The 60,948-nt window shown below is 52.7% G+C and overlaps 4 long non-coding RNA genes across 4 annotated transcripts in view; 1 reads left to right on the top strand and 3 right to left on the bottom strand.

Moving 5' to 3' along the window:
• Positions 1 to 6,773: 6,773 nt before the first annotated feature.
• Positions 6,774 to 9,213, bottom strand: LOC145543600 (uncharacterized). Its single transcript, XR_014080897.1, has 3 exons — positions 8,691 to 9,213; positions 8,562 to 8,615; positions 6,774 to 7,268 (listed from the first exon to the last, which is right to left on the bottom strand). It is a non-coding gene; the product is annotated as an uncharacterized LOC145543600 (long non-coding RNA).
• A 20,685-nt stretch (positions 9,214 to 29,898) lies between these two features.
• On the top strand, positions 29,899 to 44,809 carry LOC145543598 (uncharacterized). Its single transcript, XR_014080896.1, has 4 exons — positions 29,899 to 30,250; positions 38,588 to 40,219; positions 41,940 to 42,070; positions 44,018 to 44,809. It is a non-coding gene; the product is annotated as an uncharacterized LOC145543598 (long non-coding RNA).
• On the bottom strand, positions 32,189 to 42,074 carry LOC145543597 (uncharacterized). Its single transcript, XR_014080895.1, has 3 exons — positions 41,988 to 42,074; positions 40,989 to 41,082; positions 32,189 to 34,567 (listed from the first exon to the last, which is right to left on the bottom strand). It is a non-coding gene; the product is annotated as an uncharacterized LOC145543597 (long non-coding RNA).
• Positions 44,810 to 54,468: 9,659 nt separating the features above from the next.
• The window catches only part of LOC145543596 (uncharacterized), an 8,080-nt gene continuing 1,600 nt past the window's right edge, over positions 54,469 to 60,948 (bottom strand). The window contains exon 2 of the long non-coding RNA XR_014080894.1: positions 54,469 to 57,382. This is a non-coding gene — a long non-coding RNA (uncharacterized LOC145543596). The remainder of the gene's footprint in view (positions 57,383 to 60,948) is intronic.

Genomic DNA, 60,948 nt, shown 5'->3' with positions numbered 1-60,948 from the left:
ACGTTCTTAACTTACAGTGTTGTGGCCGAGCCTAGAATTGTGACTGGCTCTTGGCAGCTTTCTCCAGGGCAGGCCACTCTCTCTTGCCACTTAGGTGCTTCAAGGGTGTTACTTTGAAAGCATGGGCTAGACACCTCCTCATCCACCTGGCTGCTGGCAAGGCCTCAGTTTTCCCACTCGCTAAGTGGAGGGAAGAATATAGCCCAGGTTCCAGGGAGGGAACAGCACGGCTGTCAGTCCTCCCTTCATCCTGAGTCGTTCACTGGGCCACATCAAAGTCCTTGGCCAAGACACAGTTTTGAGACCCGCCCCCCACCCCCAACGCCAAAGTACCTATCACCGAGGGAGTAACCAGTCTCCTTTTGGGCTGTATGTGATAGGTTGGAGGTCTCCTCAATGAAGACTTTTAGGATGATAAAATGTATTCCAGAATGTTCTTCATTCAAAGTCACCACTATAATTAAACAAGGGGCAGCCATGATGGAAGTAAAATGTGTTCTGAATACCTGTAGAAACAGATAAAAGGGAAACCAGCAATTAATGATTAATGTTAATAAGTGAGCCTGCATGAAATGAGTGTCGAGCGTTAGTCGCTCAGTCGTGGCCGATTCTTTGTGACCCTATGAACTGTAGCCCACGAGGCTCCTCTGTCCATGGGATTCTCCAGGCGAGAACACTGGAGTGGGTTGCTGTGCCCTCCTCAGGGGATCTTCCTGACCCAGGGGTTGAACCCACGTCTCTTGCGTTGGCAGGTAGGTTCTTTACCACTAGTGCCACCTGGGAAGCCCCACTTGAATTGAAATGGCTCTCAAAGCAGGCAAGGACCAGCGTTAAGAAACGTCCATAGCTGAGAACCCTAGCTCCTGGTTACTGGAAGCTTTCTGCTTCATGCAAGCCTGGCACCTGGCAGTGGTGGGGGTCCTCTATGACTCCTCGCTTCAGTCCCACCTCTCTTCCTCACAGAGCCACCGATAGGAGTTAGGGCATGCCAGGGACTGGAGGATGCCTAGGACAAGCAGTGCCTAGGCTTGAGTGATGCTGGTTCTAAGCAAATTTCTTTATCCTCCCCACCTGGTTCCCATCACCTGGGCTGAAATGAGAGTGAATCTCTGGGCATACGTGCAGGCTGGGGGTGGCAGAGGCAGGTCTGGTTGTATCCCCCCATTCGGCATGGCCCTGTGTTCTGTACATCTGGCTATACTTCATCGAGAAGTGACCATTCTATTTCTCTGAATCAAGTGAAATTGGGCCCAATATTCCACTGAGCCACCCCTGATCCCAGGTGTGAACACCTGCTCCATGCTGGAGGAGAAGAGAAAACCTGAACGTGCTTCAGACAGTTATGGCAAGCGCCTCTGCAGATGGAGAGAATGGGAAAGAGCCTCCTTTTACAGGTGGGATTGCTGGGACCCAGAATAGGAGCCTGATTTGCCAGCAGAGTGGCCCCTGGCCAGGAAGAGGGCCCTTTGGCCCCAGCTGCCAGGGCTCCATGCCACCCACCCGCCCTCTCGATGAGCGATGGGGGCCCTGGCAGACGCTGGCTCTGAAAACTCAAAGGCCCAGGGCAGAGGTGCTTCCTGGAGCAAATCAGGCTTGGCAAGAGGCTAAGGTCAGGGAAATAAGTAAGGGAGAGAGCACAGGCGAGGGAGCCTGGGCAGCTCCAACAGGGAAACCAGCCAGGTAGGCACATGAACACGAGGGTGATGCAGGAGGGTCACAGGGGAGAGGGCGCCTCTGAAAGCTGCCTTGCCCCAAACAAGCAGAGACGTTCCAAACGTGCCCTTCCACAAGTGGGGCCTGGCTACCGCGGTAGAACCCTGAAGACCCGCCCCACCAGGGGCACGGCAAGGGACAGAGCTACAAGGTGTAAGCAGTAGAGAGGGCGGTGAGACAGGCAGCTCCTGTTTACTGAACAAAGTCTGGGTCAGACATGACTCTGGACTCCAGACCCACGTTAACCCATTCAGTCCTAGGTGGTGTGTTACCCACACTCACGGGAGTCAACCCTGCGTTATTCACTGGAAGGAATGATGCTGAAGCCGAAGCCCTGATACTTTGGCCACCTGATGCGAAGAGCCGACTCGGAAAAGACCCTGATGCTGGGAAAGACTGAAGGCGGGAGGAGCAGGGGACGACAGAGGACGAGATGGATGGTATCACCGACTCAATGGACATGAGTTTGCGCAAACTCTGGGAGATCGTGATGGACAGGGAAGCCTGGCGGGCTGTAGTCCTTGGGGCTACAAAGAGTTGGACACGACTGAGCGACTGAACAACAATACGAGAGAGGAAACCGAGGCACAGAGTGGGTAGATATTGCCCAGAGTACCTGGCAGAGCTGGGTTTTAAAACCAGGTGTAGCTCCTGCTTTCAAAGGGAAAAGCTGCTGGTCACAAGCAATCCTGCCCCCACCAGCCCGTGCCCCACCCCTGCCTCCTCCAAAGGCACGGACAGGCTCTCGGACTTTCCTCTGTCGATTGGTAAGGAGTTTATTTTCACCAGCTGAGGGGCTTGTCCTCCAGTAGATAGATGCCTTTCAGGTTGCAGAAGGAGCAGAGAATCCTCCCCAGATGGGTGATTTCTGGTTGCGAGGCAGGATTCTTTCTGGCAGGATATGATGACCCGGGGAGAACAGCATTTTGCAACTGTTTGTGGCCAAGGACTCACCAGTAAGTTAGCCTGCTGAAAACTAAATACTCCCGGGCTGTTTCATTGAGCTATTTCGTGACATCAGTAGACAGTTGGCAATAATGCCTTCAACATTTCTCCAGGCTACCATTGACCGTGGCCTTGCTCCAGGCTGTGGAAGCCCCACATTGCACAATGTTCCTTTATAGCGACCCACAGGACAAATTCCTTTCAGGCCCCCACACCAGCAGGGCAGTGTAGCCTGGTGGTTAGAAGCACAAACTCCAGGTCCCCCTGCTGTCCTCCTGTTGGGGATGGGTGGGGGCAGGAGCCCATCAGAGCAGGGTTCCTTGCCTGCCTCTGTGGCTTAGCATGTGAGTCCTTGGGCAAGGTGTAACCTCCATGAGCTCCAGTTTTCTCACCTGTAAAATGGGAATAAATAACACTCTCCTGAGACATCTCCTGGGGAATTCCCTGGTAGTCCTGTAGTTAGGACTCCGCGCTTTCACTGCCTGGGTTTGATCCCTGGTCGGGGAACTGAGGTACTGCCTACCACATGGTGTGGTCAAAAAAAAAAAAAAAAGACTTCTCCCAAATAACTTGCTTTAGTTTTTTTTTTATAGACCCTCTGTGTCTTGTAACTAAGCATATTTCCCTCCCTGTCTGGGCTGCCAGAGGCCCAGCACCCACCTTGAGGCCACTCCCCAGATCTAGAGCATGCTGAGGTGGATGGGATCAACCCTACCCACTCTTACTTCCTACCTTGTTTTCCCTTAACCCAACCTTTTCAGTCATTTTTTCCCCCTGTTGGCCTTTTGGTATTTCTATGAACTTCAGAACACGGGTCCCCAACCTCCAGGCCATGTACTGGTTGGTACCTCCTGTCAGACCAGCAGCGGCATTAGATTGGAAATAAAAGTGCACAATAAATGTAATGCACTAGGAATCATCTTGAAACCATCCCAGTCCATAGAAAAATTGTCTTCCGCGAAATCGGTTGTTGTTCAGTCACTCTTTTGCAACTCTATGGACTGTATCCCGCCAGGCTCCTCTGTCCATGGGATTTCCCAGGAAAGAATACTGGAGCGGGTTGCCATTTCCTTCTCCAGAGGATCTTCCCAGACCAGGGATCAAACCGGTAGTCTCCTGCATTGGCAGGCTTATTCTTTACCGCTGAGCCAGAAGGGAAGGCCCACAAAATCGGTCCCTGGTGCCGAAAAGATTGGGGACCACTGCTTTAGAACTAAGGCCTAAATTAATTATTGTGATAAAAAGACTGGAGCCCTTTATACCAAAGCACTTCCTCTCAGGTTATATGCTGTTTAAGCCTCACGCCAATCCAGGTAGGTGCCCCATTTTACAGGAGAGGAAATGGAGGCCCCTGGAGGGAACTGGCAGGGTGGACACAGGTCATCCCACGCCACCTGAGCTGCCCACCACCGGTCTCCCCTGGCCCCTGCCCTGGCTTCGTAAGTGGCCGCCCCCTACTCTCCCAGCCCTTTCCAGAATCCCCCACCTGCTCCCATGCAGCTGAGTGATTCTGCCCCTCCCTCACACTTCCCTCCAATCCCACTTCATTTCCCTGTTATCATTCTTTTGACTGTGGGGGACTTTCCAAGAAATGGTAAAATCCACTGCATTATTTAAGGATGATTGAAAAACCCGCCTCCGCTCTCCATGGCCCCCTCTATGGTACTTCCACCAGATAGTTCAGCTTTGGCTGTCTCCTCCTCAACAGGGAAGGGATGGCCCGAGTGCTGGCTGGCACGCTTCTCAGGACAAGAAGGTGTGGTCCAACCCTCCCAGGAACAAGCCCCAGGAGGGCAGAACACAGGGGCCACCAACTGCCTCCCTGCCTCTTTCTTGGGACTGTCAACCTGGGTGTTTCACGGCTGAACCTCAGCTGGTCCCTCAGGGGACCCTGCAGCCCGCTGGAAAGAGCCACCAGCCAGCCTGGCGCCCCTTCATTCCCTGAACTGGCTTCCAGGGGAAGGCCACGAGCTTCCGAGGGGCTCACAAGTTCCCAGTGCAATTTGGAGGGGACCCTCTTCAAATTCCAAGCTGCTGTCTGAGGCTCAGAGCCTTTGAGTCCAGCTGAGTTTTGAAGCCCCAGATGTGCCCGTGCAGGCCTAGAGCTGAGCTGAGGTCAGATGGAGAGAACTGAAGTGCTTGTGGAACACAGGGAGGGAGACTGGAGCTCTTGCAGGACACTGGGCATCAGTCATTTTGTTCACATCTGAATAAGAAAGCAACCCACAAATTAGGGCTTGTTGTGTGTGTGCTCAGTCATGTCTGACGCTTTGTGACCCTGTGGACTGTAGCCCACCAGGCTCCTCTTCTCAAAATTCTTTGCCAGGAATTTTCCAGGCGAGAATCCTGGACAGGATTGCCATTTTCTTCTCCAGGGGATCATCCTGACCCAGGGATCAAACTCGCATCTCTGGAGTCTCCTGCATTGGCAGGCACGTTCTTTCCCAGACGAGCCACCAGGGAAGCCCCTTTATTAATTTCTCCACACACAGAGCTCCCAATGGTTGCCTTTCAAGGAACTGTGGCGGTGTGGCTGGTGGTATTAGCCCCAAGGTCACCCACCTGAAGGCTCTGATCCCTGCCCATGGGTCCACCTCCCAGGGGACCTTAGTCCTTTTCTGTCCACAGTGGCTGTGCCCGTGTGGACATCATCCAGGAGCCACAGGGCCCGGCAGGAAAGGCCAGGAAGTGTCGCAGCCTGAAACCCCAGAAATAGGGTCAGGGAGCCCCAACCCTGGTGGCTTCCTTGTGGGCTCTCCATTGATGGGGGGTTCCTGGCTTGCCAATCAGGACAGAAGTACACAGTGAAAGTGACAGCTGGGGGCAGGCCTGGTGCTGGCCTGGACACCCTCGGCAGACAGGCACACGGCCGGCACGCAGCAACCACACCCCTGGCCTTGGCCCAACTTCTCTTCTCTGGACCAGGCCCCATTCCAGTCCTCCCACCTCCTGATTATGGGTGTGCACGTGCCTTGGAAGTGCAACTGTCAACACATAGCCATGTCTGGCGACAGGTTTCCTTACTGTGAGCCGGACGGTGTTCACGCATGCGCAGACATGAGCGCGTGCTTGCCGTGTTTGCAGTCATGTTGGCACCCCTCCCATCTAGGGGTTGGCGCACAGAGCCGCTCTCTGCAGGTACACAGGTGTTTGCTTTAGTTTCCTTTGTATTTCTCTGTATTTTTAAGCATTCCCAAATGTTAGCATCCACACACAGGCTCCCTCCCTGGTCACCACCCACTGAGGGAGGCAGGCACAGTCTGGAAAGTATGCACTGAGTGTAACAAGAGGCACAACAGCAAGAACCCCGGGGAGAGAGCAGACAAGTTCTGCTGAGCAGTCAGGGAGGACTTCCCAGAGGAGGCATCTTATGAACTGGACTCAAAGATGAGAAGGCTGCTCTGGGTGGATTGGGGGTCTCCCCTGCTGATCGCTCCTCCCTGCCGCATCCTTTCAAATGGGCTCTGCTTTGCTGTCGCCACCTCCCATTCTCACCTCTCTGTGCTCCTGGGCCCAGTCCACGTACCTCCCTCGTGCCTCAGTTTTCTGACCAAAACAACAGTACACAAGCAAATCAAACAGCTAATAAAAGTCTATCTGGGTGTGAAGGGATCCCCCGTTCCAATGGAAGCATTTCATTTGGCCCAGTCTTTTTCTAGAAGTTTCTGAGTCACCTAAACCTAAGAACAGAAAGGGATTGTGAAACTAAGCTGGTTCCACATCTCACCCTGGGAGGTATGACCCCTAAATAAGCCCCCTTCAGGGGTCACCTGGTCTCAGCCTGAATGCCTATCTGCACCCACAGGTGAGCATATAACCCTGCCTGGACACCCTCACATCTGGTGACATGCCTCCTCCCCACCAGCTGTCAGATCCCAGACAGCCTCCATGTCTTCTGCCAGGCTCCCTGTGCCTCCCGCCCCTGCCCAGAACTGGGGACATGATGACCTGGGGACATAGTGGCCTGGGGACCCGTTGACCCCATTGCTTGGGGAGGGGTGAGCTCTGCCTCCTTGCTCACTGTGTGGTCTTAGAGAAGTTCATTAACTTCTCTGAGCCTCAGTTTCTTTTTGTAAAGGTGGGAGGGGGTGTGGGAAGAGTTACAGTTTGTAAACTGCTCTGCAGATGCTATTTATTATGATTAAACCATTTGAGAGCAATTATAGAGCAACCATCTAGGATTATAGAACAATACAGGGGAAATTGCCCACATATGTGCCAGGGAGCCCCCCCAGGAAGAACACTTGGAGCAAGTCTGCGGTGGCTGTCTTTGGGTGGTATCTCGATGCCCTGTGTTCCCTGCACAAGATAAAACGTGTCTAATCCTCAGAGCCAGCCTGGGGGACGGCAAGCTCCTCATGACCACAGGGAATGGCTGGCTCAGAGGAGTGATCATCCAGCTCGTGGACAACCAGCCGGCCCCAGAATTCAGGTCTCTGGCCATGAAATGTGGATGCTCTCCAATCGGCAGCTGCAGGAGGAAGGTTTTCAAGCTGGAGAGATTTGACAAGATGTGAGTCACAAGTGTTGATGAAGAGAAGTCGCTTCTGTGTGGGGAGGGCATCCACTCATTCATTCAGCAGCACCAGCCTCTCAACACCTGGCTCCTGCTGAGTACATGAAAGTGCGGAGGGTGGTCATCGAGGGGACGCGTGTGGGCTCCTAAGGGCTTCTGTGGCAGAGACCGAGGTTGTGCCTTCCCCACCCACCTTAGTTCTAAGAAGGGGCGGGGGGGGGCCCTGGCCTGAGGGCCCCTGGCAGGAACTGGCCCCAGGCAGCTAGCTACCAGGAACCTCCTATGCATAGACAGAGCTTCTGTTTTTCATCAAGACCAGTTAAGTGGATCCCAGGGCTTCGGTTGAGGGGGGTCAGGAAGGCACAGAGGGAGGAGGGCGAAGGATGAGGGGGCCTCCCTCAGATCACTCAAGGTACCCTGGGGACAAAGGGAGCAGGAGACAGAGCCTGGCGGGGCAGGCCAGGTTGGCGGAAGCCAGGCGCCGGTCCAAGGCCACCAGGCCTGTGTGTGGGAGGGGCTGGTGGATGAAGGCAAGTGCCACGGAGCCAGCGGGGAGCAGCCCGATGAATAGGATCACAGAGGCAGATGGACGGGCAGCCTGGGCTGCTCTGGGTACCAGCCCCGCGCCCTAGCCTCCAGTCAGGCCGCTGGGCTGGGGGCAGGGATGTTGCTAGCCTCTGGCAGGGGTGAGGCTGTGTTGAATGAATCACTGGCCGGTGCCAGGAGCCTGCAGGCCTCAGTGCTCACTCCCTGAGGACCGGCTAATTCACTTGGAGTGAGGCCGGCCGCTAATGATGAGAGCAGCCTCCTGGGCCCTACCGAGCCCCATGCACGGCTGACTCTGAACAAGGGGCCAGGCCGGGGGCGAGGGCAAGAGCGCCCACTTCTGCCACAGGCTTGGCCAGGGCTCCCCACCTGCCTGCACAAGGGCAGCAATGCCCCTGAGGGCAGGTGGACCCTTTCCCTGAGCGAGCCTGAGTCTGGGGGTGGAGAGGAGGTGCAGACAGCCCCTCCCGAGCTGCAGAGAGCCTAATTATGGTGGACAACTGGGAAGGGGGTGGGGAGGAGTGGACGGCGAGAGCCAGCCGAGCCCTCCCTCCTGGACAAGGAGGAAGAACTGGGTTGAGAGCCCAGCCCCGCATCCCAGAGAAACCAACCACTTGAAAAACATGGCCTGGCGTCTTGCCAGGCTCTCCCTGACACGTGCAGTTTGCTGATGGCACAGGTGCAGCATCCCCAGGCTGCCCCATCCTGGGCAGGTCCCAGGGTTTAGTGAGCACATACTGCAGGGCTCTCTGCTGGGGTCCAAACCCTGTCCAGGGGCTCAGTCAGGAAGGGGGTCAGCACACAGGAATCACCACAGGGACAGAAGCCAGCTTCCACTCACTGTGCACCGGGCCCCACACCAGGTCTCCACAGAGTTGTGTATCCTCACATCCACCTGCAAGGTAGGGAGTGTCAGGGAAGCCCATTTTACAAATGGGAAAACTGAGGCTCAGAAGGGTCGCACACTCACCCAAGGCCCTGAACTTATCAGCAGCAGAGGCAGGTCTTGAATGACTCCCGTGTATAATCTCTGCCTAGCACAGCTCCAGGATTCCAGGTCTCAGGGTGAGAGGAGAGGAAGACCCCCAGGCTTCTGTTCTTTAGGAATCAAAGTCCTCACTGGAGGCTCCTTGGGGCCAGAAGAGCTGCACACTGGCAGAAGGGGAGGATGGAAGGCTTGCCTCTGGGATTCTTGCTCCGGTTTCCATGTTCCTGGGTGGCCCTCTCCCAGGGGAGAACATTTAACAAACTTTCAGGGAGACAAGGGGGCAGGGGCAGGGGGCAGAGCTGTAGGCCTGTGAGGAGGTGGGCTTCCGGGGGCTCTGGGGGCCGCATGGTCCTGCCTGGACCGGCAGTGGGCGATGATGAGCTGGCTCTCCCTCCTTGTGGTCGTGGCGGTCCGTGTGCCGGGACTCGGTCATCTCCGGGACCAAGACGAGCGCGCAGGATCGGCGCCTGGAGGACTCTGTGGCTGGGTGCTTCCCCGGCGCGGCGGCCTCTTTCCGGGTTGGGGAACAAAGGGGACCTAGCTTGGGAGGGCGGAGGGTGGGTGGCACCCGCGCGCGCTCCCTCCCGCCAGGCTGGGCCCGGACGGAAGGGGCCTCGGGCGCCCCCTGCCGGCTTGGGGGCTCTGGGAGGAAGGCGGTGGCAGCTGGGGAGCCTAGATTAGCAGTCCCTCCTCCCGCGCTGAGGCCTGGGAGGGTTGTGCACTGGTGGGTCCTTGTGTGTGCAAGTATGTTCTGTGTGTGCAAGTGTACCTATGTGTCTGTGAGGGTGTGCTTTATGTGAGTGGGTCTTGGGTGCACGTATCTGCAGATGTGTCTGTGGGTGCATATGTGTGTGTATGTGTGCATGCATGTGTAGGTGTGTGCATATCTGCGTAGGAATGTGTCAGTGTGTGCGCACACATGTGCTTGTACTCGTTTGTGTGTGCAGGTGTGTTCGAGTGCCTCTGTCTGTGTGTCTGCGTGGATGCCTCTCGGCACACATCTGTCTCCCCAGGCTCAGGGGCAGCTAAATGGGGCCTGGCTTGCTCTGAAGCAGTTGCCTGTTCTGAAAGCACCCTGGCCAGGTGGTCCCTGGAGTGGACAGCTCACATGGGCATCAGCAAAATGCTGCCAGGGGGCAGAGTTGGACACTGGCCTTTCTAATGTTTATTTGCTGCCTATGAGGGGAAAGAGAAGAAGAGCCCTTTTGTCCCTAAGCAGTTCTGCCTGTGAGTAATTATAATCTAGCGTGATAATTAAGATGATAAGGACACTGGAGGTGGCTGCAAAATGCAGGGAGAGACTGGGAGGGCCTCAACTGGCCTGGAGAAATCCTAGAAGGCTCCATGGGGGAGGCAAGCTGAGCTGAGGCTTGAGGGGTAGGGAAAGCCTGAAAACAGGCAGGCAAGGTGAGTGGGGAGCCCAGTGGGCTCCGGGCACAGAGCAGAGAATCAGAGAGGGAGTGGAGGCGTGCCAGGCGAGTGGAAGCTCTGATTGTGGGGGGGGGAGCAAAGCCTGAGAAGTGGGCCAGGCACAGGTGCCCTGATTCTGCCTGGTGCTGGAGGGTCACTGAAGGAGTCTAGGCAGGGCTGAGACCATCCGTTATGAGGGCAGAGGGGGGCCCTCCGCCTCCTGCCAACACCTGGGAGGGAAGGTCCAGGGTGTTTCCTTCTGGGCTGTGTGGGCCCTGAGTCAGGCGCCCCGCCTGCCTGCCACGTGGAAGCCTCTCAGGGAGAGGATGCCTGGGGTTCCCTCACTCACCCCAGATGCTCAGATGTGGGCCCTGGAGCCTGAGGATCATCCTTCTTCTCCTGCCAGCCCAGCGATGCCCACGCTGCCCCAGCTGCAGCAGCCTCTCGGTGCCTCTTTTGCCATCAATGCCTCCTCTGTGGCCTGGGCCTGGGATGGTGGGCCGGGTAAGGCTTTGGGCCCCAGCCAGCCTGGTCCCTTCTCGGGGTGGCACTGGGTTGGCCTTCTGAGTACTGGGCTTGGGGTCTTAAGTGGGCCTTCTCCATCCTGTGGGTGCAACCCCTGAACATGCACTCATTCAGGCTTGGCAAAATGGGCACCAGAGCACACACTGGGGATGGGAGAGCTTCCTCTCTGCACTCCGATATCCTTCAAGGTCCAGCCCCACTCACCATCTGGACCATTGTAGGGTGCTGGCTTCCTGACCCTGCCGCGGTTTTTCCCTGTGGCACCCAGGCTTCTGTGGGCTACTGCTCCAGCAACCCTGTTCTTGCCCAGGCCCAGCTTGGGCTCAGGAACACATCCTTCACTTCTGAGCCCTACCCCCCAGCACATCAATCTTCTCCCTGTGTGCCCACTGCCCCCCACCCCCAGGAGGGGAAGTGAGCCATGGTGTGCTCCTCTGACCTCGCAGAGACCGCCTGTGACTCAGGAGCCCGAGCCCCATTCAAGCCACTCCTCCTCCCACTAGTGACAACAGTTCACCTTCAGCAGCACTCCCGTGTGCCTTCCATCATCCAACCCTCCTGATTAACCTGCCAGGGAGGCCTCATAGCACCCCCAAATTACAGCTGAGGGAGCTGAGCCCCAGAGAGGCTCACGATGTGGACTGGGAGCCAGGCCTCCGTGACCCCAGGACTCCTGGTGTTATCCCTACACCAGGACCACGACTCGCCCATGCCCAGACCCACCTGGCCTCTCGCTGGACTGTGGCCAAGGTCTCCCCACAGCCCTGTCTGTCTCATTGGTTCTTTCTCAGCATTTTCTGTCGTTCCCACGGACCTCAGGACACACACACCTTATTCGCCTTGGCATTCAAGCCTCCTGCTCACCGTCTCCTGTGCCCCTTCCAGTCCCACTGCCCAGCCTTTGCCCAGCTCTCCCAACTCCCTGGACTGCCCTCCTTCCCTCCCATGGCACCCAATCCCCCTCCAGCCTTGAGAGAAGGAGAGTCACGGCTGAGAAGGAGCCCCGAGGATCAGTCCTCTCTCCAGCTGTGTCCGGCCGGCCTGGGACTCAGGTTCCACAAGGGGGAGGTTTCTCCGAGGTTGCCCCCTGTAGAGCGTGGCCCTCCACTCCTTATGGTCTGGCCTGCAGAAGCCCAAAGCCCCAGGAGGTGCAGTGTGCTGGATCCTGCCTCTCCGTCTTGGAGCTACCCCTCTTCTCGAGCAGGTGTTAACAGGGAGCTCAGGCATGGGGTGAGGGCAGAGGAGGGGAGGGCATGGGAGGGGGAGGGAAGGGAGCTGCCCTCCCCGCCTGGTGCTGCCTCTCCCAGCCCCTGGGAGCCTGTTGCTAGGCTGGCACACGCTCCTTCACAGGCTGAGCCTGTCAGCTGCACCCACAGCCCCCATGGCAGGAGCCGGCTGTGGGAGAGGGCAGCTCTCTGCCCCGGGGAGATGCCGAAGGGCCTGCCAGACCCTGGGGGCTGGGGAGATGGGCACAGATGGAGCAGGGCCCTTCCGTGACCCTCCCGGCAGGCGTGACTGGAGTGGGGTCCCCACTCGCGACACCCAGGGTCCCAGCTGGTCTTCCTGGGGCCTTGTTTATCTGCCCCCTGTCTGATGGGCCACACAGGGGCCCTCTGGCATTGCTGGGGGCTGGGGGTCAGGGGGGGCTGACAGGAGCCTTCCGGCCTCCCCCCTCAGCCCTGGTCTGTCACTCTGCCCCTTTTGGGAGGTCCCGGAGTCAGCGGACTCATCCCGGCCTACCCTCTGGGAGCCTCGTCTCTTCTCCAAGCTCTGGGCCCTCCGAGCTCCTCTCAGGGCCTCCATTTTGGCCGGGAGCTCAGAGGCAGGGAGTCTGGGCTGGCTCTGAGTCCTCGGGCACCCTTGGGCTCCCCTGGGTCCTAGCCTTTCCTGTGGGCTTCCCCAGGAATGCTCTCAGGACGTGTGCAGCCCCGAGCGGGAGGATTTGAGCTTTGGGCTGAGGGGCCAGATCCCCCACCCTAGGCCCTTTCTGCCCTCCCCGGCAGCAGTCCTAGGGGCAGATGTACAGCTGGGTGTGAGCAGGGAGGGCCCAGGGTTGGGGGTGGCGGAGGGAGGGGCACGGTGATCCTGGGCAGACTCTTCAGCTGGCAGAGGCTCCTGCCAAGACAGTTCCCGCCCCACCCCCGCCCCTCCACTCATTATCAACTTGGGGTTTGTGTGCAAACAGCAGCTGGTCTCTTTTGTCAGCTTCCCCTCCTCGCTTCCCCCCTCGCCCCTTCCCTCCTCCGCCCAGGCCTCCCAATTGGCTCTTTCAGCCCAGGCCCTGCCCACCCCCAGGTGATTTAGAAGCTCAAGCTCTGGGGAGCAACTGGGAGTGGGGCAGCCCCTGCCCATTCTTGGCCCTGAGTCCTATGTTCTCCTCTGGCCCTTCAAAGAGCTGGTATTAAACCCATCTGGGACATGAGAGCCAGAGACGGTGAGTCACAAAGCCAAAGTCACAAAGCAGGCAAGTGCAGAGCCATAACCCAGACCCAGGCGTGCCTGTGTGCAGAACCTATTTGCTGAGCTAGTTCTAGTTCACAGTCTTCACTGACCGCCCTGTGCCCGGCATCACGCCTCTGCAGGAGCCCTGGGAAGGTGGACCCACTCCCAACCTCCTCGCTGTGTCAAGGGCTATCAACTGAAGTACTTGTGTGCCTGTGGCTGAGACCAGAAGGCAGGCAGGGCTGGATGGCAGGGCCCTACCAGTTACACCCAGAAGTTGGACCTGGATGCTGAGACCAGGGGGAGGAGGAATCTCGTAAGCAGTGGGCCCTGCAGAACTGGGGAGGCAGAGAGCAAGAGGCCAATTAGGAAAGAGGGTATAAAGGACAAGAGTGTGGACCAAGCAAGACACTGGCCCTGGGAGAGTGGGACAGCCAGACCTGGGAGCCAAAGATATGGTCACAGTGGATGGTGAGCAAGCAGGTGGGGGTGTGGATGACACCTGGGTCACACCTGGGCAGTGGTGAAGATGTGAGTCCTTTACAGGCATAGAAGCAGGTGTGGCTGGATGAAGACCTTGAGTTTACCACAACCTGGGTTTGAGGTGCTGAGTGATGTCCAGGTGGAAGTCTCCAGGGGACCCAGGAGACAGATCCAGGCTGGGCAGGAGGTCTGGGAGTGGATGAGCTCATGGAGGAAATAAGGGGAGAAGGGGACTGAGGATGGAGTCTTGAGCAGAAGGCCCCGAAGTCTCAGGAGGGGACTGAAAGGAGGGGAGGAAGAGCAAGAAGAACGTCCACTGGATTTGGGAACTCGGAAAAGGGAGGGACTCTGGGAGGGCAAGGCCATGGCATGGCAGGGCAGTCTGTGTGGGTGATCAGGCACTCACTCTGTTCTTTGCAGATTTTAGCTTTTTTAATCCCTTCAGCAGGCCTGGGATAACAAGCCTCTGTTTCAGGTGGAGCCAAGAATAGGTCTGAAGGTCTGTGTGACCCCCCCAAGTATTTGGGATGAGGACTCGGTGCTGACAAATCTAAGTCCCTTGGCGGTTGATGCGGATCCCAGACTAGAGGGGACCATGTGATGGGTGAGTGATGGGGACGCGGGAAGGAGGAATCTGCTGCCCTCACAGGTGTCACAGAGGATGCGACCCCCAAGGCAGGTCTGGAGGGAAGACTCCTTGTTCATCAGGTGCAGGCATCCCAGGTGGCTCAGTAAAGAATCTGCCTGCCAGTGCAGGGTATGCGGGTTTGATCCCTGGTCCAGGAAGAACCCCTGGAGAAGGGAATGCAACCTGCTCCAGTATTCTTTGCCTGGGAAATCCCATGGACAGAGGGGCCTGGCGGGCTACAGACCATGGGGTCACAGAGTCCCACACAACTTAGCAACACAACTTAGCAACTAAACAACAACAATCCGAAAGGCAGCAGACAAGGAAGCAGCCTGAGCAAAGGCAAGGAAGCTGAGAGCGCGAGGAAAACCGCGGCCCAGGAAGGAAAGGTGGGGCCTCAGCTGGACCACTGCCCAGTGCTGGTGCTCACTCGGAGCCCCCCGCCCGTGGTCAAAGTCCAGCCTCTCGGAAGAGCTTTTCTGGGGCTTTGGCCAGGCCATCTAGGGGCATGCAAGTGGGCAAGGCCTGTGCCAGTGGTCGGACCCGGACTGCCCCTAGGGCAGGCAGGGCGGACCCGGCACACACGCGCGTGCACACACTGGGTACACGGGCACGTGCATGCCGCTGGGTCCGCGCGGGCCGGAAGTCGCAAGGCCAGAGGCCGGAGCCCGGGAGCCGGACCGCCGGGCCGCTGGAGCGAGCGGGAACAAAGGACGCGGCGGGGCGGGGGCGGCCGGGCCGGGCCGCGATTGGCTGCCGGGCGCTGGGGAGGCCGGGTCGGGCGGTGATTGGCCGGGGCCTCAGAGGGCCCCTTGCGGCCGAAACCCAAGCCCCAAACTGTGGCCCGGGACCTCCCGCACCCCGCCATCTGCGCCGGGGGCGGGGCGCAGGCTGGGGTCGGGTTCCTGTCCAACCCCCCCAGGCTGGTCCTCCGCAGACTCTCGGAATCTGCGCGCCCAACCCCACCCCACCCAGCGCCCAACTGGGCGCGAGGTCCCCCGGGACCCAGGCAGGGCAGGGCGATCTGGGCCACCGCCCCGCGGGGACGCCCAGAGGGCCGGGTCCGCAGCACCAGGGGACCGGGGTGCCCAAGTGGAAAGGGGCTAGGGCCCAGGAAGCTGTCCCTTCTGAGAGGCTGGCCGGCGCCTGTGTTTGCACTGGGAGAGGGGTCAGAGGACACTCCCGAGAAGACGGGCTAGGGAAAAAACGAGTTGAGGAGGCCGCGAACTGCAGGATGGCTCAGGAGAGGGGTGTTCGGATGACCTGAGACCCAGTCCCAAGCCAAGCGGCTCGGGGAGTCGCTGGGGCTGACGGCGGCACCAGAAAGCCAGACAGGGTCCTGGCAGGGCTCGCAGCAGGGGAGGGAGTTAATTGAGATCGCTGCCAGCCAGCCCACCGCTAGGTGCTTAAGGATTTAGGATGAAGGGCCTTCTCTACTCCAGCCCTCTTTCCCAGCTGCCTGGGAGGTGAGAGAGAAGGGGTGGAGCGAGACACCCGGGCCACCAATCACAGCCTCGGCTCCTCTTTGAATCTGGCCTGGCGGGCTCAGGCTGCCCGGCGCCAGGTGTGCTGGCGCCCTCTTTGTCCCTACTTGCCGGCCCAGGCACGTCTCATTCCACCCCCCACCCTTTGGGAGGTTCTGTGCGCCACCCAGCTGGTTCCCCTATCTGGGACTGAAACTGGACCCTGCTCCTGCCAAGGACCTTGGAGACTCCAAACCAGGCCCCCTCTCCTATCCCTTCTCAGCTCTGCACACAGTCCTTGGTGGCTCAGACAGTAAAGAATCCTCCTGCAATGCAAGAAACGTGGGTCGGGAAGATCCCCTGGAGAAGGAAATGGCTACCCACTCCAGTACTCTTGCCTGGAGAATTCCATGGGCAGAGGAGCCTGATGGCCTATAGTCCGTGGGGTCGCAAAGAATCGGACACGACTGAGCGACTAACACACTCCCAGCCCTTCTCAGCTCCGCACGCAGTCACAAGCTGCCTCCACCACCCTAAGATGGCCACCAGTGGTCCAATAGTTCTGGTAGTGGAGGGGGTAAAAGCCCACGATTTGCAGCAAAAATCCTGGCAGAGGGACTCAGGGCAGGCCCCTTACCTCCAAGGTGGCTCCCTCAGTTGTGAAACCTAGATTATAAGGGCCTAACTCCAGGTTGCTGTGAGGATTAAATGAGAGTTTGTAGAGGAGGGGGCTTTGTGAGGCTGAAGCCTCAACACTGAGGAGGGGAGGAGGATGTTTTCTCACTGTCCCAATGCTGCAGACAGGGTCGGTGGGACCCTGCGTCCTGCCCTGTGGGCAAGGGCCAGGGTGCTAGGTAGGATGGGACAGACAGATGCAGTGCCAGCCCACAGAGCCCAGAGCCCCAGAGTCCCTTGCTGTCACACCATCCCCAGGCTCTTTAGGAAACATGGGGCAGAGGGATCTGGGGCTGCTTTTCTTTTGTCTTCAGTGTATGGAGCCCTCTCCTAGGTGACGGTCAGAAGGCAGGTGGGAGCCCCACACGCCCCTATCCTCTCCCCACTCTGCTTCCCCAGCCACTGCTTTCTACCCCCTCCTTCCTCCAACTCTGGCTTGAAATCTGGCAGCAAGACCTCCAGGCTGCTTCCTTCACATCTCTCAAATCTGTCTTCTCTCCACCCTCCACTGCCCTCCTGGTCCTATCTAGGACCTTGGTCTCACTTGACCAGTCCCCCTCCCACCAGGCTCGCCCACCCTACAGCCAGCATGAGACTCAAATTAGGTCTCATTTCGTCCCTACTAAAATTCTCTCTCCCCAGGAAGCCCTGATTGGATCTACCAGGGAGTTCTAGCAACTGAGTAAGCGCACACTCTGGGACCAGCCTGCTGAGGATTGCCTCCTTGTGAGCTGGGCCTTGTTTTCCCCATCTGTAAAATGGATATGATGATAACTGGGCAGTGTTCCAAGTGCTTTGCACATAATCATATTGATCCTTTTACTCCTTACAACAACTTTATTCAGTAAGTGCTAGCTTTACTGAACCCACAATAAAAGTAGAATAATGGAGTACCTATTTCATAGATTTATGGATTAAATGAGTTAATGCATATAAAAATTTCGAAGAGCTTGAAACACTGCTGGTGCTCAGTACAATCAATCTAGATATTATTTTTGACCCAGCCTCTCTTGCCAACACCTTCCCCATCTAACCTCCAGTCCTGCCTCTTCGCTTGCTCTATCCATCCACTCCCCACCCACCCACGCCCCAACCTTTCTTCTCTGGGTCCTATCATCTGGTACAGAATGAGTACTTAAGACTGTTTAAGAATGAATGAAAAAGGTTTTGGAAGGAGGCTAGGCCGAAAGGGATTAGTCAGTGCTCGTGCGCCCCCTGGTGGTCATTCTGGGCATTCGTGCCTTGGCCCATCCTCTAAAACAAATAGGAAGGCAGTAAGCAATCTCAAAACCCGGGATAGTGGGAGGCCATGACTGAGGACAGACTGCGACCTAGGGGGTTGATCCCAGGGCTTAGGCACAAAGTTATACGTGGTTCCAGAGAGTCACAGCTCCTAGCCAGCTTGACCTTTTTTCTTCCTTGTCTGAGAGCTGTGTGTGTGTGTGTGTCTGTACACTTGTCAATGTGAGCTACACTATGTGCCGAGGAGGCCAAGAGTTCAGCTGTGTCTGCAGAGAACCGATGGTAGCAGAGGTTCTGTCTTCAGAAGATACATGTGTGAGCGGGGCGTGTGTGACCAAGCCTGTGTTCATGTGTGTGTCCCCTGCTTGCGTGTGGCTGTCACCAAAGCCTGTCAGGATTTAGAATGCTAGGCCTCAGTTGGCACCGAGCCAAGGGTAGACTGCAGCCAGTCACCGGAACTTTCTGGACCTTAATGTCCTGCATGGTGTCCAGGGGTCTATGTTCTAGAAGGACCAATACCCAAGCTCTGCGCTGTCCTGCACACAAGCAGCTACTGGGTCACCCTGGGCCTATGTGTACACCTGGGCAGGAAGCTGGCTTAACTCTCCCTTTCTCTCATATTTGTGTATTCACCGTGTTTGTATAACTGGCCTGTCATAGTGCCACTTACTTCTGCTGAGCACTTGCTGTGTGTGCTCCTGGTGTAGGAAGAAGTTGTATACCCTCACTCATGAGCATACTCATACCTTTCCTAGTTATTTTGCCAGGTCGTCTTCCTGTGCATAGGCTAGCTTGCATAAGAGCAAGGAATTTGGAGTCAGACATGTTTGAGTTCAAATTCAGGCTTCCCCTAGCTGGGTGATTTTAAACAAGGTATTTAAATTCACTGAGCCTCAGTTTCCTCATCTGCTAAATTTGGATAATAATAACAACCATCTCCTATGTTGTTGTGAGAAGTAAAGAGATGAAGGATGGAAGGCCTGGAACATGGTGAAAGGCACACCAAAGGCGCGTGATAAATGGTGATGATTACTGGTTCCAGTGTGCTTCTGGCTTCCAGCTGGGCTTCCTGTCCCCGTGTCCTGTGACCCATGACACAAAGCAGGGTGTGAGGCCAGGCCCTGCAGACAGCCCTTCACTCGTGTGTGGAATGGCTGTCAGCAATCGCCCACAGCCCAGCTAAGGGTAGTTCACACCTGGGCCACACACAGCGCTTGTTTCCTACAGCGGTGAACACACATCCAGGTGACCTGATTTTCCAAACCTCAAACTGGAACACCTGGTCTGACCAGGCAGGTGTATTTATCAGGCTAAAGGGGCAAGATATCTGAAGGGAGTCCTTGCACACTCCCCAGCTTCAGGCCTTGGCACATTTGGCCACCTGGGGGAGCCCTGTGTCCCCTCTGGTCAGAAGAAGTGGAGGGGGTTATTTGTGAAGAGGGAAGGGGTGCCAGCTGCTTTGGGGGCCGAGGAAAGTCCAGGCACGGAGTAGGGAGCTAGGTGCCCTAGGAAGCATCTCTTCCAGGAGCCAGGCCACGGGGTTAACCTGTCTGCTGCCAGCCTCCACCCCTTAGGCTCCAGGGGCCTCCGGGTTCATGGTGGGCGAGGCTGGGGGGATTTGACCTCCTTGGGAGCTGTGGCAGCCGAGGGGAGAACAAGGTATCCTGGATCATGGCCACTCCTAAAATGGCTCGGGAATGAGTGACACATGGAGTGTGTGAGTGCGGGTGTGACTTCTCAGATGGCTGGGAGCCCCAGGTCAGCCGGACTGCCTGACCTGACCGCCCTGGGAAGGCCTCAGTGAACCTTCCCCTGGTTATCTGGCCCGTGGCTGTCCCTGAGAGTATCCGTGCCGGCTCCAGGCTCCGGCAGGCAGAGCTCAGAGCTTTCTCTGAGCTGCAGCCGCCCTGGGCTGGCCCATGACAGAGGGAAGGCCAGTGCTTCCAGACCCTCATGGGACCTGGTGGGTCACCTCTGTGTTGTCCTCCCCACTTGACAGCTGAGGAGACCGGGGCACAGAGGAAGAAGGAACTGCCCAAGGCCGCCCAGCTGGTAGTCCGGGAAGCCTCTTGGTACTCCGGGTGTCTGATGTCAGTGCCCAGGTCCCGGCCCCCCCCCCCACCTTCTGCTGCTCTTGGGGGAGAACTCTGACCGAGGCAGACAGAGGGACTTGCCAGGGAAGACAGGAAGGATGGGGGTAGAGGAGGGGAGAGAAGCATGGCCAGGGGGACACAGTGCTGCGGAGACCCACCTCTGAACCGCCCCGGGGTGGCCACGGGCTAAGGAATGAGGAAGGCAGGAGGAAGTGGAGGCAGGTGCGGACATCTCTTTCTGGAGGGTGGCTGTGGGGGAAGGAAGCCAAGGGACAGGTGGGCTCGGGGCACTCCCATGAACAGGGGAGGGACTTGGTGGCTTCGGTATTGAGGGGAGGGGGCCGCCATTGAGGATCCGTGTGGAGTCAGGTGCCCAGCGGGGTGGGGCAGGGAAGGGAGCCAGCACAGTAGCAGGGTCACCTCTGCTTCCTCACTGGGGACAGGGGTTCCAGCTGCTGGCAGGTGACAGAAGCAGGAAGGGGGGTGCCCTCTGGGGAGGGGCTCTCTTTTCTCTGGGATGTGGAGGGTGCGGGCAGGGGAGGGAGCGCGGCTTCCCAGTTGGGGGTCGTCAGAGGCCAGAGCCCTGAGGGGACAGGGCGCCAAGACTGGCCCTCCAGTCTGTAACCGTCCCCTGTGCCTTCCTTTTCCCCCTGAGGCCCTCACTCAGCTCTTCAGGGGGGCTCCAAAACCTGAGGCTCATCGATTTGCGTGGAAAAGAAGAGTTTCAGTAAAATGGGGACCTCCAGGGCCCGAAAGTGAAAGTGAAGTCCCTCAGTCAGGTCCGTGGACTATAGCCTACCGGTCTCCTCTGTCCATGGGATTCTCCAGGCAAGAATACTGGAGTGGGCTGCCATTTCCTTCTCCAGTCCAGGGCCCAAAAGGGCTTTGAAAAGGCCAGGTGGTCTAAGTTCAAGGTTGTCTGTGGTGCCCTCCATTAGGTGGGGGAAGGAAGGAGGTGGGGGTGGACCCCCCATCTTTCTGTGGGGACTGACCCTCCTTTTCTGGCCTCGTTCCTGCCCCTCACAAATTCCCAGGGGCTTGCTATGTGCAGAGGTCTTGAAACCCATCTCTTCCTCAATGCACTCAGCACCCATTCGTGACCCCTGGGAGCCAGTTCCCAGAGGAGGGAGGGTGGCCTGGGGGACCCTGCGTGCTGGTGCCCGGAAGGCCCTCCCTGTAGCTGGCTCTCCTCCCTGAAGCCCGCAGCCTGGGGAGCAGATGGCCCCGTCTCTCCCTCCCAGATGGCTCTTCCCTGAATCCCAGGGGGCCCTTTGGCTCCTCCTTGTGGCCTACCCAGTCTTCCCCTCCCACTTTGGGAAGCAATGAGCTGAAAAGAGACAACATCTGGGTCTCCCCAGGGCCCCGGTGGCCCAGCTGCCTGACTGGCCAGCGGCCTTAGGAACCACCCCCTTTCCCAGTGCCCGTGTCACAGAACCACCCCCCTCACCAGGTCTCATGTGAATGCCTCGCATCTTTGGAGGCAGGGATCCTGAGCTTGGTGCCAGAGAGACCCCTGCCTAAAGGCACAACTGTCCCTGTTATAGTAGGTGACCGGCCAGCTCCTCAAAGATCTTTGCCATATGAGTCCCCAGACTCAGAGGGCCAACTCAGCCCCAGGCTGAAAGACATTCTTCTCTGAACCTGGGGGAGGGGGGACAGATGCCACCCACAGTCTGTGGGATGACACAGGACACAAATGACTGCAGAAGGGGCAGAATGCTGTGTGTCTCATTGGGCCAGGGACCGAGGGTCCTTGGCTTAGATAGTGGAGAGATAATCAATGCCACCGTGACCCCAAGTGCCCAGCCCACTTCCCTCTGCGAGGACACCCAGGGGCCAGGTCATGGCACTAGGCACTCTCTGAGGCATCTGGGTCTCCCTGGGTCTTGTCAGAAGGGAAGGAACAAACACTGATTTACATACTGGGCTCCCATTTGCATTTCACCCAGGCTCTGGCCTTGACCTTCTCCACGGGCTCCTTCCCAACTGGGCAAGGCTCACATGGCCCACTCTCTGAGAATCACAACAATTACATACTAGCCAGCAGAGCTGAGATCCAGGGACTGAGGGCCAGTGAGCAGAGTGACCTTCCAGAGGTCAACCAGCCAGTTAGGGTCAGAGCTGGACCTTGACCCTGGCCCTGAACACCCGTCCAGGATTCTCCCCCAGCACCTGCCACCCCGTGGCCTGCATTAGATGGACCACAACAGGTTCCAGGGGCTCTTTCAGGCTCTCTCAGGCCTGAGGCAGGACCGGAGCTCTGGGCAGAGCCCACTTGCAAATCCATACCACTCTTAGCAGCCAGGGAGGGAGCCACCTGCCTGCACCGGGAGTCAGCAGAGTGCAGAGAGGCTGACGAAGTGTGTCAGTGTCAATGCATCCAGTGTACCGTAGCTGGGTGGAGGGTGGGGGAGGTGAGGAGGGGTCTGGGTGAGCCCTGGCTCTCCCGGGCATGTCTGCCACCCCCCTCCCCCCGGCCCAGCTGAGCCCTGTGGTGTAGGGACTGAGCAGGTGTCCTCCTGGAGGTGAGCCAGCTGCCCCAGTGTCCACCCTCTGCCCTCCGCTGGGACAGGAGTTGGATTCTGCTGGCGGAGAGGGGCCTCTCCCAAGCCTTCCTTCCTTTCTCAGACTCTTCCTTTCGGTTACCCTGCACTGACCTTGTGGGTTTCTGGGGCTTCCTCTCTGTCACAAGGATCCTGCAGTGGGTGTCAGCAGGAGCAGTGATCCCGCCCCACCCTCCCCCTCTGCCCTTGCGCCCCTCCCCCATTGACTGGGCGGGCCCGAGCCCCGCCCACTGCCCATGAGCCCCGCCCATTGTACCATGAGCTCCGCCCACTGCACCCTCAGGCACTTGCTGACCTGGGGTGCACCCTTCCTGGCTGACAGCCATTCTAGAGGGTGGACATTCAGGTGGCATAAAGCCCCTTCTGGGGAGAAAAACCTCTCTGCATAGAGCCCCCCTCATCCTTCCTTCCGGGACCTTGTAGACCTTTACCCACCTTCCACCTAGAAGTTCAGGCCAGGCTTGGTCCCAGGCTGACTCCCAGTCCACCCGCAGCCGCCTCGGGACCAGAGCCTCCTCTCATCACCATTCATCAGATCCACAAACTGGGGGCAGGGCGCGAGATTCTGACCTGTCCCCAAACTGCAGAGGGGGCGGGGAGGAGCAGGTGTCCACGATGGAGACACCGACCGAGGATTGCTCTCCACCTCCTAGCTATCCAGGAGTCAGACAACAAACACATATGAACCCCGAACTGTGTGTTCACAGCTACCCTGCACCTCCTCAGCTTTGTGGGAGGGCATAGCCGAGCCACAGCGTCCGGAAGCCCTGGGGCCCCAAGGGGCTCCCACCAACCGTGGTCAGGGACCTGCTGAATACTCGAACACGGGTCTTAGCTTGGGATCTTGGGGCGAGCCCCAAAGTGTGCTGAGCCAAAGTCACATCTTGGCATCTTCTTTGCCCAAGCCAGAGTCTTGGCCCCATGAACAGGTCTTTGGGCTCAGTTGCTCAGTTGTGTCTGACTCTTTGCAACCCTCTGGACTGTAGCCCACCAGGTTCCTCTGTCCATGGGATACTTCAGGCAAGAATACTGGAGGGTTGCCATGCTCTCCTCCAGAGGATCTTCCTGACCCAGGGATTGAACCCGCGTCTCGAGTCTCCTGCATTGCAGGTGAATTTACCACTGAGCCATCGGGGAAGCCTATGAACAGGTCCTACCCAGGAGCATTCGGGCTGCCAGTCCCCAGTCCAGTTCCCAGGGCACAGCACCATTGCCACATGCAACACAGAGCCTTCTCTTTGTTAAAATTGTAAAAGTTAAAGTTACAGCGGTGCCACACAAGGGACCAGTCCTGGGCTCAGACAGGTGCAACCACAGCAGGATGTTAAAGATAAGGCCTGGCAGGGTCAGGCCTCGTGGATGATAGCACAGAGCACACGATGAGAGACAAGCCCCACTCCACTTCTGTGCCACTCACTGCAGGGGCCTCTGCTGAGAAGCAACGCTGTCACCCAGATGCAGCAGTGGGGTGGGAAGGATGAAGAATGTTCCGGAAACCAAGTTTCATATGGGATGGGGACGGGGGGAAAGCTGGTGTGGTTTAGCGCAGAGTGGAGGGCTCCAAGTGGCTCTTGGGCAAACATTCAATATGGTTTCATCACTCATTCTGACCACATGTCCACTGAACACCCCCGTGCTCCAGCGCTGTGGGCAGCAGCAGGACTCACAGGGACCCTGCCTTCACAGGACACACAGACAGACAATGACCATGACGATGGACATTAAAGAAGGCAGATTTCAACTCTGTATAAGACAGAACACATTGAAAGAGTGAGTTCCCTGCCGCTGAAAGCAATCCAGGAATTCAGAGGCGATTTCTGCTCCAGGTATAAATTCACCTGGAATGCAGGAGAGCTGGGTTCAATTCCTGGGTCCGGAAGATCCCCTGGAGAAAGAAATGGCGACCCACTCCAGTATTCTTGCCTGGAAAATCCCATGGACAGAGGAGCCTGGTGGGCTACATACAGTCCATGAGGTCACAAGAGTCGGACACGACTTAGCGACTAAATAAATAAAATATTATAGTTGGAGTGAATGAGGAGACTACTAAGGTCACTTCTGAGACTTGGCCTTTTCATCCACAGACGGATAACTGAGTGACTCATGCTTTTGAGTATCCATTTCCCTGTCTCCCTTCTTCAGATTCCTTGGGGATCTCTCTCCAGCATGAAAGGAGGAAAATCTCAAAACTGGACCGTCTACCACTGAGGCACTGTTTCAGTCCACTGGGAAAGGATGGCCATTGCCATTTTACTGACAGGATTAGGGTTGGTTTTTTTAAAAAACTTTCTGGCCTTGCTTTGTGGCATGCAAGATCTCAGTTCCCTGACCAGGGATGGAACCAATGCCCCATGCAGTGGAAGCATGGAGTCTTAACTGGTGGACCACCAGGGAAGTGCCAGCATTCTGTACTTCAGCTCCTGAAACTCCTGCCCACAGAAGAGTGTTCCTCTAACTTGGTGGCTGGAACCATGCCTGGTCTCACTGCACCAGGATGGGGACGAAGGTGATGTTCCCTGTGTTGGGGAGTTAAGAGCCGTGGCTGGGGCAGGCCGCTTGGCCATGAGTGCTGAGACTCAGGAACAGACCTCAGGGAGCCAGGGATCAGGGGCTGCAGGAGGAGGGTGGGAGTCACAGGAAGGGGGAAGCAGGGAGCAGATGGAGGGACTTTTTTTTCCCTCAGCCTGCTGAGGGAGGGGGGCACTGCACCAAAGGCCTCCCTGACTGGATGGGGATTATCTCAACCGCTAGCCTCAAATTATGGTCCCCGAAATTAGACCTACTAGAGATTCACTGAGGTGAGCATCCCACTAAAAGCCCCATTTAAAAAATATCCCACTGGGAAACTGCCCTGTCAGATATCAAAGTCTGCTCGGTATGGGAGAAGTGAGGTACTGGCCCAAGAATCCAGGGTAGTTCAGGGAGTCAGAGCAGACACCCCAGAACCGGGCCGGGGGGTGCGGGGCGGTGGTCAGAGCCAAGGATGCACTAATCAGGCTCTGGGAAGCTGGGATGTCTGTCCAAGTCACTGTCCCTGCGTCCCCCAGGCCAGGGACCTAAGTCCTGGCCTTGCAGCGGGAAGGCTGCACTTTCTCCATGTTTTTGATGTCAAAGCCCTCCTGGAGCCTGAAGCCTGCCTGGAACGGATGGAGCCGCATTTCCTGGGATGCAGCTCCTTCATGTCCCACCCCCGGGCTGTCCCTCCCATGAGTCACCCTGTTATCCCCTCCCGGCCAAATATAGCTCCCAAGGCAAAGGAGGGTGCTGCGCTGTGCGCTTTGGGCAGACGGGCCAGGGAGGGGCCCAGGCACCCCACCCTCCTGCACCCAGGCCCCAGGTCTCGGCCTGAACCTCAGCCCTCGGGGACACCTTCCCACCAACGCGGGGCAAGTCGGGGGGCCGGGAAGAGAGGGTCCTGCTGAGACGCAGGGACCACTTCCTCCTAGGGGGATGTGGGACGCGCTCCAGGGTACAAAGGACAGGGCAGGGGGCCTTTCCTTTGTCTAGCCCAGGGTAGGAGGCCGAGATCCGGAGCTGTGATCACCCGGGGCGAGTCTAGCTCCCCCTCCCACCACCACCCCGGGCCCCGCCCCGGCCCTCGGAGCCACCACATAAGGAAATGTTTGTGCCTGGGCGGCGCGGCCTCTGGGCAGCGGCTCGGCTAAGCTCCCTCCTCCCTCCCTGCCCCGGCCGCCTCTGGACCGGCCGGGCTGGGGCGGCCTGACCCTGAGGAACCGCCCACAGTGGGGCGGGGGGCACCCGCCCAGCCCCGGACTGGCCTCGGCGGAGGGCGGGGAAGTGGGCGGGCAGGGGCAGTGATCGGTGGTCTCTGGGCCGGGCTGCCCGAGGGGGACACCCGGCCGGGGAGGGGGAGAGGGCCTCTGGAAGCCTCTTCCTCTGCCCCCGACCCCCAGCCCACTGCTGGAGCCCCGAGGCTGCCCTGGGTGGGGGGCAGGGAGAACCTGGCTTCGCCATCTCAGAGGCGCCACACCCTAGAGTCTCCAACAAGAACCGCCGGGGGCAGCGTGGAAGAAGGGTCTCCCTGGAAAAACTCCACACACACACACACCCAGCCCCCGCAAGTTGTCCCTCCCCAAGAGCCCAGGGCTGTGGCTTTTCTTTCTGTGTGTTGTGACTGAGGCACCCTGACTCCCAGCCACAGCGTAAAGAGGAAACATTTTATAACCTGGCTTGCAAGGTCAGGCTCACACGGGCTGCGTCCCCTTCGGGAGTTTTCCATTAAATTATTTACACAGAAACAGCCCACAGACCTCTGCAGAAGTCAGCAGACACAAGGTGGCATTTATTCTTCTGCACAGTCTCATTTTTCCGAGGGATCCCTCCTTTCTTAGATGTGACCCTGTGGAGGTAAGAAGCTGCCCAAGAGTGGAGCCTTCTAGGTCCCTGTGGTTTATTCTTAGGAGCTAGAGAACTCGCCCCCCTCCCCCTCCAAGTGTTTCCTGGGCAGAGACTTCCATGTCCACCACAGAATTCAGAGGGGGCAGCTCTGGCCCCTGCTCTGGGACAGGGGTGTCCGGGAGCCCATCTCTGGAGCTCATATTCCAGGAAAGGGCCATTGAGGGAGGGTGACATCACCCAAACCCTTGGGCCTCTGGGAAAACTGTGGAATGTAGAGCAGTGATCCAGTACAACTGGCCCCTTCAGCAGGAGAGGCGGGGTGGGGGTACCACCTCTCCTACTTCCAGGTTAGACCGAGTTTATTTAGATCAGCTCTCAGGCTAGGAGCCTCCAGCCTGCAGCCCTGCTGGTGAACTAAAATGGTGGAAAAACCTGCCCCAAGCCTGAGTGACACAGGACCCTCAGGCCCCACCTCAGCCCCCTGTCTGAGAGGATCCCTCCTTGTTCTTTCTACATAAAGTGGCCAGTGCTTCTGAGCATCAGCTCTCGCCATCCCCAATTGGATGGACTGTGGACCATGCCCAGGCCAGGGAAAACTGTGAAAAGGATTGGGGAGAGGGAGGCTGTGCTTGACAAGATCACTCCCCTGTGGGAGAGTGGCGGGCACGTGCCTGTCCAATCCCCACTCCCAAAGCCCCCTACAGTATTAATTCAAGATGCATAGGGGCACATCAGTGCGCTGTAACACCACACTGCATGGACTTCCAGCATGAACATATCAAGTATGAAGAAGCTGTGTCTGCTCTTGGACCCTGGGATCCTGCAGTTTGGGTCTCTAAGCTCCTGGATGTAGGAACTGTTTGGTTGCTGTAACCCTAGCCCTAGCACAGGCCTAATATACAGCATGTACTCAGAAAGTATGTTTTGGGTAACAGGAAAAAAAAAAGAAAATTGTTTCAGAGTGCAAACATCTGGGTCTCACTAAAAAGGCTATCCTGTGAGGTGGCCCTTTCTCCATCATGAGATTCAAGGGGGTGGGTGCTCCATGTTGTAGAGGGCTTTTTGGGAATGTCAGCAGTATGTTAGAGATGGACTTTTATGTCCTTAAAATATATGTAGGAATACTGAGCACAACACAACATCCCTTAAACTTATGAAAGATAACCAAATGAAGTGGTTCTTTGATAGAAGGGAAAGGAGGACCAGACAAGAGGACTTCGGAGTCAGTCCAGTTCAAAGGCTAGCACCGCGTGCTCATCAACAGTTAACTCTATGCCTGGACTGTTCTCTTGCAAGCCAGATCTCCCTCCATCCCCACTGACACAGACCCTTACCCAAAGCCCAGCTATAAAGGGCAGTGCCGGGGGCCTGAGTCTGTGCCTCTCTTGGGGAGAAGACTGCTTGCAACACAGAAGAGCAAGGAGCAGGGGGAGATGTAAACCAGAGCCACCATGGTCCTCCTGGCCTGCTTTCCCTCCCCCACCCTCCCTGAGGAGGCCATTTCCCTGCTGAGCTGGATCCTGAGGTCTTTTGCCTCCTGGGCCCCTCAAACAGCCCTCCTTTTCCCACACACCCTTCTCTCCATCACCTGCCCCTTTTCAATCCCCTGTGTTCTCAAGTGCGAATTTGATAGTATTTGCTGTTGAAATACCTCACAGAAGAAAGTTTTCAGGCTTGAGCCCAAACTTGGGGCTTGACCCCTGATACTTGCTTCAGCTAAAGCCTGACCAGCTAGATTGCCCTTGGTTCTTGGCTTCTTCCCTGAAGCTTTTTTTTTTTTTTTAATTTTTTGGGCCAGGGGCCTCCAAAGCTGCATCAGGATGCCTTTAACTGCCCACTTCTCTGTCAGTTTCCTTCACTAGCCTTGTCTTTTGTCACCAGATGCCCACAGTGCAAAGTCAGGTCCATGGCAGGAAGCCAATAAAGGAGACCTTAATAACAGAGAAAAGCTTAAGAACAGCAAAGGGGGTGGCGGGAGGGGGGCTTGCCTGGCCGCCCATTCAGGGAACTAAGACTCCACATGCCCCATGAATGCATGTAAATCACTTCACTCACTGCACGACCCTGTGCAACCCTATGGACTGTAGTCCACCAGGTTCCTCTGTCCGTGGGATGCTCCAGGCAAGAATATTGGAGTGGGTTGCCATTTCCTTCTCCAGGGGATCTTCCCAACCCAAGGATCCAACTGGTGTCTCTTTTGTCTCCTGCACTGATAGGCGGGTTCTTTAGCACTAGCGCCACCTGGGAAGCTGCATGCCCATGGTGTGACCAAATTGAAAAAAGAAAAGCAAACGGTAGCAGATGGGTGGTTATGATTTGCACATAAACTCTGCAAGAGGGAAAAAGAATCCCAAACAGGCCAAATCGAAGATCGTTTCCGCGGTGCTGGAATTGCACTCCTGGGTCTGCGAACATCCTGGGTCACGAAAACAGGGTGGTGCATACACCAGATCCAGGAGGGCACACGTCTATACACATACCAGGTTAGTGCAAACACGAGTCCGTGCACACCCAGGCCTGTATAAGCAGCCAGACAGTGCAAACGCCAACTGTGCGTATACTCAGGTCGAGCACGCTAGAACGCGTGGGAACCCACGGGTTCGTGCACGCTCGAGGCCGCAAACACGATTCTGGACATCCTACGGCCGCGAAGCTCCCAAGGTTGAGCATACTTCGGAAGAGTGCACACTCCCGGTGGTGCACACACGAGGCCGTGCGTGGCACTGAGGCCAGCTCGCAGGCCCATCCACAGGAAGTGGAAGCGCCCACTTCCCTCCCTACTCGGGCACAGCTGCAGTCTCTGAGCGCCATCTTCGCCCAGCGGGCAGCGGAAGGACCTGCAGGCCGCGCAGCCCTTGCGCCCGGGCCTTTGTTGTCCTGGTTTCCGGGCATCCATCACGCGGTGGCCGCGAGCGCCAGAGCACGAAATGGCGGCCGGGGGGTGGCGGGTGAGGCGAGGGCGGGGCGTCCTGGAGCAGCAGCCATTCCCGACTCCCGGCTGGGCGCGCCGCCCGCCCTCTGGCGCAGGCGCACGGCGCGGCGCGCGTTCCCGCGTTCCCTCCGACGCGCGCCGAGACACAAAGGGCTGGAGGGAAAGCACGGAGAGCGGCACGGCCTCCGGAGCGGCCGACGGGCCCGAGCGGCCTGGAGCAGAGTGCCGGGCCGGAGCCGGAGCCGGATTCGCCGGAACCGCGCGCTGGGGGCCGGGTGGGGCGTGGTGCGGCCCTCCTGCCCCTCCTCTCGCTCTCCCTCAACGGCCGTAACGGTCTCGCGGGCCGAGGTGGGCGCGCAGGGCGCAGGCGCTGCGCTGGCGGTCGCCGTGCGGCCGGCCGGGCGCCTCCATTTTCCCTCGCGCGCCCTAATGGCGGGAGCTGGGTCCCTTTCCCTCAGATCAGAGTGAGGGCTCGCCTCCGAGGTTGCCCGAGGCCTTCTCCTCGAATTCTTTCTTCCGTCCGCGCGCTTTAGCTCGGAAGCAGGGCGAAGTAGCTCTTTAGAAAGTTTTTCGGACGTGGTTCCCATAGATTTTCAGACGTGATTCCCATAGTTTTTCATAAAAGGAAAGCAGACCTCTCCGCCAAGTACTATATAGTTCGCCGCTTGCTGCTTGAAATTAGGAATGTGGCTTTGGGGGAAGGGTGAAGACACGGACAAACAAAAAGTAAATTTTTTTTCAATTAAAGAGAGGTTTTTAAAAGCAATAATTAAAAAATTTTTTTCGTCATACAAATAATGCATATTCTTGGTAGAGTATTTCGAAAGAAATGATAAATGGCATGTCACTGACTACTTATAATGCCGAGTCCTGTTTTAAGTGCTTTAATTTTCATCACCAGATACAGATGGAAAACCGAAGCACAGAGAGGTTAAATACACAAATGTACTTCAAGTTCAGGAAAGCAGGAAAAGTAGTAAACCCAACCTTCCAGGACAACTGCTCTTGAATAAACTGGCGTGGTTCCCGCCAGTGTTTTTCTGTGCCTTAGAAGTTTGGTTCATGTTATACACACAGCCTGTGGCATTTTTTAAGAATGTTGACATCCCATGGTCCAGGAGAATTCTTGCCACTCGTGATCATTTCTGGGGGTTGGGAGGAAAAGCCTCCTTAGTCCACCCTCCTTTCTCTTCTTGCTGTAGCACATTTTCAGGTCATAAATGCCTTACTTGAGTTTCCCAAGCTCCTTTGATTCTATGAGGAATGAACTTTTGCGGATCAGAATACGGTCAGTTCAAGAGCAGGGAAGGAATGATTCCTCATTCGCAGGCTTCCCACGTGGCTTAGTGGTAAAGAACCCATCTGCCAATGCAGGAGAGGCAGGTTTGATCCCTGGGCTGGGACGATTCCCTGGAGAAGGAAATGGCAACCCACTGCAGTATTCTTGCCTGGGAAATCCCATGGGCAGAAGAACCTGGCGGGCTACAGTCCATGGGATCGCAAAGAGTCAGACATGACTGAACAACTGAGCACAGCTGGGATTTAGGGTTGTAAGTCTTGCCCAAGTACATCAACTAATCCACAGTGGAGTAGAGATGCTTCATCCAACTGGAGGCATCTGCTTTGGAACCTCAGTCACCAAGTCTGCGGCTTCCATCCGATCTATAATTATGTCCATGCTTATTTGTCTAAACTTTAGCAAGGTGGGAATGCCAACACCCAGCATTACCGATAAATGATAGGTGCGTCTCTTGCTTAGTGAAAGAGTGTCTATTTTTAACAGTTGAACGGAAAGAAGCTAGCTTTTCTCGCTTAAGAAAGTAGCAGGATCAACTCGCTGGTTGCCTTTGAGAAAACATTACTGTAGCTCCCTGCAGATCACAGCTGTGTACCTAGTTCCTCCCCAAACAATGTCTAAGATTGCTCAAACTTTTAGTCAAGGAAAGAGAAGCTTTAAAATTTATTTGAGAAACAAGTGCTTGATGCACCAGGCATGTGCGTTATCTGGAGTAAAATACAGAAGGTCTCTGTGAAGTGGACCCATGTAAGGTCCCATTCTCAGCTTTGAAAGGGCCTGGCGAATGGGGCTCAAGATTAATTGCAACCCTCAGGGAAGGACCTCTGACTACTTAAAGCAACAGGGCTCCCTGAAAGCCACAGCACGCTCTCTCTGCAACTGGGTCCTGAGGTCTGTGTTCAGCACATTTCTAAGTGCCTTCTCTGTTTGTGTGCTGGTGGCAGGGGGTAGAACAGTGAATAAGATAACCCATCCCTGCCCTCATGGAGCCTAAAGTTTAACAAGAAAGCCATTCCCTGAGCAAATTACCAGGGTGGTTAAGTGTAGGATGGTGAGGTGGTACATGAGGTGGCAGGGGCCCTGACTTAGGCAGAGGGCCAGGGAGGCTCCCTGGAGGCAGTGATCCTTCAGCTGAGCCCAGCATTCTCTGAGACTCTAAAGAGGAAAAGGACACATTAAAGTTGAAATACTGAAGTCCAGAAAGCCTGGGCATGGGAGGTAGGGGGAGGGAGTGACAGGAACTGAGACAGAGAAAAGAGGAGCCGGACAATGAAGGTTTCTGCAGGAGCAGGAGAAGAAAAAGAATCTTTTTCCTCTACCCATCCTAAGTTCTCTGACCAGAGCCCTGTACACTAACAAAAGATGACTAAGAGAAAAACAAACAAGTTTATTAAAATATCATGACACGTACACAAGGGAGCACCCAGTGAGGAGTAACTTGACGGGGCGGTAGAACTGGAGCTTATTGTATAGCATCTTGACACAAGAACAATGAGCTTTTAGAGAAGTGGCAAGAGAAAGGAAAGGACTTTGAGTTTCTAGGGGAACAAATTGCATGAAGGTAAATATATAGGGGTACTAGTGGTAGATAAGGGCCAGTTTTAACAAGGTGTGTCATATAAGTTCCTCTCTTGGCATCTCAAGACTGGTGTCTAGGGTTGCCCCAGTGATTAACTTCTTCCTGGTAAAGAGGAGAGGGGCCACCTCGGCAAATTTATGTCCAAATAAGAAGAGGGCTTCCTAGGTGGCTCAGTGGTAAAGAATCCGCCCGTCAATGCAGGAGACACAGGAGAGGTGGGTTCAATCCCTGGGTCGGAAGATCCTCTGGAGGAGGAAATCACAACCCACTCTAGTATTCTTGCCTGGAAAATCCCATGGACAGAGAAGCCTGGCGGGCTACAGTCCAGGGAGTTGGAGAGTCAGACACAAAAGAGCATGCACACACTTGTTTAGCTCAAAATAATTCTTACACCAAAGTGGCATATTTGGGGGTGGCATATTCTGCCACCCTTCACCAGCTTTTGTTTACTAAACGTTCAGTATTCTCCTTATTTGTCCAGAGATATAATCTACATACCATAAAATCTACCCTGTTAAAAGTATATATAACTCAGTTGTTTTTAATGTATTCACATAGTTGGGCAGCCATCACCCCAAAAAGAAAACCTGGCACTCCTCAGTAGTCACCCCTCATCTGCCCCTCCCTTCAGCCCCACCACGGATCTACTTACTGTTTCTGTGGATTTGCCTATGCTAGATACTTCATATAAATGGAAGTCCAGGATATGTGTTCATTGTGTCTGGCTTCTTTCACTTAGCATAATGTTTTTAAGTTCATCAAGGTTGCAGCGGGTAATAGTACTCCATTCCTTTTTATGGCAGAATAATACTCAGTACTGTGTGGATATGCCTCAGAAAACTCTAGAGGGTTAGGCTTTCATACCAGGTAGGGACAAGTGCCCTGGGGCACTTGTATGAGAAACACTGTGCTTAGAACAGCAATGGATTCCCTGGGCTCGCCTCCGATTGGCTATGTGACCTTGGCAAGTCACTTCCTTTGAGCTTCATTTTTCCTCTCATAAATAGGGATAATAGTAGTAACTCTTGTAGCGTTGGTGAATAATTGAGTTAATGCACTTAAAGGGCTAAGAAAAGTGCCTGGTTCGAAGGTCCAATGGTTCTTATGGGAAAAACATCTGACAAATGCAGAGCTCCCTACTAAACTACTTAGTAAGCACATTGTCCTTTATTCCAGAATCTTCCAAATGGCTACAGGGCTACTTTATAAAACTGGGAATTACAACTAGGTCTTATATGAGGGGATGAATTGATAGTAGTTTCTATGCCTTCCTTAGGCATCTAGAATTTTATAGTTCTTCAGACTTTCAAATTTGTTGTGAGTGATAATGAACCAAGAGACTTTTTCTACGTATGTACTTTTAAAGTCATCTGCCTTGAGAACAAACTGCTTTAAATTGTAAAAAATGTATATAAATTTTCAACATATGAAAAAGTAGAAGAGTATGATTCCTCGTATACCGTCAACAACACATTTCCATTTTTGAGTACTTGACTAATGGCTTTTGTTCCCCAGATGGATGGAGGAGGCACACCCTATAGGTAGGAGCCATCTTGCAAGGACCTGGGGAAACTGGTTTTATGGGCAGGTTGAGAAGTGTATGCTTTGCGTTGGCAGCTGAGGCACTTCATGGAAGGTAGGGGTCAGGTGGGAGAGTTGCGGTCCCTCTGCAGACCAGACCCCTCCATGGGACCAGGCCTAGGATGAGAAGACTCCCTCTGGGGAGCTGGCACTAGTAGCATGATGGCATTGTCTCCAAATTCTGCCAGTCCATCAGGAGTAAAGGAATGTAGTGGTTCCGTTCATACTGATTCCACTAGGAACTGTCCAGCAGCCACATTTTATTTTTTTTAGTTATTTATTTCTTTTTTTTTTTTGGTTGCACTGGATCTTCGTTACTGCACACAGGCTTCCTCTAGTTGCAGTGAGCAGGGGCTTCTCGTTGCAATGATTTTTCTTGTTGCAGAGCACAGGTTCTAGGGTGTGCTGGCTTCAGTAGTTGCAGCACACAGGCTCAGTAGTTACAGAGCACAGGCTTAGTTGCTCCACGGCATGTAGAATCTTCCAGGACCAGGGATCGAACATGTGTCTCCTGCATTGGCAGGTGGATTCTTATCCACTGTTCCATCAGGGAAATCCCAGCCACATTTTAATAGACATTGACAAACTGTGGAAATGCAAAGGAGCAAGATTAGGAACCAGGAATGTAAGGGACCCTCTAGGTCAAATACTCCAGATCCTCCCTTCTCAAGTGAGGCCCTGGGTCTGGGAGCTGGTTGTTGTTGTTCAGTTGCTCAGTCGTGTCCGACTCTTTGCAACCCCATGGACTGCAGCACACCAGGCTTCCCTGTCCTTCACCATCTCCTGGAGCTTGCTCAAGCTCATGTTCATTGAGTCAGTGATGCTATCGAACCATCTCGTCCTCTGTCGTCCCCTTCTCCTCCTGCCTTCAGTCTTTCCCAGCATCCAGGTCTTTTCCAATGAGTTGTCTCTTCCCATCAGGTGGCCAAAGTATTGGAGCTTCAGCTTCAGCATCAGTCCTTCCAATGAATATTCAGGGAGCTGGTTAGGAAGGCAGAGTCTGGGGCCCCACCCTAGACCTACAAAAGCCTCCAGCAGTTCCTTGCACATTTTACCCTGGAGAAGTACTGCTCTAAAGAACTCAAAGTGTGACATGTTGGGGGGAAGATTTAGGGTGCTGGAACTTCAGCAATGCTGGGTTGGCAAGCAGCTGGTCCAGTCCTTAGCTGAAGACACATAAATTCCTTCAACAAGGTCCTGGAGAAGAGGACCTTCTCCCAGGTAGTCTTGAAACACGTCCATTCACAGGCAACTCGCTAGCTGGGCAACAGCTATCCATCTCTGATAAATTACTGTTGGGAAGGTAGGCTGTGGGTTCACATTACATCTGGGCTGGCACCGGGAACCTTCTTAACTGAAGACCCAGCTGAGAATATTTCTTTCTGTGGTCCCTGTTGGAAATTCCAAGCCCTCCAGCTAGTTTGAGGAAAACTTACTGTATTAATTGTAATACCAAATTTTCAGCCCCACATGCAATGGGCTGACTAGGATTTGAGAAAAAGAAGGTATTTGAAAAAGACTTTTTCTTAATAAGTTTTTTTGTGTGCAACCATTCGTAAATGCTTGTTAAACTTTTTCTTTTTTAAATGCTGACCCTACAAAAATAAAATGCAAAAGCCTTTGTCTCAGCTCTCTGCATCTGCCACCTCCCCTCAAGATAAGAGAGCTGTGTATCCTTGCATTTAAAAAGGCCACACACACACACAATTCCTGAAATCTTCCCACCTTGACCTAAGTCTTCTCTTTCTCAGATTTTGCACTTTCTTCTTAAAAGATAACTACTTTAGTGATCACCCCTCTATTGGCTAAACTCATTAACTGATTTTCAAAAAGTTGCTGAGCCCTCTGAATCTAGTGGCTTTAAAGGAGAGATGCACAGAGGCAGCATTTTGTAAAAAGAACTTATTCTGATCTACAGTCTCTATGTGTGTAACTCATTAATCCTCACAGCTACCCCATGAGGGACTGTTGTTATCCCCATTTTATAGAGGAGGAAACGGAGGTCCAGAAAGGTTAAGATGCTTGCCCAAAGTCACCCAGCTGGTGCTCAGCTAAGCTGGGATTTGAATCCAAGCAGCCAGTTCCCAAGTCTGTACTCAGGATACCCAGCTATATTCATGGAGATTCATAAATCTTGGCGCGTGCCTCACCTGTGTGGGCTTTCCAGAGTAGACAGTTCAACCTCTGGGTTGAGGTGGAGACGCCTTCCACGTGCAGACTGCCTGCCCTGCCCCTTCCAGGCCTTTCTGTGATGGAAGATCTGCTCCATAACTTTCTAGCTGGGTGAACTTGGTTAATGTTTACCAAACTTCAGAATGGAATAACAGTACTTACCTCCTTGGGATGAGTAAATGATCAGATGCACAAAAAGTGTCAGTAAATGGCAGCTGTTGATTTTGTTACACATGTGTATTTCAAGGGTGTGAGAAGAGTGCAGAGGGAGGGGGCACTCGAGTTGATGCAAAGACGTCTGGGAGATTAGAGTCAATATGTTAAAATCCAGCCCAGAGAGGGATACAGAAAATTGCATGATGGAGCAGAATGCTTCTGCCTAGGAGATCTTTTCTTGGAATTCTCAGGGACTCTAGACAAAAGCCAAGGTGATGGGTGAGGGCGTGGACAGTTGGCTCTTGTTCTGGTTTGTTCTACCGGGCATCAGTGTCAATGAGGTGCAGGGACGCCTCCAGCAGGAGCTTGCTGCAGGCCAGGGCACGGGTGAGGGAGGGTGAGGGGGGGCAGGCTGTGGAACTCCAGCCCCGGAGGGTCTCCAGGGCCCCCACTGGCAGGGACAAACCTGGGGTGGAAGAGCTCTCTGTCCAACAGGATTGCCCCTAACGCTGTCCACCTGCCCACAGCCCATATCCTGTCTTAGGCCCTGCTGCCCTGGCCCCAGTGTCCTACAACTAGTCCTTGTTCAGCAGCAGCACTGGTTTTATGGGTACTCTCTGTAGCCTCTCAGACAGATGCAAATGTGTGCAGGGCAGAGAATAAACACAGAACTGTGAACTGGAACTCCTTAAATCCTGAACCCCAGGACCCACCTCGCAATCAAGCCATATTGGCCATTGTAGACTATTTAAATGAACAGTGTAGTTGTACAGTGTATTGTCCATACTAGTGCTCCTCATTGGTTAGGTAATATGTTTTTTGATAAGTTTTTTCTGAAAACCCAAACCTATAGAATAGGTGCAAGAATACAAATAGTGTAAGAACACTCCTATGTCTTTTACTCAGATTCACCTATCTTAACATTTTCCCTATTTATTTTCAACTTTCTCTTTCTCTGTATATACACATATACCTATATGTGTATACACATAAATGTTTAAATGTACATGTGTACACTTTTTTTTTTCTGAAACATTTGAAAGTCAGTTGCATATATCATGGCCCATTACTCCTATTTATTTCCTAAGAATAAGGAGTCTGTCTTACATAACGGTAATTTTTAAAACCAACTTGAGTAAATGTAACTTTGCGATAATATTTCTATTTGCACCACTCTTCATGTTGTTGTTTGGCTGCACCATGCATCTTACAGCATCTTAGTTCCCCTACCAGGGATTGAACCTAGGCCTCGGCAGTGAAAGCACTGAGTCCTAACCACTGGACCCCCAGGGAACCCCCCGCACTACTGTTTATATCTCAGCTTTTATCAATTGACCCCAAGATGTCCTTAATAGATTTTTTTTTCCCTCTGGTGTAGGATCCCGTCTAGGATCAGGTACTGCACGTCGTTGTTCAAGCTAGGACTTTTGGGAGTGACCATTATTATGCTAGAAAGGGACAAATAAAGGGAATGTTGCGAAAGGTTGATAGCTGTAGAATATGGGAGTCCATTTTATCTACTTTTATGTATGTTTAAAAAAAGTTTGAAACACAAAGTGGAAAAGCAAACCAAATAAACAAACTAAAAAAATATATAAATATACATGTATATATATGCCAAACCCACAGATGTAAAAGGGGATAGTCTAGACAGATGGAGTGTCTGCTCTCCTGTCTGTAGATTCAGACCCACAGCAGCGGTTCAGGTGGAGGCATAGCAGAGTAGATGGACTTCCCCCTTCCTCTTTGTTGGCCCCATATTGAGAGGAAGTGAGCCTCCGGGGAGGAAGAGGGGCTCTCAGGGGAGGAAGAGGGGCTCTGAGCTCTTTTTCATCTCCCCCTGAAGTGAAGTGAACCAGGGTGGCCTTGGATGGGAGATGGAGGAATGAGGACAGGAGCCCTGATTTCCTTTGGTCACCAGAGGGCCTGGAGGCTGGGACAGGGCACCCATCCCATGCAGACGCCACACCTGCTTCCAGTCAGGGCAAAGTGTGCTGGCAGCAGCTTGACGAGCCCCCGGCCTCCCCATCTCCTCTGCCGATCCTGTGCCTTCCAGTCTCTGATGCTCGGTTTGAATGGCAGAAATGAACTTTGGTTGGGTGAGACGGTCTAGAAACCCATCTTTTCTTCCCCACTTGGTGCCCTCCAAACCTTCACTCAGATTCTTAGCCTGAGGTTAAGTTTTTAGGAGTTGGTGAACTTGGACAGGAAAAATTTTCATTTCTATTTTCAATAATCTTTCATTGAAATCTAGCACTTCCTTCTCTTGTGCCTGTAGGCATCTCACCACATGTATAGGCGGTTCCTAGGACCTCGTCATGATAGAAGTCACAGCTATTTCCATATCACAGCATAGTCGGTGAAGATATTTTGAAAACTGTCTACTTGCATCATGACTTAAAAATCATAGAAGTTATTGAGCCTACCACCAGATCTGGTCCTGATTTAATACGTTAATAAAGAATTACAATCACAATTAGCTTGGAAGGAAAACTACGACAAACCTAGACAGCATATTAAAGAGGAGAGATATTACTTTCCCGACAAAAATCCATACAGTCAAAGCTATGGTCTTTCCAATAGTCATGTACAGATGTGAGAGTTGGGCCATGAAGAAAGCTGAGTGCCAAAGAATTGATGCTTTTGAACTGTGGTGTTGAAGAAGACTCTTGAGAGTCCCTTGGACTGCAAGGAGATCAAACCAGTCCATCCTAAAGGAAATCAGTCCTGAATATTCATTGGAAGGACTGATGCTGAAGCTGAAGCTCCAATACTTTGGCCAGCTGATGTGAAGAACTGACTCACTGGAAAAGACCCTGATGCTGGAAAAGAATGAAGGTGGGAGGAGAAGGGGACGACAGAGGATGAGATGGTTGGATGGTATCACTGACTTGATGGACATGAGTTTGAGCAAGCTTTGGGAGTTGGTGATGGACAGTGAAGTCTGGTGTGCTGCAGTCCATGGGGCTACAGAGTTGGACATGACTGAGTGACTGAAAAGAACAGAACTGACCTTAACCAATCACATATGGTCATTGTATTTCAACATAATTTGCTTCCTTGGTAATCCTGGATATTTTACTTTATGCATTTAAAGCTCTCACTATGAGAGGGGTCTGGTGGCTTCACCAGACTCCAGAGGGCCCTGTGGCACAGAGAAGATGAGGAAGCCCACCCAGCCTGCCTGGGGCCCCTCCCGCTCTCACAGTTACCCTGACAGCCCTCTCGCTGGGGTTCCAGTCCCCACTCCTGTGTGCTGTGTGTGGCTGGCCCCCTCCTTGGAAGCCTGCCCACAAGTCGTCATCTTCTAGTGTTGGCCCACATGGCACCTGTTGGCTTTGTGAGGTGCTGTGGTCCTCCTACTCCTTCTGGGCCTTGTGAGGAATACATGAAGATATGTGCCTCAAACTCTTGCTGGGGGACCCCTTGTGCCACTCCCTGCAGCCACTCGCTTGCCAGAGTCCCTGAGTCCCCGGCACAGATGTGTGGTGCTCGCCTGACCCGTGATGAAGACCTGGGAGCAGGTTAGCAGCTGAGCACAGAACTGGGTCCAAGAGCTAGAGGCAGGAGCCTCTGCAGTTGACTATCAAGCCAAGTGAAAATTTAAAGACAAATTGTTCCTTGAATTGATACAGGAGCACATGGAACAAGTGTCAAAAGTTGAGAAGAGAATATGGTAAGTTTCTCTCCTTCCCTGAGCCTTGGCCTCAAACTTTACCAGCTTCTTTTTCCTGCCAGCTCCCAGGCCCACCCAGCAACCTTCTCACTGGAGTGCAGTTTCCTGTCAGACTCACACACCGGGAGAGAGCGAGAGAGACTGTCCAGACCTGTTAATGTGAGCATCTTGCTGGCCAAACAGGCTTCTCTACAAACTTGGAAGATAGCATTCTGATTTTTACATCAGTGCTTGGTGAGTTGGATAAGTGTGAGTCAGTCCTCCTGAAAGGGATCCCCTCTGGCCCACAGAGCCAAGGGCTGCACTGCAAACTGTGATGAATTCCCCACAGTGACCAGAGAGAAGAAAAACGAGCACAAATCCATTCTGACGATCAAGAAGCAGCCAGGGGTCCACAGGCCCCCTTCCATCTGGAGTGTTTTTCCCCCCAGATCTAACTCAGCATTATCTGGGAGATAATGACTTTTTCTCTACCCTCTTAGGTTCAGTACCTCTGAGCCTGCAAATTAAACTGGCAAAATACAGATTCACAAAAGAAAGATGTTTAATTTACATGCATGCATGGAAGTTCACAGAAAAATGTGACTCCAGGCAGTGGTTAGAATTAGGGGGCTTATATATCAACTTAGGAGGGCTTCCCCGGTGGCTCAGTGGTAAAGAATCCACTTGCAAGGCAGGAGATGCAGGAGATGGGTTTGATCCCTGGGTTGGGAAGATCCCTGGAGGAGAGCATGGCAACCCACTCCAGTATTCTTGGCTGGAGAGCCTCATGGACAGAGGAGCCTGGCGGGCTGTAATCCACGAGGGTCGCTAAGAGTCGGACACGACTGAAGCAACGGCAGAGCGCACACACACACACACACACACACACACACACATCATCTTAGGAAGGGAAGGGGAGATGGAAAAAGGCATTTATGGGAAAATAACTGACTTTTTTGAAAGAGCCCTTAGGAGAATAGGTGAGAGATTGGATACTTTTGTGGCACTATTATTTACTCACGTGATTTATGTAGACTTCTCTCCAGAGATAAGAGGCTGCAAAACTTCGGAGGGAGGGGATTTACAACAGTCAGAGCTTTGAGGAGGCACTGCTTCTAGATAAGGGGAGTGGGCGAGGGGAAGTAGAAAACAGAAAAGAACTCGTCACCTATGGGGTGTACTGGATCTATCCGCATGCCCCTCTTCTCTTCACCCAAAGACCAGACTGTTTGGGGTGAGCTGGTGGGAGCTAGGGGTTTGGCTCAGCGAGCAAAGGCTGAGCGAGTGAGGTGGCCTTCCCAGCAGAGGAGGTACAAGGCCACCTTCTTGTGGCTGGGTCGGTGTAGCGGTTAAGGGGTACAAGCAGGGGCATGGACTCCAGGGTCCAACTGTGTGTTCCCGGCCAAGATTCTCAACTTCTCTGGGCGTCGTTCTCCTACTTGGGTAAAAACCCTCATAAAATTGTCCTGAGGATAAAATTAGATAATGCTTTTAAAGCACCAAATATAAAATTAAGTAAGTAAATAAAGCACCTAATACAGTGCCCCCCACACCTAGCAAGTGTTCGGTTAATACAGCGAACTTCTCTGGGCACTGGGGATACAGCGCTGAGCAAAATCAAGCCCCTGCTCTCCCGAGTCTTCTGCTCTGGAGAGGAACACAGGCCGTGGTCAGATAAGGATGTGCACTCTGAGAAAAGGAAGCAGGTAGGGGCTGAAAGGGAGAGGTGCGTTGATTCGGATGGTCAGGGAGGGGCCATTCCCGAGGAGGTGGGAGGAGGTGGTGACCACAGGAAGTGGCCTTGCTCTTTGCCCCTCCGGCTGCATTCCCATGTGCTGTATCCAGTCAGCCCTTCTCTCGTCCCATAGTGAACAGGGACCAAGACGCGGACAGAAGGGCCCCAGGTTTGGAAATGAGTTAGGGCGGTGGACTTTCCTGCCTTCGATCTGACTTCCACGCCTCCCTGCCTCAGGCTTCCACAGAACAACTCGGAAAACCCGCTTCCAGGAGAGGAGCTTACTTTGAGGAGCTGTTGTGCTCAGGGAAACTGGCCGGTTCTATGGCTACAGGACGAGAGCAGAACGGCAACGACCAGAATAGAAGGTCTAAATTTAAACTGTCTGGGGACCTCAGAGAGCGAGGGTGCGGGGGGCGGGCCCTATGGGCCCTGGGGCGGCTCCCTTCTGGGCCGGCCTCCTGCATCAAGGCCTTCCACTCCCCCGCTCCCTCCTCCCTCCTCTCTCCCAGAGTGGAAACTGTTTCGTTTCTGGCTGCTGAGAGCTGGTTTCCTCCCAAGGAAATAATGTCTCACCGCAGCTGCGGCAGGATCTGCCCCCTGGAATTTCCCTGTCCTGGAGAAATCACTGAGCTGGCAGAGCTGCCCCGAGGTGGGACCCACCTAGAGCCTGCCTGTCCATCATCACCCAGGAGGGGCCACGCCCAGAGACTCACAGATGTAAACAGAAACAAACACTGGGAAAACCCTCCCAGCCCAGGACCAGTTTCAGCCGTCTCCACCTCCCTGTGTGGCCTGAGCGAATCAGCTCCTCTCCTGAACCCACTTTTCCACCTCTACAGTAGTAACAATAGATCTCTTGAAAATCAAAATAGAACAGAACTCTACAGGAATCATCCCAGAAACTTCCCTATTCCAAAAAGTTGCTTTCATTGTGCAAAATATTTTTAAAGTTTTTTTTTTTTTTTTCCCTGAAAAATTCCTTTAGAACCAGTTTCAGGCACTCACAAGTCTGCCTGGTTGCGTTTTCCAGATGCTTCTGCCTGAAGGGATCACTGCCCGTGGTACTGAGAGGCTTTGGGCTGGTTCCAAATACTGAATTCAAAGATTCCTGGGAGGATGGTGAGAGGTGCCTGGAGCAGCCAGTCCACTCTGCAAACCCTCAGCCATAAGCAGAGTCCTGCCAGGGCCTTAAAGAGTCCGCCACTTAGAGGGGTCTGCACACTCATGGCCAAACGGAAACTTCCAGTTTTAAACCCCAACTTCAGAGGAAGTGGGCTTCACTGGTGGCTCAGTGGTAAAGAATCCATTTGCCAATGCAGGAGACACAGGCACGGGTTCTATCCTTGGGTCGGGAAGATCCCCTGGAGAAGGAAATAGCAACCCACTTGGGTATTTTTGCCTGGGAAATTCTATGGACAGAGGAGCCTGAAGGGCTGTTGTCCATGCGGTCGCAAAAGAGTTGGACACAACTTAGCAACCAAACAACAACAATCGGAGGATGCAGTTTGAGAGAACGTCAGCCAGGCAGCGCTTTTATTCCCTGAGACCAGAGGACAGGGGCTGTCACAGACCTGATTCTTGTGGGGATAGTCACAGCCCAGATGCTCATGTGCAGGCTATACCCATGAACTTTAGCAGGAGGGAGTGCAGCGTGCTAAGGGGACACACCCAGACACACTGGGTTGCCCAGCAACAGGGAATGACAGACCCAGGGACACACACCAGCCCTGGAATGACGCATGGTTTCTGCACAGGGAGATTGCATGAGGCCGGCTGCCCCTTGCACGGCCTCTTACCACACAAATATGCTCTCAGTCATACCCTTCAAGTCAGAAACAACTGTGTGACTAAAGAGCCTGCTCACCCCCCAAAACGCTTACCCAGATTTAGACAGTCCTGGCAACCGCCCCCCCCCACCCCCCGCATACTTCCGGTCATAGCTCGGTGACACATGGCACTCTTCTGAGTGGCCAGAGTCTAGAAGTCTCACCCCCTTTTGTTTCCTCTAGAAGAAACCTTTAGCTTTTCCATTGTAATCAGCCAGTGACCAAAGAGTCTATTTCTGTAACTTCTTAGCATTAGCCAGAGATTGTTCTTTTGAAATGTCTGCAAGTTACAAAGAATGCCTCTGACGTTGGTTTTCAAATTCAACTATGCGAACACTGAACACACAATGTGAAAACTTAGAGGACAATTTTTAAAATTTGAAATTCACAAACCGCGCCTGACATTTCCTTTCCGCTTTTGGAGGCAGGGGAAAGGCAAGTTTACCAACTTTTTAACGATTCTAAAAATTCCACCCTGGTAAACAGGAAAGCAGCAGCAGCAGCTCTGGAGTCTCTGAAAGTGTAGCGTGAACAACAGGAAAAGACCCCTTCTGGACAGCGCCCCTCACTAACTAGGAATGGGTGAAATGAGGACTTGACCTCCATCGAGTTTTCACACTCAGGCCTCATCTGTGATTATGCAGAACTTGTGGGGTGGTGTTTGTCTGTGTATTTTCAAAGTATCTATTTATTTGGCTGCACTGGGTCTTGGTCAAGCCATGTGGGATCTTCAGTCTTGGTTGCATCATGAGAACTCTCAGTTGTGGCAGGTGGGATCTAGTTCCCTGACCAGGAGTCGTACCCGGGTCCCCCTGCATTGGGAGCGTGAAGTTTTAGCCCCTGGACCACTAGGGAGTCCCTAGTGTGGTGTGTAGACTGCCTGTCTAGGGGACAGTGTGCCCTTAGCTGGGTCGAAAGACAGCCCCTTGTATAGATTCTGTCCCCTTCCCGGGATGTTTCAGACACTGAGTTGGTTTTTGTTTGAGAGAAGCTATTCTCCCTGGGCAGGCAGGCCTCTCTCCAGTCCCATCACAGGGCTGGACCTACCTAGAGACAGCTTCAGATCTACACACTGGGTCTGGCTGGCCTTGACCTACTGTCCAGAAACTTCCTCTGTCCTTTCCTCCCTCTCCCTCCCTCCTTCCCTAACCTCCAACAGGAATTTCTGGGTGAGCCTGGTGGCTACCTTTAGTGAGCTGGGATCTAGCCTCACTCAGTCTCTCCTGTTCTTACTATTTATACCTCAGTGCTTGAGATATTAATCAGTGCCTCACCCAAGACAGAAAGGAAGCAAAAAAAAAAATATTAGATGCAACATGTTTAATGCAAAATTAGTTTGTCAAAACCCACAAACAAATTGATGGCAAAAAACAAACTTGAAAAATATATTTTCCAGATAAATATGGCAACAGAGGCAAATACCCTTAATATACAAAAAACTTTTGTAAAGTATAGGGCACCAAAGAGAAAGATGGGAGATGTGAGCAGACAGATTCATCAGAAGAATGAAACAAATGGTTAATAGAAAAATTTCACTCTCCGTAATACTCAAAGCAACACACACACATACACACAAAACCTTTGTAATAACATTTCCCCTTATTACATCTCAGACTAGCAGATGAATCCCCACTGTTGAGCAGGGGCTTCCTCTTTAATTATTTATAGGAATGCCCAATAATTGGAAGAGCCTTTTTTGAGGGGAAATTAAGCCTGAAAATTAGCCGCTACCTTCTGACCTGTCATTTCTACCTCTGGAAGTATCCTAGAAGGAATCTTTAAGGTGCCCAAAATGCATAACTACAAAAATACTTGTTGCAGTACTGTTGTTAAAACAAAAAGAAAAAAAAAGCATTTATAATTTCATCCTCACTTTCTTGATTGTATACCCAATGCTCCTGGGCCTGTCTTATGTTACATTTATTTAAATTCTGAACAGGCTGTGCCAGAACATTGCTTTGTATTTCAGTACCTTAATTAAAAAAAAAATGCAGTTGATAGATATTCCGAGCCACGGTGAATCTGGGGGCTGACTTAGTCCCCCGTGGGTCCTGTCACCTGTGGAAAGGGTCTTCGCTTTCAGCTTCCTGCTCTGAGGTGGGTGGGACCTGGGGCTGAATGAGGCCCATGAGACCAGCAAGGATGCTATGTGGAGGGCAGCTGCCGGAAAAGCAGGAGGGAGCCTCTTGGGAAGAAACGCGGTGGTTGAATTACAGGCAGCCAGAGCGGAAGCCATGATGCTGAGCCCACTGTCTGGAGTGAGAAGCTGTTTCCAGGAGGGGATGGGGTCAACAGGCTGCCTTTGGACCTCACACCCTCTGCCTCCCCCATCACTCATCCTGCTGTCAGCATGGCATCGGGCTGTCCCAGGTCTGCCCAGGGTGAAGGTCTCTTGGTAAAGGAAGGGAACACAGAGAAAACCCTTTTATGGGAAAGCTGCCACATCCCTTGAACTTTCCTCTGTGAGTCCTCCGAGTTCCCTCCTCCCGCTGCCCTCCGGCCGCTCCCTCACATGGCCAGGACTCTCTAGGGACCCTATCCCCAGCAAGACAGCTGCATCCCCAAGGTGTCCTCGAAAGCAGATTCAGCCTGGCCCGGGGAGTCTGAATGGCCGTCGTTCCCTGTCTTCGTCTCACTAGGAAGCTTCCGCCCAATATGGCTGCCTCCAGTCAGGTCTGCGTAACAGAGGCCAGCTTTCTCACTGCCCTTCGTGCATCCCTCTTCGTAGAGTCAGGAATTTCCTCTGATTCCTTCTCCTAAATGTCTCTCGGCCATTTCTTTTCCACCAGTTCTCCTCATCCCAGCCCTCCTTCCCTAGGGTCTGCACTGTCTCAGGTGCTGCCTGTCTGCTCAGAAACATGGTCAGGCTGAATTCAGTTTACTTCAGAGTTGACACAACCACTTGCATTTTCTTATTCTAGCCTAGTGGTGTCCACACTTTATTTTTAGCTGTAGGACCCCAGTTTTGGCTGCCCCTGTGCAAAACATAAATGCTGAGCTGCCCTGGTTGTGGGGGGGCAGGATGAGACACCGACCCCTCCCCCCACTCGCAGAGGAAAATCCTTACAGAGGCGGACACGTTACTATTACCATCAGAATCAGCTGAGGAACTGAACAAACAGGAATTCCTGGGCCAGGCTGTGTGTGTGTGTGTGTGTGTGTGTGTGAGAGAGAGAGAGACCAGGCCAAGTGTTTGTGTGTGTGTGAGAGAGAGAGATCAAGTTGAGTGTGAGTGTGTGTGTGTGTGTGTGTGTGTGTGAGAGAGAGAGACCAGGCCAAGTGTGTGTATGTGTATGTGAGAGAGAGAGAGACCAAGTCGAGTGGGTGTGTGTGTGTGAGAGAGAGAGAGAGACCAGGCCGAATGTGTGTGTGAAAGAGAGAGACCAGGCCGAGTATGTGTGCGCATGCGTGTGGGTGCACTTGTGTGTGGTTGAGTATCTCTGCTTTTGAACACACCTCCCAGAGACTCTGAAGTAGCTGCTCAGGGAGGCATCTCCTCAGGGCCCAGTTCCTCTCCAACAGGCACCTCTCTCAGGCCGTAGCGGTCTTGCTGCCTTCACAACCTGCCACACCTTCCCTTTCTTTCTCAGCTCTTCCCCAAGGTGCCCCTTCACCTGGTCAAATCCCATCCAGCTCACCCACTCCACTCGGTAACTCCTAAACCTGCCTGATCCTTCTGAGTAACTAGCACTTACTGTGCTGCTGCTCAGAGGGTCTGATTTATTTAGGGTGTTCTCTAGTGGTTCAGATGGTAAAGAATCTGCCTGCCAATGCAGGAGACAAAAAGAGACGCGGGTTCAATGTCTGGGTTGGGAAGATTTCCCTGGAGAAACGAAATGGCAACCCACTCCAGTCCATGGGCAGAGGATCCTGGCGGGCTACAGTCTGTGGAGTCACAAAGAGTCGGACACAACCGAGCAACTTATTTAAGTTGATTTTTAATTTCACAGGTGACATAGGAGCACATCTCCGTTGTAAAACAATTCAGGTGATCCAGATGCAGTGAAGAGCCTTCATCCTCCCCACCTCCACAGTCCCACACTGGGGTAACTCCAGAGCAAGTGGGCTGTCCTTCCAGACCCTTGTCCATGGATTCCCTAGCTAGTTTCCAGACCTGGAGTAAAAAAGAACCGTCCTTCCTCTCTCCCAAGACAGCTCTTCTGTTTGTGCTGTGATCTGGGCCCTGCAGCCTCCCCCACAGCTGTTCCATGGTCTGGACCATACCTGTCTCATTCCAGCTTCTTTCCCCTTGACAGCCCCTTACCAAGACCTCTGTGTGTACATACATGCACATACACACACACATGCACACGAATATACACAGGTGTTTCTCTTCCTGAAAAATCGTCATCTTTTTCTGGATCCTTACATGCCTTTAAACCCAATCTCCTTTCAGCCCTCTCTCTCTCTCAAGCCCAGCTTCTTCACCGAGTGGGCTCCCTCCCTGAATACCATAGGTCCACCTGTAACAGGCTGACCCACTGACCCAGGTAGAGGGGTGGAGGCTCCTGTTAGCACAGTGCTGTTGTTCGTCCCCCTGCCTTCCTCCCCTACACCCACAGGGACAGAAGAGCTGTGGCCTTGGAGGAGGGCCTGGCCATCCGACATCTGGAGTCTCCACTCCCAGGCAAAGCCCTGTGACACGGGCTGACCCCCAAGCTGCCCATGGCCTCTTCAGGAGATGCATGCCAGGCCTGGAGCGTCTTGGGGAGCTCTCTGTGCAGGGCCTCAAGGGCATCTCTGCAGCCACCCTCAGACTTCTGGGAGCTTCCCTTCTGTAGCTTTCCCTACCCTGGGAGGGAGGGAGCCACTCCCCCAGTGCCTAGAACTTGTTCTGACAACCTGAAACCCTAGGGCCCCGCCTCTTAGATACCAACCCCACCCCCCCACCACCTAAGGTTCCCAAAGAGCTCTGCCTCCAGTGAAGAGGGAGGAACGGGGAAGACCCAGGCAGAGCCCTTAACCACCATTCTCCTAACTCAGTATCATAAGATGAAAGCAAACAAGCTTGGATTATGAAACATCCCCCAGAAGAACTGGATTCGTTTCCTCTTGCCACCATACCAATTTACCACGAATTCAATGACTGAAACAATGCCGATCTGTTCTCTTACAGCCCTGGAGGTCAGAAGCCTAAAATCGAGGTGTTGACAGCGCTGTGTTCCTTCTGGAGCCTTCAGGGGAAGATCTGTTTTCTTGCCTTTTTCAGCTTCTAGGGAGCTTGTGCATTCCTCGGCTCTGGGCCCTTCCTTCTTCCATCTCCAGAGGGCAACCCTCCACCCTCTTCCTCCACTGCCCTGTCTCCTCTTGCTGGCTCTGATGGCTCTCCTGCCTCCCTCTTATAAAGACCCTCATGGTTACATTAGACCCGCTCTTGTAGTTCAGTATAATCTTATTGCAGCTTCCTTGGTGGCTCATATGGTAAAGAATCTGCCTGCAATGCAAGAGACCCAGAGTCAATCCCTGGGTTGGGAAGATCCTCAGGAGAAGGGAATGACAACCCCTCCAGTTCCATGGACAGAGGAGCCTGGTGGGCTACAGTCCACAGGGTCAAAAAGAGTTGGACATGACTGAGCGACTAACACTTTTATTTTCTTTCACTTAACACATATGCAAAGTCTCTTTAACCATAATCAGGTAACATACTCAGATTCTGGGGAGTAGGAGTGGATGGACATTTCTGGGGGCCATTATTCAGCCCACCACAGGTACAAAATGTAATCTGAATAAGCACCTGTATCTACCACCAAGAGTAAACAGATACTAATATGTTGCCTTAGTTTCATTTTATTTTTTTTAAGAAATAAAGCTTTAGAAATAGCTAGAGCCCTATGTTGTTTTTCATTCCTCCCCTCCTCAGAGGTTGTTGAAAATAACTCACCTGTATGTTTCTGTGCTTCGCTACATATTAAAAATGCATTTCTAAACAGAACAGTTCTATTTTTGGCATGTTTTGAAACTTTATGTAAAAGGAATCACTGTGTAGCACCCTGTAACTTGCTTTTTCCACTCAATATGGTTTTGAGATTATACATGTTGATACATGAAAGTCTGGTTTATTCATTCTAACTGCAGCAGAGAACACCTCCTGTGAGCAAGTTACGAGTTCATTTTGTCCTTTCTTTTGTTGAGACGCAGATTGTTTTCACTTTTTTTTTTGCTGTTACAAACAGTGCTTCAGTGAATATCTTTGTATTTGTCTTCTGGGGCACCTGTGCCAAAGCCTTGCGGGGGAGACCCCTGAGGGGGAGCCCACAGCTGGGTCTGGGCTGCGCACACCCTCAATTTACTAGGACTGTGACCCAGTCCACAGGTACCTCCGGGTTTAAAAGAATTTTTATCTCCCTCCCTCCCTCCTTCCTCAGCAGCATCTGTTTATTCACATTTACTCTTTATTTTTTTAATGATTTTCCTTCCATATTTCTCGTCCATCTCTTTTGCTCTCAGTCTTTTTTTTGAAAAATAATTTTATTTATTTAGTTTTGGCTGTGCTAGGTCTTCGTTGCGGTGCCGGCTTTTCTCTAGCTTCGGTGAGTAGGGGCTACTCTCTTGTTGTGGGGCATGGGCTCTAGGGTGTGAGGGCTTTAATAGCTGTGGCACATGGGCTCAGTAGTTGTGGCTCCCAGGCTCTAGAGCACAGGCTGAGAAGTTGTGGCACATGGCCTTAGTCGCTCTGCCGCATGTGGGATCTTCCTGGATCAGGAACTGAACCCGTGTCTCCTGCATTGACAGGTGGATTCTTTACCACTGAGCCACTAGGGAAGCCCTCCCAGTCTTTCTTTTTTTTTTTTAAACTAGAAACCTTTTATTTTGTGTTGGAGAATTGCCAGTTAACAGGCTTCCCCGTGGCCTGAATCTACCTGCAATGTAGGAGCTGCAGGAGACAAGAGTTTGATCCCTGGGTCAGGAAGATCCCCTGGAAGAGGGCATGGCAACCCACTCCAGTATTCTTGCCTGGAGGATCCCATGGACAGAGGAGCCTGGTGGGCTGCAGTCCATGGGGTTGCAAAGAGTCGGATATGACTGAAGTGAGTTAACACTACGCATGTGTAGTCGATTAACAACATTGTGGTAGTTTCAGGTGAAACAGTGAAGGGAGTCAGCCATACATTTATATGTATCCATTCTCCCCTAAACCCCTCTCCCATCCAGGCTGGCACATAACATTGAGTAGAATTCCATGTGCTATACAATAGGTCCTTGTTGGGTATCCATTTAAACATAGCAGTGTGTCCATGGCCTTCCCAAAGTCCCTAACTATCCCTCTCCCTTGCAACCATAAGTTCGTTTCTTAAGTCTTGAGTCTCTGCTTTGTAAGTAAGTTCATTTGTATCATTTCTTTTTAGATTCCAAGTATAAGGAATGTCATACAGTATTTCTCCTTCTCTGTCTGCTCCTAGTCTTTTATTGAATGTTACACAGCAGGGGCCTTTCCTCCATCCGGACCCCGAGGACCATCCACCCAGGGCCTTTCGTGCTCTGCCATCCTCCTTCCCCAGGTTTCCTCTCTGTGGAGTTTCACCTGCAGTGGCCCTTCCCCTGTACTTCTGAAGCCCTGCTCTCCCCACCGAGGCCACGCCAAGGACATGTGGTAAGGCTCCCACCAGATGAGTGAAGTCCTCTGCATCACCACCCTTCAGCCTAAATAAATGAGGCGTGTCTAACCCTGATGATGCGAGTAAATCAGGCCAAAAGTATAAATGGCTTTATGTTTCCTGTCCCTAAGGCTATTCTGAAACACATAACCTGTCAGTGAATGAAACTATCCTGCAACGTGGCAGGATGGAGGAATAAATCCAAAGGCTGATATTTCTTCCCAGGACAGGCCTCATTTCTTTATCAGCCTGTGGCTTTTAGACACCAAATCTGTTCTAGGTTTCTCAACCTCCTTTTGAAGATCCGGTTAAAGCAGTGGGCTTCCTCACCACAAGGGGTCATCTCTGGTTACCTGGCCCTCATAATGACCCATCTCTCCTGCTGCTGCTCCCTAAACAGACTGAAATGACATTGTCCTCAGGGATCTATCTTCAGTCGAAGAGATTCTCAGTTATCTGGTTCCAACCTGACAGTCTTTTGAACTTTGTGTGTACCTGTTAGCCGTATATGTCCATTTTGTATACTCCCCTGTGCCACATGGCTGTGGCTTTGCTGAGATGTATCACTGGAAAAGATAGGGTGCAGCAAATTGCTTCCCACAGGGGCTCAGTCACTTGCTTCACACGGGAATCCCGAAAGCTGTCAGCAGAGTCATCTGTGACCTCTTGCTATAGAACAGTGGCTGGCAGGATGCATCCAGGGATCCTGACGCCCTCAGCATCTGGAATGAGTCTTAAGTGTGAGCCTCACACCTTCCCATGAACTATGTGTGTGCTGGGGCTTCTTGGTTGGCGCTAGTGGTAAAGAACCCACCTGCCAATGCAGAAGACGTAAGAGACGTGGGTTCGATCCCTGGGTCGGGAAGATCCCCTGGAGGAGGAAATGGCAACCCACTCCAGCATTCTTGCCAGGAGAATCCCATGGACAGAGGAAGCTGGCGGGCTATGGTCCATGGGGTTGCAAAGGGTTGGACATGACTGAAGTGACTTAGCATACAGCACAAGAGTGTGCTTCTAATGCTCAACCCTGTGCCCCTTTGTCCACCCACTCCCGGGACTGAGATGGGAGGAGTGGGGTTCACAGAGGCCAGCATGGCCTGGGTCCCATGAGTCACCTTCTGGCACCCGAAGAGCACACATATCTGTCTAGGAGAAGCAGCCTTCCGGAGAATAACCCAGATGGAGAGAGCCCAGGTGGACACCAGTTCTAGTTGTCCTCCTTGTGACAAAGACGGCTGGAAACTTGAAAGGTCTGACATAGAGGCCGGGAGGCAGAGTGACAGGCCAACCACAGAGGAAGTTACCAGAAACCCAGGGAGTTGAAATCCTCTTCTCAAGAGCTTATGTTTTTTTAAGAAAACAAATGTTTCGTAACGGAGCTTGGAGGGTTTCCTGGGCAGCTGCCAAGTCGGATCATTTGGCAATATCAGCCTGGGCCGTCCATGGCTTCTGAAGAGAACCTGGGAAGTTCATGGTCACACACCTGCTTCGTTCTCCAGGCTTTGTAGATTCCTGAATTCTGACTGGGAAATTTGATCATCTAAAGTTTTAAAAGGAGTTTGGTGAAGATTTTTTTTTTTCCTGGCAGTCTAAATCCTGTCTTGAATTAACTCCTAACTACTCCAAGAAGAACTAAAGAGCCTCTTGATGAAAGTGAAAGTGGAGAGTGAAAAAGTTGGCTTAAAGCTCAACATTCAGAAAACTAAGATCATGGCATCTGGTCCCATCACTTCATGGCAAATAGATGGGGAAACAGTGGAAACAGTGTCAGACTTTATTTTTTGGGGCTCCAAAATTACTGCAGATGGTGATTGCAGCCAGGAAATTAAAAGATGCTTACTCCTTGGAAGGAAAGTTATGACCAACCTAGATAGCATATTTAAAAGCAGAAACATTACTTTGCCAACAAGGGTCCATCTAGTCAAGGCTATGGTTTTTCCAGTAGTCATGTATGGATGTGAGAGTTGGATGGTGAAGAAAGCTGAGTGCCGAAGAATTGATGCTTTTGAACTGTGGTGTTGGAGAAGACTCTTGAGAGTCCCTTGGATTGCAAGGAGATCCAACCAGTCCATCCTAAAGGAGATCAGTCCTGGGTGTTCATTGGAAGGACTGATGTTGAAGCTGAAACTCCAATACTTTGGCCACCTCATGCGAAGAGTTGACTCATTGGAAAAGACCCTAACGCTAGGAAGGATTAGGGGCAGGAGGAGAAGGGGACGACAGAGGATGAGATGGCTGGATGGCATCACCGACTCGATGGACATGGGTTTGGGTAGACTCCGGGAGTTGGTGATGGACAGGGAGGCCTGGCGTGCTGTGATTCATGGGGTTGCAAAGAGTCGGACACGACTGAGCGACTGAACTGAACTGACTCGATTAAAAATAAAGATATTGCTTCTTCAAAACAAAGTTTTTATTCTTCAAAAATGACATTCCACTAATTAGCTTTTTAAAATCACTTACCCATAATTGACCTGATGACCCTTCCTAGTTTTCTGCCGTACACACTTCTTTTTTTTATTCTTTGGCTGTGGTGGGGCTTCATTGCTGCACTCAGGCTTTCTCTAGTTGCAGCAAGCAAGGGGCTTCTCTTCATTGCAGTGCACTGGCTTCTCATTGTGGTGACTTCTCTCTTGTTGTGGGGCACAGGCACTAGGCTCTTGGGCTTCAGTAGTTGCAGCTCGCGGGTTCTCGACCGTCCACTTAGTAGTTGTGGCACACAGGCTTAATTGCCCCGTGGCATGTGGGATCTTCTTGGACCAGGGATTGAACCCGTGACCCTTGCATTGCAAGGCAGATTCTTAACCACTGGCCCACCAGGGAAGCCCTGCCACACACACTTCTCAGAGATTGTAGGACAGACCCTCCCAATCCATAGTCTTACATGAGGCAGGTCAGATGCATCAGTTCCACTGTGGTTCTTGCTGTATTTGGCTTCACCTTACTGAGAAGTTGGTTAGGTACAAAGTAAGAAGCAAGCTGTCATGTCTGATGACACACACATGACTTCACAGTGGCGAGCTGGAGCTGGTTCTCACCCTTCACCAGTCGTGAGCACGTCTTCTCAAATCCACATTCACTGACATCACGTTGGTCACTTGACATCAGCCATGGTGGGAGTATTTATATCAGAAAAACTGGCAAGCTCTACAAATCAGGCCTTTTTGTTCAGTGGCCGGGGCAGTGAGGAGAGTAGTGCTTAAAACATGTTTGGAAGAAACAAGAAACCCCAAATAGTTACCCGTGTAGGGTGGGAGAGGAGCGCAAGAGTGTCTGAGTTTCTCTTTTGCTTTTTGAATTTTTTATCACGTGCATCACTATTTTTTAAAAAAGAGAACTTGCTTTTTTTAGGAATAGAGACTTCGTACCGTGTTTATTAAACCCATACCATCAGCTGGAAACTGCCCAGGCTGAGCTGTCCGGTTGAGGAAGCGATCAGAGCCTGAAGATGTGTCCTCACAGTGGCCACAGTGGAGCAACATCCTGGGGAATGGGGTGGAGGCTGGGCAGGGGTGGAGCCTGAGGGTGGACAGAGCGCAGAGCAGGCGGGCAGTTCTGCTAGAACTCCTTGCCAAGTCTGAGAGGGGACCCAAAGTAATGACAGGCCCAGAGCCAAGGTGTCAGCCCAAAACTCGGGTCATCAAACCCCAAGGATCAGAAACATGGCTTTGAAGACAGGACACCCCAAATGGCGCAGCTCCAGGGAGGACGGAAGAGGCGGAGGTGTGATAGAACAGGGTACAATGTTCACAGGAGGAGCTTCTAGATTACGGGGCTGAGGGGCAACCCTTTAGGTCATTCCTAAGACCGTTTCCCCTGCAGTGTACGTTAAAAGGGGACATCCGCTCCGCCCAGGAAGGAAGGCAGGCAAACTGGGGAAGGGAGGAAACAAGCTCAAACAGGTTCCCCGACACTGGGGAAAAGGCTCCCACAAGTCCCCGAGGGAGGCTGCGGTAAACAAGTTCCAGGGAGTGAGGCAGAGCTCCAGGCGGATTCCAGGAACCTCGTCATGCTGCAGAAAGGCCCCAAGAGGCCCTGGTCAGTGTCTGGGAGTGGGGCGGAGGTTCCCATCGGAGGAGTTTGCAGTGGCTTGGAGATTCTGAGTGAGATAATGGAGGGCCCAGGTGCAAGGATGGGCCACAGCCAGAAAAATCCATCCCAGACACAAAGCAAATGCAGGACCCAGTGGGCAGCCCTGGAAAAGGCTGGCAGGACCCCACTGCTGGGGGAAATGGAGGCTGCATTCCACCCCCTCCCTGAGGGCTGGATACTTGGGAAGAGAGACTCTTCAGGAAATTGAGCACAAGGAGGCCACGCCTTGCCTGTGCTGGCCAGGAAATCAGGGGAGGGGCAGCGGAGGATGGAGTGGGATGCCCCCTGTGGCAAGAGCCGAATGCCACATCTGTGCCCTCCGTGGCCCTCAGACATTTCCAAGCCTCCAGCTGACAGTGCAGGTGGGCAGTCCTTTTTGAAGTCATTAAGAGGGCTGCCACTAGTTGCAAGGGAATTGCATATCCCACCTTGTAAACACCTAAGTGTGGTGATGAGCCACAAGGATTAGCAAGGCCACGATTTGGTCCCCTTTCTTCTTAACTTGCTGCTAAAAGCCTTCAATTTTTATTAATTTATGTTTAATATTTTTTTGGCTGTACCACATGGCTTGTGGGATCTTAGATCCTCGACCAAGGATTGAATCTGTGCCCTCAGCAGAGGAAGCGTGGAATCCTAACCACTGGACCACCAGGGAATTTGAATTCCTAAAACCTTCATTTTTAAGATAAATTAGATGTATAAATCTCTTATCACTGTCACAGGATGTTCCCTATCTCCTTCCATACTGCTGAGAACTGTTGTTGTTCAGTTGCTAAGTCACATCTGACTCTTTGTGACCCCATAAAACTGCAGCACGCCAGGCTTCCCTGTCCTTCACTATCTGCCTGAGTTTGCTCAAACTCATGTCCATTGAGCAACCATGTCATCCTCTGTTGCCCCTTTTTCCTCTTGCCCTCAGTCTTTCCCAGCATCAGGATCTTTTCCAGTGAGTCGACTCTTCGCATCAGGTGGCCAAAGTATTGGAGCTTCAGCTTCAGCATCAGTCCTTCCAATGACTATTCAGGGTTGATTTCCCTTAGGATTGACTGGTTTGATCTTCTCGCTGTCCAAGGGACTCTTGAGAGTCTCCTCCAGCAACACAGTTCAAAAGCATCAATGCTCAGCCTTCTTTATGGTCCAGTTCTCACATTAGTACATGACTACTGCTGAGAACTGATCAAACTTAAAATACTGCTGAACCTACTGATTAAGGACCGTCAGCCCCAAAGCCCCACGTCAACTACAGGTAAACTAAGTCAGTTTCACTGTCAACATGTTGAATGTTGAGATTACATGGACATCACTGAATCATAATATCCAACAGCTTCAACTATTTGGGGGCATATTTTATAGCTAACTTATGCCCCAAAGCTTGTTGAAAGGTCAGCAACCCATCAGGGGATACTCAGAGGAAGACTTGCACAGTCTCAGTCATTCACTGAACCAACACGGAGACTTGTGGCTGCAGTGTCCTGTGGTGAGCTCTGAGGATGCTGAAAGGGCCTGGCCCTAAGTGGAGGACAGGAAGAGCCCATGACAGCCATGCCACCACCAGGCTATAGGCTCCAAAGACAGCCCTGTGCTTTATTTGTGACTATATCTTGCACCTAACAGGAGACCTAACGCTTAGTAGGTGCTCAATAAATAATTATAATGAATAATATGACATGCCTCTGATAACAAACATTTGAGAAATCAGGAGGAAGCAGTTAATTCTGCTAGGGAACTGAAGAAGCCTTCACAGACGAGGCCACAGGACCAAGCTGGTCCTTCAATGTAGGAGTCAACAGGCAGAAAAGGGAGAAGGGCAGTCTAGGAAGAGGGCAGTGAATGGGAGGGTGTGATGTCTTAAGAGGTCAGGCAGGAAGGAAGGCAGGATGAAGAAGGATCTTGAAATACAGGAAGGTCCAGGCCCTGCAGACTCTATGCTCTGGTCATAGAGTCCACTGTCCACATGACAAGCTCTTCTTAGCATCAGGAGCCAAGTTGCCACTTTAGATACATTACTTTCCTTTTGTCCAATGGTGAAACCATGCTGTGTTTCCTTTCTCATCTTGACTGCCAGGAAGCTCCTTAAGTGCTGGGTTCCTTATACTTTTTTTGTGCCCCGTAACAGTCCCATGTAGCACTCTTCACCCGTAGGTCCTGTGTTAGTTCTCTGTTGCTGCAAAACACAACAAATACAGCATCTTAAGACAATATGCCTTTATTATTCAGTTTATCATGGGAGTCTGAGCTCTTCAGCAGAGCTTCAGTCAAGGTGTTGGGCGGGGCTGGGGTCTCATCTGAGGTTTGACTGAGGAAGAGTCTGCTTGCAAGCTCACGTGGCTGTTGGCAGAATTCAGTTCTTTACAGGTGACAGGCAGAAGCCTCAGTTTCTTGCTTGGTGCCAGCTGGGATCCTACCCTCTCTACAGGCAGTCCACAGCACGGTAGCTTACTTCTTCAAAGTCAGTAAGGGAGGGGGTACCCTAGCAAGATGGTTGTTACCATCTAGCGTAACACAATCACACACACACAACCACACATCTCATCACCTTTGCCCTATTTTACTGGTTAGAACAAGTGCCACACATCCATGCCTCCCTCTCACACCCAGGAGGAAGGCTCATGGGGCCACCTCAAATCTGTCCACTGCAAGTCCTCATCAGGTAGTAACCGCCCTCTAATTGAACTACTCCTTTTGGCAAATAAGAGCATCAGGTCACATAGACATACACAGCGAAGTGAGCAAACAATTCCTGCTAAGAATGCTCTCCCTGCCCCCACAGCATTCACTACAATGTGGGGTGCAGATAAGTTGATAAATATGAGATGAAGGCACATTATAGGATTTACATTACTGCTGGAAAGACTGAGAGTCCTCTACCATCAACGTGATTATCTGATTGTCATAAATTTCTTGATAGACAAACATAAAACAAAGGTTCAGTTCAGTTCAGTTCAGTCGCTCAGTCGTGTCCAACTCTTTGCGACACCATGAATCGCAGCACGCCAGGCCTCCCTGTCCATCATCATCTCCCGGAGTTTACCCAAACCCATGTCCATCGAGTCGGTGATGCCATCCAGCCATCTCATCCTCTGTCGTCCCCTTCTCCTCCTGCCCCCAATCCTTCCCAGCATTAGGGTCTTTTCCAATGAGTCAACTCTTCGCATGAGGTGGCCAAAGTATTGGAGTTTCAGCTTCAACATCAGTCCTTCCAATGAACACTCAGGACTGATCTCCTTTAGGATGGACTGGTTGGATCTCCTTGCAGTCCAAGGGACTCTCAAGAGTCTTCTCCAACACCACAGTTCAAAAGCATCAATTCTTCGGCGCTCAGCTTTCTTCACCATCCAACTCTCACATCCATACATGACTATTGGAAAAACCATAGCCTTGACTAGACGGACCTTTGTTGGCAAAGTAATGTTTCTGCTTTTAAATATGCTATCTAGGTTGGTCATAACTTTCCTTCCAAGGAGTAAGCATCTTTTAATTTCATGGCTGCAATCACCATCTGCAGTGATTTTGGAGCCCCCAAAAATAAAGTCTGACACTGTTTCCACTGTTTCTCCATCTATTTGCCATGAAGTGATGGGACCAGATGCCATGATTTTAGTTTTCTGAATGTTGAGCTTTAAGTCAACTTTTTCACTGTCCTCTTCCACTTTCATCAAGAGGCTCTTTAGTTCTTCTTCGCTTTCTGCTGTAAGGGTGGTGTCATCTGCATATCTGAGGTTATTGATATCTCTCCCAGCAATCTTGATTCCAGCTTGTGTTTCTTCCAGCCCAGCGTTTCTCATGATGTACTCTGCATGTAAGTTAAATAAGCAGGGTGACAATATACAGCCTTGACGTACTCCTTTTCCTATTTGGAACCAGTCTGTTGTTCCATGTCCAGTTCTAACTGTTGCTTCCTGACCTGCATACAGGTTTCTCAAGAGACAGGTCAAATGGTCTGGTATTCCCATCTCTTTCAGAATTTTCCACAGTTTATTGTGATCCACACAGTCAAAGGCTTTGGCATAGTCAATAAAGCAGAAATAGATGTTTTTCTGGAACTCTCTTGCTTAGCCATAAAGTGGGAACTAGGTCAGATATCCCTATTATGAATTTGGCCCTTCCCTGGAAAAATGTCTCCTAACCCCCAGCACCTATTGTTTTCCCCTACATTATAGATACAGTTAGTGCACAGTTTCACTAGCCAAGTATGAGAGTTGGGCTCTGAGGTCACATGGCATCAAGCTTAGTCACTGACTATATGATCTTGGACAAGTTACTTAACTTCCAATAAGGACAGCAAATGCTTGTTTAGTATCTGCTACATACCAGGCTCAGGCTTCCCTGGTGATTCAGTGGTAAAGAATCTGCTTGCAATGTAGGAAACTGCCTGCAATGCAGGCTACTTGGGTTCGATCCCTGGGTCAGGAAGATCTCCTGGGGAAGGAAACAGGAACCCACTCCAGTATTCTTGCCAGGACAATCCCATGGACAGAGGAGGCTGGCAGGCTACAGTCCATAGGGTCATTAAGAGTCGGACATGACTTAGTGACTAAACCACCACCACCACCATATGCCAGGCTTTTTACATACATTAAATTCATTAAAATTCATATACATTCATGTAACCCATATAAACACCCAGAAGAGTAGGCACCATTATTAACCCATTTATAGATAAGAAAACTAAGGGATGATTAAGCAGGGCCTAAGATTCTCAACTTGAGCAAGATCATGGAGATTAAAGGGTTGTGCCTGAGGGCTCAGTCAGTAAGTAGTGTCTGGCTCTTTGCGACCTCATGGACTGTAGCCTGCCAGGCTCCTCTGTCCACGAGATTTTTCCAGGCAGGAACACTGGAGAGGGTTGCCATTTCCTTCTCCAGGAGATTTTCCTGATCCAGGGATCGAACCAGTGGCCCCTTGTGTCTCCTGTACTGGCAAGTGGATTCTTTACCACTAGTGCCACCTGGGAAGCCCGAAGGGTCAGTGGTGGACAAGATAATTGAGGGCAAGGTAAAAGCAAATAGATGCTAGTGCTAGCAGATTCTCTAACCTGCTGTCCCCACTGCTGACCCTGGCCAAGGACAGACAGGAATTCTGTGGTGCAGGGCAAGGGGCCCTGTCTCAGCTTCTGGAACCTTCCACTAGTTCCATAAGGGCAAGGGCATCTGAGTTAACCTGTGAGCAGGAGGAAGCCCAGGAACCAAGACTTTGTGGTCCTGGGATGACTAGTGGGTAGAGGTGGGCGAGTTCAGCCTCTGAGAGCAGAGAAGAGGGGAAGGGGCTGGCCCGAGTGGGCTCAACCGAGAGACATACCTGGAGAAAGGAAGGGCCCCTTCAGAACAGTTGGGCTCCCCAAGTCAGTTCAGCAGACAAGATGATGCACCAGGGGCGGGGGAGGAGGCTGGCACTCAGAGGGGTCTGGGACCCTCCCTTCCACTCCTTACAGCCAGGAGGCTCTGGGTCTCTGTGCATCTGGGGGTCCCTTTACCCTGCATCCTTCTCCCGCCCCCACCTCGAGATCTTTAGCCCTCTGAGGCTGCCTCCTGTTGGGCTGTGGGGAGGGGACCCGCCAGAGAGTCCCCAAACTCTCACAGAGCCAGACACCCTCTTAATTCAGAACCCCTTCCTCTGCCCAGACTCCCCTTCATCCCTGTACCCCAGCCTGCAGGCCACCCTGGGAGTCTGGCTTCTCAGCAGGGCTTAGCAAAAAGCAGTGTTTCTTACACTTTTCCCGCCAACATGGCG

Source organism: Giraffa tippelskirchi, chromosome 3, assembly GCF_054371585.1.
Source record: "Giraffa tippelskirchi isolate mGirTip1 chromosome 3, T2T-mGirTip1v1.2.pri, whole genome shotgun sequence".
NCBI classification, from domain to species: domain Eukaryota; kingdom Metazoa; phylum Chordata; class Mammalia; order Artiodactyla; family Giraffidae; genus Giraffa; species Giraffa tippelskirchi.
Note: the sequence above shows the minus strand (reverse complement) of the source record. Positions and strands in the feature narration are given on the sequence as shown.